The 70,653-nt window shown below is 43.1% G+C and overlaps 3 protein-coding genes across 4 annotated transcripts; all 3 read left to right on the plus strand.

The window, feature by feature from the left end:
• The first annotated feature begins 12,753 nt into the window (after positions 1-12,753).
• On the plus strand, positions 12,754-54,454 carry LOC139554856 (partitioning defective 6 homolog gamma-like). Its single transcript, XM_071368062.1, has 3 exons — positions 12,754-13,072; positions 17,538-17,760; positions 51,453-54,454. The coding sequence occupies exons 1-3, from the start codon at positions 12,998-13,000 to the stop codon at positions 52,511-52,513; spliced, it is 1,359 nt and encodes a 452-aa protein (XP_071224163.1). The 5' UTR covers positions 12,754-12,997; the 3' UTR covers positions 52,514-54,454.
• A 204-nt stretch (positions 54,455-54,658) lies between these two features.
• LOC139554872 (biogenesis of lysosome-related organelles complex 1 subunit 4-like) lies at positions 54,659-59,297 on the plus strand. The gene is made up of 5 exons (XM_071368097.1): positions 54,659-55,031; positions 55,191-55,262; positions 56,135-56,236; positions 56,392-56,526; positions 58,615-59,297. Exons 1-5 carry the CDS (start codon positions 54,732-54,734, stop codon positions 58,702-58,704), a joined length of 699 nt encoding a protein of 232 aa, XP_071224198.1. The 5' UTR covers positions 54,659-54,731; the 3' UTR covers positions 58,705-59,297.
• Positions 59,298-60,651: 1,354 nt separating this feature from the next.
• LOC139554857 (nuclear transport factor 2-like) lies at positions 60,652-68,267 on the plus strand. 2 transcript variants are annotated; one of them, XM_071368064.1, is made up of 5 exons: positions 60,652-60,814; positions 61,246-61,366; positions 62,144-62,215; positions 62,318-62,416; positions 67,891-68,267. In XM_071368064.1, the coding sequence occupies exons 2-5, from the start codon at positions 61,268-61,270 to the stop codon at positions 68,005-68,007; spliced, it is 387 nt and encodes a 128-aa protein (XP_071224165.1). In that variant the 5' UTR covers positions 60,652-60,814; positions 61,246-61,267; the 3' UTR covers positions 68,008-68,267. The 2 variants fall into 2 exon arrangements, with proteins under 2 accessions (XP_071224165.1, XP_071224166.1); XM_071368065.1 differs by lacking the exon at positions 61,246-61,366 and having other exon boundaries at positions 60,732-60,814.
• The last annotated feature ends 2,386 nt before the right edge of the window (positions 68,268-70,653 follow it).

Below are 70,653 nucleotides of genomic sequence, written 5' to 3' on the forward strand. Positions count from 1 at the left end.
CGAAAACAAGGACATTTCTAAGTGACCCCAAACTTTTGAACGGTAGTGTCCATATTTCCCTGGTATATGACATCATTTATGCAGCAGCATTGTTGTGCTGTGCTCACTTGAACAGGAAGGTGGCGCAACAGTTGTTCTTGTGGGCAAATTTTGTCATGAAACTTTGTCATCAAAGTCTGGCATTCTCTGGATTTATGGTGCTTTCAAGACAATTGGGTACTCTGGAAAAGAAAATTTGAATCATGACATCAGTGGTCTTCAGGTCAGAGCTCTAGAAAGAAGCCTGAGTTCCTGACTTGTTGTGTAATGTTTATGGCCGATGAGCACCGATATGTTTTATCTATAACTTCTCTTCATATGACAAGGATTGAAAAGGATTTGCCAGTAGAATGTGCACTCGATTCATCATGATGACTGCTTGTCTAGCTTGGTAGCTAAGATTTTGAAAGTATGTTGTTGACATGGACAGTCTAATCAAAGCTACAGTAGATATAATGTGATTTGACAATTTTATCTGTGGCCAATGACCTTGAGCCTTCATGGATGAGCACTTCTAATGTAAATCTACGGCAGCACTAAAAGGCTTGAATTGTCAAGCTCTTCCTGTAGATTTTGCAGTGATGCAGTGTCCCCATAAGTGACAGAACACTGAGCCAATCAAGGCACAACTAGAGAACATTACCAAGCCCTACTCCCATAAAGGAACAGACAATCTTCCTTGTTACACACACATACAGTGGGGCAAAAAAGTATTTAGTCAGCCACCAATTGTGCAAGTTCTCCCACTTAAAAAGATGAGAGAGGCCTGTAATTTTTATCATAGGTACACTTCAACTATGACAGACAAAATGAGAAAAAAAATTCCAGAAAATCACATTGTAGGATTTTTAATTAATTTATTTGCAAATTATGGTGGAAAATAAGTATTTGGTCACCTACAAACAAGCAAGATTTCTGGCTCTCACAGACCTGTAACTTCGTCTTTAAGAGGCTCCTCTGTCCTCCACTCGTTACCTGTATTAATGGCACCTGTTTGAACTTGTTATCAGTATAAAAGACACCTGTCCACAACCTCAAACAGTCACACTCCAAACTCCACTATGGCCAAGACCAAAGACCTGTCAAAGGACACCAGAAACAAAATTGTAGACCTGCACCAGGCTTGGAAGACTGAATCTGCAATAGGTAAGCAGCTTGATTTGAAGAAATCAACTGTGGGAGCAATTATTAGGAAATGGAAGACATACAAGACCACTGATAATCTCCCTCGATCTGGGGCTCCACGCAAGATCTCACCCCATGGGGTCAAAATGATCACAAGAACGGTGAGCAAAAATCCCAGAACCACACGGGGGGACCTAGTGAATGACCTGCAGAGAGCTGGGACCAAAGTAACAAAGCCTACCATCAGTAACACACTACGCTGCCAGGGACTCAAATCTTGCAGTGCCAGACGTGTCCCCCTGCTTAAGCCAGTACATGTCCAGGCCCGTCTGAAGTTTGCAAGAGAGCATTTGGATGATCCAGAAGAAGATTAGGAGAATGTCATATGGTCAGATGAAACCAAAATAGAACTATTTGGTAAAAACTCAACTCGTCGTGTTTGGAGGACAAAGAATGCTGAGTTGCATCCAAAGAACACCATACCTACTGTGAAGCATGGGGGTGGAAACATCATGCTTTGGGGCTGTTTTTCTGCAAAGGGACCAGGATGACTGATCCGTGTAAAGGACAGAATGAATGGGGCCATGTATCGTGAGATTTTGAGTGAAAACCTCCTTCCATCAGCAAGGGCATTGAAGATGAAACGTGGCTGGGTCTTTCAGCATGACAATGATCCCAAACACACCGCCCGGGCAACGAAGGAGTGGCTTCGTAAGAAGCATTTCAAGGTCCTGGAGTGGCCTAGCCAGTCTCCAGATCTCAACCCCATAGAAAATCTTTGGAGGGAGTTGAAAGTCCGTGTTGCCCAGCAACAGCCCCAAAACATCACTGCTCTAGAGGAGATCTGCATGGAGGAATGGGCCAAAATACCAGCAACAGTGTGTGAAAACCTTGTGAAGACTTACAGAAAACGTTTGACCTCTGTCATTGCCAACAAAGGGTATATAACAAAGTATTGAGATAAACTTTTGTTATTGACCAAATACTTATTTTCCACCATAATTTGCAAATAAATTCATAAAAAATCCTACAATGTGATTTTCTGGATTTTTTTTTCTCATTTTGTCTGTCATAGTTGAAGTGTACCTATGATGAAAATTACAGGCCTCTCTCATCTTTTTAAGTGGGAGAACTTGCACAATTGGTGGCTGACTAAATACTTTTTTGCCCCACTGTACAGGAAAACTCAAAGTATTCCCGCAAATGTATCTTTATAATGTAAATATAATATTAAACTGATACTATCTGACTTTGGCTCAGACTGTTGATCACGCTCTCTGTAGCCGATGTGAGTAAGACCTTTAAACAGGTCGACATCCACAAGGCCACAAAGCCAGACGGATTACCAGAACGTGTACTCCGAGCATGCGCTGACAAACTAGCAAGTGTCTTCACTGACATTTTCAACCTGTCCCTGACTGAGTCTGTAATACCAACATGTTTCAAGCAGACCACCATAGTCTCTGTGCCCAAGAACACTAAGGTAACTTGCCTAAATAACTACCTACCCGTAGAACTCAAGTCTGTAGCCATGAAGTGCTTTGAAAGGCTGGTCATGGCTCACATTAACACCATTATCCCAGAAACCCTAGACCCACTCCAATTTGCATACCATCCCAACAGATCCACAGAAGATGCAATCTCTATTGCACTCAACACTGCCCTTTCCCACCTGGACAAAAGGAACACCTACATGAGAATGCTATTCATTGACCACAGCTCAGTGTTCAACACCATGTGCACCATAAGCTCATCACTAAGCTAATGACCCTGGGACTAAACACCTCCCTCTGCAACTGGATCCTGGACTTCCTGACGGGCCGCCCCCAGATGGTAAGGGTGGGTAACAACATATCCGCCACGCTGATCCTCAACAGGGGGGCTCCTCGGGCGTGCATGCTCAGTGACCTTTTGTACTTCCTGTTCACTCATGACTGCATGGCCAGGCACGACTCCAACACCATCAAGTTTGCCGATGACACAACAGTGGTAGGCCTGATTACCGACAACGATGAGACAGCCTACAGTATATGGAGGAGGTCAGACCTGGCAGGGTGGTGACAGAATAACAACCTATCCCTCAACGTGATCAAGACAAAGGAGGTGATTGTGGACTACAGGAAAAGGAGGGCCGAGCACGCCCCCAGTCTCATCGACAGGGCTATAGTGGAGCAGGTTGAGAGCTTCAAGTTCCTTGGTGTCCACGTCACCAACAAACTATCATGATCCAAACACACCAAGACAGTCGTGAAGAAGGCACGACAACGCCTATTCTCCATCAGGAGACTGAAAAGATTTGGCATGGGTCCTCAGATCCTCAAAAGGTTCGACAGGTGCACCATCGAGAGCAACCTGACTGGTTTTATCACTGCCTGGTATGGCAACTGCTCGGCCTCAAGCTTACTGCCATCCAGGACCTCTATGCCAGGTGTTGTCAGAGGAAGGCTCTAAAAATGGTCAAACTCCAGCCACCCTAGTCATAGACTGTTCCGGAGGGCCAAATCTAGGTCCAAAAGGCTTCTTATTAGCTTCTACCCCCAATCCATAAGACTCCTGAACAGCTAATCAAAGGGCTAGCCAGACCCCTCTTTTACGCTGCAGCTACTCTGTTTATTATCTATGCATAGTCACTTTAACTCCACCTACTTGAACATATTGCTATTGTTATTTTACTGCTGCTGTTTATGTATTTTTTACTTAAAAAAATAAACGTTTTACTTTAAACTAGTTTTTCTTAACTTCTTAAAGCATTGTTAGTTAAAGGGATTGTACAGTTGAAGTCGGAAGATTACATACACTTAGGTCATTAAAACTCATTTTTCAACCACTCCACAAAATTCTTGTTAACAAACTATAGTTTTGGCAAGTCCGTTAGAACATCTACTTTGTGCATGACGCAAGTCATTTTTCCAACAATTGTTTACAGACAAATTATTTCACTTATAATTCACTGTATCACAATTCCAGTGGGTCAGAAGATTTCATACACTAAGTTGACTGTGCCTTTAAAGAGCTTGGAAAATTACAGAAAATTATGTCATGGCTTTAGAAGCTTCTGATTAGCTAATTGACATCATTTGAGTCAATTGAGTCAATACATTCACAGGTTTGACTCAAACAATTGCAGGTTTGAGTCAAACCTGTGAATGTATTTCAAGGCCTACCTTCAAACTCAGTGCCTCTTTGCTTGGCATCATGGGAAAATCAAAAGAAATCAGCCAAGACCTCAGAAAAAAATTGTAGTCCTCCACAAGTCTGGTTCATCCTTGGGAGCAATTTCCAAACGCCTGAAGGTACCACGTTCATCTGTACAAACAATAGTGTGCAAGTATAAACACCATGGGACCACGCAGCCATCATACCGCTCAGGAAGGAGACGCGTTCTGTCTCCTAGAGATGAACGTACTTTGGTGCGAAAAGAGCAAATCAATCTCAGAACAACAGCAAAGGACCCTGTGAAGATGCTGGAGGAAACCGGTACAAAAATATCTATATCCAAAGTCAAACAAATCCTATATCGACATAACCTGAAAGGCCGCTCAGCAAGGAAGAAGCCACTGCTCCAAAACCACAATAAAAAAGCCAGACTACGGTTTGCAACTGCACATGGGGACAAAGATCGTACTTTTTGGAGAAATGTCCTCTGGTCTGATGAAACAAAAATAGAACTGTTTAGCCATAATGACCATTGTTATGTTTGGAGGAAAAGGGGGACGCTCGCAAGCCGAAGAACACCATCCCAACCGTGAAGCACGGGGGTGGCAGCATCATGTTGTGGGGGTGCTTTGCTGCAGGAGGGACTGGTGCACTTCACAAAATAGATGGCATCATGAGGAGGGGGAAATGATGTGATATTTTGAAGCAACATCTCAAGACATCAGTCAGGAAGTTGAATCTTGGTCGCAAATGGGTCTTCCAAATGAACAATGACCCCAAGCATACTTCCAACGTTGTGGAAAAATGGCTTAAGGATAACAAAGTCAAGGTATTGGAGTGGCCATCACAAAGCCCTGACCTCAATCCTATAGAAAATGTGTGGGCAGAACTGAAAAAGCATGTGCGAGCAAGGAGGCCTACAAATCTGACTCAGTTACACCAGCTGTGTCAGGAGGAATGGGCCAAAATTCACCCAACTTATTGTGGGAAGCTTGTGGAAGGCTACCCAAAATGTTTGACCCAGGTTATTAAACAATTTAAAGGAAATTATACCAAAAACGAATTGAGTGTATGTAAACTTCTGAAATAAATCATTCTCTCTACTATTATTCTGACATTTCACACTCTTAAAATAAAGTGGTGATCCTAACTGACCTATGACAGGGAATTTTTACTAGGATTAAATGTCAGGGATTGTGAAAAACTGAGTTTAAATGTATTTGGCTAAGGTGTATGTAAACTTCCGACTTCAACTGTAAGTAAGCATTTCAGTGTAAGGTCTACACAGGTTGAATTAGGCCCATGTGACAAATAACATTTGATTTGATTTGACTGTCCGTTGAGTGATCCGTTTTTTTCTATTTTTAAGGACTGTATATTTTATTATGTTAATTATGTAATAATGTAGGCTACTCCTGTAGTATGTTATTGTGATTGTAAACACCTCAAGGCAATGCTGCGTCTCTCTCTTGCTCTCTCGCTCTCTCACTCTCTCCATCCCTCCCTCACTCTCATGAATGTAAACATTGTTAGGACTACTGATTTCTAGTGTCAGGGGGAGAGAAGAGAGTTTTTACGGTAATATTGTTCTGTCAGACAGTAGAACACTCACTGCTGCAGTCACACTAACATTCTCCAAGCAGAGAGAATAGAATCTTTGAGTTTTGACCGTTTTGCCCGGCAGAGACATGCACCAGAAACTCTTGAAATGAGTCTGACCTAGCTGATGACCTCAGTCTGTTTCTGTGTCTGTACTGGAAAACAAGATTTCATTTTTCTCCTCTTCAACCCTAAGTGTTAGAACTAAATCAGGAATTAGACAGCATGCTTTGTGATTAATCAATTAAAAATTGCTGGATTAAACTGTAACTGGTTATTTCCTTGGCCTGTCCCTCATGGTTGTAGTGACCTCTGCTGGCCATGTGATATATTATAGTTATGTCAAATCAAATGTTTTGTGGTTCTATTTCAGAAAACTATTTGTATTTTTAAAGGTGCAATAACAATAACAACAACAACCACAATACACACACACACAAAAAATTACTAGTTTTAGTCCAATCTCTTTATTAATTGTTGAATGCATCAGGGCAAACATGTGGAGCCTTGAGTTTTGCCTGGTCTCAAAGGAGAGCTGGAAACATAATTTCAGTTGATCTGACTTCATCCCCATGCAGGTTAGGCTGTTTAAAATCCCCTTTCTGCAACAACAGGGTTGGTATTATCCATCAGCAATCAATACACATACACAGTGAGGTCCAAAACTATTGGGACAGTGACACGTTTTGTTGTTTTGTCTCTGTACTCCAGCACTGAATTTGAAATGATACAGGTCCGGAACCTCCTGAGACGGTCTACGGTCCGGAAACTCCGGAGACTGTCTACGGTCCGGAAACTCCGGAGACGGTCTACAGTCCGGAACATCCTGAGACGGTCTACAGTCCGGAAACTCCTGAGACGGTCTACAGTCCGGAGCCTCTGGCGACGGTCCCCATTCCGGAGCCTTTGGCGACGGTCCCCAGTCCGGAGCCTCCGGCGACGGTCCGCAATCCGGAGTCTTCGGCGACGAGCCGCAGTCCAGAGCCGCCGGCGACGATCTGCAGTCCGGAGCCTCCAGTGGTGGTTCCCAGTTCAGAGCCTCTGGCGATGATCCATAGTCCGGTGCCTCCAGCGACGAAGTCTCCAGCGACGGTTGGCGGTCCAGAGCCTCCTGCGACGATCTACGCTCCGGTTCCTCCAGCAACGATCCACGGTCCGGAGCCTCCGGCGACGACCCACGATCCGGGGCCTCCAGAGACGACCCACGGTCCGTAGCTTCCGGCGACGATCCACGGTCCGGGGCCTCCAGAGACGACCCACGGTACGTAGCTTCCAGAGCTGCGTCCAGAACCAGAGCCGCCACCAAGGGTAGATGCCCACCCGGACCCTCCCCTATAGGTTCAGGTTTGTGGCCGGGAGTCCGCACCTTTGGGGGGGTACTGTCACGCCCTGACCTTAGATATCTCTTTTTCTCTGTTTTTCTATATATTTTGGTTAGGTCAGGGTGTGACTAGGGTGGGTACGCTAGTTTTGTATGTCTATGGTTTTTGTATGTCTAGGGTTTTGTATGTCTAGGGGTTTTGTATGTCTATGTTGGCCTGATATGGTTCCCAATCAGAGACAGCTGTTTATCGTTGTCTCTGATTGGGGATCATATTTAGGTAGCCATTTTCCTCATTTGTGTTGTGGGATCTTGTCTACATTGAGTTGCCTGAGTGCACACCTGTAGCTTCACGTTTCGTTCGTTCGTTCGGTTGGTTGTTTGTTGTTTTGTTAGGTGAGTTTCAGTTGATAAAAAATATGTGGAACTCTACTCACGCTGCGCCTTGGTCTCATCTTTACGACGAACGTGACAGCCTGTCTGTCTCGTCCTGTGTAATGATCGTCGTAATCCTCCTCGTCTGAGGAGGATAAGTTAGAAGGATCGGAGGACCAAAACGCAGCGTGGTATGTATCCATATTTATTCGAACACTTATTCAACACGAACAAAAACAATAAACAAAACGAAACCAACGACGCTACAGTCCTGAACATGTGAACCTATAAAACAAAGAACGCAACGAACAGGAACAATCACCCACAAACAAACAGTGAGAACAGCCTACCTAAATATGGTTCCCAATCAGAGACAACGTAAAACACCTGCCTCTGATTGAGAACCATATCAGGCTAGTTAGACAACCCTAAACCAAACATAGAAACACATAACATAGAATGCCCACCCAGCTCACGTCCTGACCAACTAAACAAAGACTGAACAAAGGAAATAAGGTCAGGAACGTGACATCCTGACTCCTGACATGTTCATGTCTTTGAATATTGAAACAATGTTGCAAATTTCCGAGAGACAGAAAGCAAGGTTTATACAAATCTCTGGGGTTGAAAACTAAATGTTAGTCTAAAAGACATGTGAGATAACATCTAGATGCTTTTTTTGTTTATTTTTATTTCACCTTTATTTAACCAAGTAGACCAGTTGAGAACAAGTTCTCATTTACCTGGCCAAGATAAAGCAAAGCAGTACGACAAAAACAACAGCACAGAGTTACACATGGAATAAACAAACATACAGTCAATAACACAATAGAAAAGTCTATATACAGTGTGTGCAAATGAGGTAAGATAAGGGAGGTAAGGAAATAAATAGGCCATAGTGGCGAAATAATTACAATTTAGCAATTAAACACTGGAGTGATAGATGTGCAGAAGATGAATGTGCAAGTAGAGATACTGGGGTGCAAAGGAGCAAAAAAATGAATAACAGTATGGGGATGAGGTAGTTGGATGGGCTATTTACAGATGGGCTATGTACAGGTGCAGTGATCTGTGAGCTGCTCTGACAGCTGGTGCTTAAATTTAGAGAGGGAGATATGAGTCTCCAGCTTCAGTGATTTTTTATAGTGGAGATCAAGTTTAGAACTTGCCTGGCTGGGCTGATGAGACAGTGGTTTGCTCAGTCAGATGGAACAGAGTAAATAGGCATTTTTATGTCATAGATTTAGCCGTTGGTAACTTGTGGAAAAGACACGGGCTGGAATGCAGTTTTAACCAATCAGCATTCAGGATTAAACCCATCCGTTGTATAATGCTTAATTATAAACTGGGTGGTTTGAGCCCTGAATGTTGATTGGCTGACAGGTGTGGTATATCAGACCGTATACCACGGGTATGACAAAACAGTTATTTTTCCTGCTTTAATTACGTTGATACATAGTTTATAATAGCAATAAGGCACCTCAGGGTTTGTGATATATGGCCAATATACCACGGCTAAGGGCTGTGTCCAGGCACTCCGGCCCTTGGCCGTGGTATATTGGCCATATGAATCAAATCAAATGTTATTGGTCGCATACACATATTTAGCAGATGTTATTGTAGGTGTAGCGAAATGCTTGTGTTCCTAGCTCCAACAGTGCAGTAGTATCTAACAATTCAGTACAATACAAAAATCTGAAAGTAAAAGAATGGAATTAAGAAATATATAGATATTAGGACGAGCAATGTCGGAGTGGCATTGACTAAAATATAGTAGAATAGAATACAGTATATACATATGAGATGAGTAAAGCAGTATGTAAACATTATTAAAGTGACTAGTGATTCTGTGTCTACAGTATGTACATAGGGCAGCAGCCTCTAAGGTGCAGGGTTGAGTAGCCAGGTGGTAGCCGGCTAGTGATGGCTATTAAACAGTCTCTGATGGCCTTGAGATAGAAGCTGTTTTCAGTCTCTCGGTCCCAGCTTTGATGCACATGTACTGACCTCGCCTTCTGGATGATAGCAGGGTGAACAGACCGTGGCTCGGGTGGTTGCTTAAATAACCCTTGCCGAAGACCAAAACGAACAAAAACGTCACACAATGTCATCATTGTCACGCCCTGACCATAGTTTGCTTTGTATGTTTTATGTTTTGTTTGGTCAGGGTGTGATCTGAGTGGGCATTCTATGTTGTATGTCTGGTTTGTCTATTTCTATGTGTTTGGCCTGATATGGTTCTCAATCAGAGGCAGGTGTTTTTCGTTGTCTCTGATTGGGAACCATATTTAGGTAGCCTGTTTGGTCATTGTGGGTTGTGGGTGATTGTCTATGTGTAGTGTTTGTGTCAGCACGATTGTTCATTAGCGTCACGGTTCTCACTTTGTTGTTTTGTAGTGTTCAGTTTTCCATTAAAATGACGAACACTTACCACGCTGCGTATTGGTCTGACATTTCTTACTCCTCAGATGAGGAGGACGAAGACAGCCGAGACAATCATAATATATGCAGGAACTGTTCCAAACTGTTCCGGCTGGGAAGGATGCGAATGCCTAAAACTAGGAGCCGGTATGCCGGCGACAGGCTACTACAGAACACAATTACACCTAGAACAGACACTGCTGTCCAAGTAATACCCCAGAGTCCAGTGGTGAGAGCAACTTTGTTGCATTTTCTGGGGAGAAAGAATACTTTATTTAACTTTTCAGCATTGATTTAGTTGAGCGCTCTCCCTTAGTAAACTATTAGACTATGTTCAGATACACAGACAGACAAGCAATAAGTCAGATTGTTTGTTTGATTGATCAATTGGTAAACTGGAGCAGAGAGGTCAGCTAAACACCAAGCAGAAGTAGAAATGAAGGGAAATTGAATTGACAGACCAAGAGATAAAGAGACAAACACTATCAGTTTAGATGATTACAGGTCTGGTCATCAATTTTGAATTTCTTTGTTTTTTCTTTGAAAGGGAAAGGGGGATACCTAGTTAGTTTTACAACTAAATGCATTCAACTGAAATGTGTCTTCCACATTTAACCCAACCCCTCTGAATCAGTAACAAGGGAAGTGCTGGTCCTGACCGACAAGGTTATATCATTACAGTATCACTTTCAAATAATACGTTCATAAACAAAGTAGACTAACGCAGCAGAAATTATGTAACAAAATACTCACACCTCCATCTTTAGTTTAAGTTAAATGTAGTATTGTGCCTAGATACCTGCTCTGGAGATAGCTGTGACTTCCTAACAATTTTGTCTAGCTCTTTCACTTTACTTTAGACACATGTATAAAGGGTGTGGCACAGGTAGTTGATGGGGAACAGAAATGGACAGTGTTAGTAATAATCCTTGGAACCCAACATTAGAGTCTGCCCGACTGCAGGTGTTGCTGAGGGGACCAGAAGATTGCTGGTTCGAGCCTACTTGAGAGACGGACATAATCTACTCTGTCAAAAACACAAGTAATAAAATATTCCAGCAAATTCATCTTTATACTATATATAGTATCATACTGATACTATCTGTAGACTGTAAGTTAGGCTATTTTATAAACGTCTGTCTAGGTCCTCATGCCGACCGTGCCAACATCCCAAAAATATGGGCACATGTGCAATGACATCCACAGTCCACTGGACTGCAGTCTAAGCTTGGGACAGGTAGTTTTTGACACATAGTCTAGTTTAGTAGTATGTCAACTGGTTCAATACCAGACCAATATGAACTACATTACCTAACATCTGATATATTTATTTCTGGTCAGTCCATAACACTCAATTTGTAACAATGATTCATGTTTTAAATATTACTTTGACAAACGTTGTTACTATCAAAGTGACACCTCTGATCTTGACCAAACTGTTATGATCTCAAATAATAAAATTATTATAGATCCTACATAACATAGTAATATCTTAAAGTTATGGATATTTTTCAGATGCAACTTTAGGCCTAACTCCCACATTCTGTTTGAGGCCTTAATCAGAATGAAATGATATTCACTTTTGGTTTCTTTATAGTACACACAATAACACAACAGGCCTAGAGTAGAAAAACATTAGTGTTTAGAATGATGTTTACAGTGTGAGGGGAGGAGGTAGCTTCACACACAGAGTCAACAGACACCCAGCAGGTCAAGAGATGCTCCCGTAACCTCGCAGCTTGAAGCAGAGGGCTGGGCTGCAGCTGTTCCGTTCTGCAGGCGTCTCCATGCCGCCAGAATGCAGACAGTAAACCTGCAGACACAGCTTCACACTTACATACGCACACACACACACACACACACATAAACACACACACCATGACCATGCTGCTTTATACAGTTACAGAATTCTCTATCCTCATGGCTGGCCCTGAATAACTTGGTGTTTCTTGTCTTTCTTGGCACATTATGTGGATCTCTCTACTAAGCCTATAAATTATTTCTAGTGAAAAAATAGGACAAAGGGGTGTAAACCATTTTGTATTATTCAGTGAGCGAATGATGCATGATTTTTAAACTAGGTTATTGTTCTCAGTCAGATTGAATCGTTTCAAAGTGCTTAGGCTATAAAGCAATAATGCCCGAGGGGGTGTGGTATATTTAAGCAATAAGGCCAGAGGAGGTGTGGTATATGGCCAATATACCATGGCTAAGGGCTGTTCTTATGCACGACGCAACGCAGAGTTAGAGCAGTAAAAATACATGTTTTGTCATACGCGTGGTATACGGTCTGGTATACCATGGCTGTCACCCAATCAGCATTCAGGGCTCGAACCACACAGTTTATAATGCTTATTATAAAACAAAAATAATGCTTATTATAAACCAGGTAGTTTGGGTCCTAAGCATTATAAACTGGGTGGTTCGAGCCCTGAATGCTGATTGGGTGACAGCCGTGGTATATCAGACCATATACCACAGGTATGACAAATCATGTATTTTTGCTGCTCTAATTACTTTGGTAACCAGTTTATAATAGCAATACGACACCTCGGGGGTTTGTGGTATATTGCCAATATACCACGGCTAAGGGCTGTATTCAGGCACTCCGCAAGAACAGTCGTTAGTCGTGGTATATTGGCCATGGCATCGCGTCCCCTGGCGTCTTGGAGGACGAGTGTTTTGGGAGGGTTGAAAGCTGAAAACGTTCATACAGGAGCTCGATGATGTCATCTGCGAACTCACTCCCCCAAGTCAGAGGCACCGATTTGTTGTCTTCGTTTTATTTCCCCACTGAAGTTTCTCCAATGCGTCGCGGACCGCAGCACAAACCGAGGAAGTCAGATAACTAAACTTTGCTGTCTAAACGACGTGGGATTTAAGGGATTTAGCGACTGGACATAGACCCGAACAGCCCCTTTTCTGTGGGCGAGCGCGTGAACTTTTACTGGAACCGCAAAAATGAATCGGAGTTTTAATAAATCTCAATCTTCCCTGCAATATTTTGATTGCATCGCGGTTGAAGTGAAAAGCAAGGTAAGCCGACTAGCCTATCGATGGAACACATTTAGACACCATCATGACAATTTTCTTTGAAGTAGGCTAAATAGTTAGCCTTAGCTACTTCACATGCTCTGGAATGGGGTTTCTGGCTAAATAGACTCGGCTGTGGTGGAAGAGGTAGTAGACCGTACTGCTACTTGTCTAGTTTTGACCTGCCACATGCAATGGGAAAACTCACAAACTCTCAACAATTAAGCCACAGTTGGTTAGTTGATGAATTGGTTGTAAACTACTGTGTTTTTCACAAAGCAACTTTTTCAAATTTCTAGTGGAAAACCCGGTGAAGTTTGGGACTATTCATGCGAATCCTGATGCCATGGCAGATGTTCTAGAAAAACTGGTTTTGCATTGAGGAAGGGTCGATTAAATGTGTTAATTATTCTAAAGAAAGTCTCCTGGTAATTCGCAAGAGTAGCGGTCGAGATCTGGTTATTTTTTGCAACATTTGTTGCAACTACACTTGATTTTTTTGCTACTAACAGAGTTGACACTGACAGCGTGTTGATTTCAACACAACAATACCCCGACTGACTTTACAAGATTATAGCCGAGCTTTCTCAACCAAATTACATTCCAATAGACCTAACACCGATCTATTTAGTTATTTTAACACAAATATGCTCTCTCATTGTTGCAAAACTAAAATGTAATCGTCTGTCGATGTGGGCTAGATACCGAGACATGTTGTATTTTAGTTATTAGGACAAGCAGCTCTTGACCTGCTGGGTGTCTGACTCTCTCTCGTGTGTGTGTGTGTGTGTGAATCTACCTCCTCCCCTCACACTGTAAACATCACTCCAAGTCTGGAGTGTGTGCCAGTTGCCTACCAACCAACAGACTGGTGGGTGATAAGACGAAAATGTGCCGTTGAAACCATTAGTGGAATAGATCAGTTCAGACGACTAGATCTCTTCACTACTGGCCCATGTCGTGTCCTTCCTCCATTCTGACATGTCAATATATTGCACTGATAGTATATTCTTCTACTACTATGATATCTGTTGCTCAGGTTATGTTCCTCCATCATTCCTCTCTTTCCTCCTCTCGTACAAGGTTTAGGATGGAGCTGGTGCTGATGTTTACTTCATCCTCAGGTGGATTTCACAGCCTGTACACTTCTTAGGCAGGTTGTATAATCTTTGTGTAGTATTGTGGCTGGCAGTGTTTTGACGGCTCAAGGCTCTCGTTGGTGAAGTGCATCATGGCACCATGCCTGCCCGCCGCAGAGCTGATCCCCTCTATTGTTTCAGAGGGCTGAGTGAGTATTCAGCTCTAATTCAGAGTTAATATTCAGTCTCACTAATTCATACCGGGGCTGGAATGCTGCTGACCCATTGTCTGTCTCTCTGTCTGTGGTGAAAGGAGGTCTTATTTCAGGAGCCCTATCAGAGGGTTAGGGCCCCCTTCTGGCTTATCTCTCCTGGGAACCCCTTAAGGAGCAAGCAGTTTAAAGTTTTGTTTGTGTGTTTAAAAGAACCTCTGACAGGTGGAGAGGAAACTTGTCATCAAGAGCCATATTGGGTTGGGCTAGGTAGGGCAGGACTAAACGTGTCATCACAGAACTAATTGGCTGTTGTAGTGAGTCAACCAGTGTCATCCTCTAGTGACACAACAACCTAACTCACCATCACCACTCTATTCAGGCCTGTTGGAGTGTGACCTCAATCAGGCACCATCTCTCCCCACTGAGGGAGTGAATCTGTATCAGTCTTTTAGTGATGTCATAAAGGAGTTTAGTTCCTGTTTTTCACTGACCCAGGAGGAAAACCTGTTCTCAGGAGTTGTTCTGATAACACCAGACTAGAACAACGTGGCTTCTCAAAGATGAGCTGTGTTGCAACGGGCTGGTTTGTCTCAGCGCCAGGTGTTCTCTGTAGAGATGTCTTTAGATGGTACTGTAGCATGTCTTCACTCACCCGACAGTATCTACCTCACCCTCTCCCTCCCTCACGCATCATGGTTCATCTCTCAACCACTGGAATTTGCATCTCCATACAAAACTGTCCGTAGGTCGGCTGGGTAGTTTAGATTGTCACACGGGGAAGAAACGTGACAAGACAGAGAAGCCATTAGCAACTTAGTCTAGCCTCCATCCATGTCAGTCAGTGTGTCGGCCTACTGCTTGAGCAGCTCAGCCTGTCAGTCTGTACCTGTCTGGACCCGTTAACATTCTCCTGTGAAAGAGGAGGAGGTACTCTTTGTTAGTGTGATGTATTATTTTCAGGTTCTGATTCAAATTTAGCTCATGATCTTGTCCAGACTTGTAGCTGGCTGATTCCCTTTAGGCTGTGTTCATGTTTTAAACACAGGCTGGTTTAACAGCTCAGTCACACGGATGACACGGTAACATACTGACACTGAAAAAAATACACTGACCTCTACTTTTCAACAGCTAACATATCTAGCACTTTTAGGATTCTGTTTTTGAATCTATTTTATTTCGGGTTTTTTAATCATAAAATCATATCATGACTCAGTGGTTTTCACAAGACCGCATTAGCCCACTAGCAGAGGGAGAACAGTCTGTCACAAACTTATTGCTAAATGTAGGTTTCATTTGATGATTTATTTTGGTGTGTGTGTGTGTTTATTCATGTTGTGTTTGGCATCAGTATGAGTTGGATAACACACCTGGCATCACACTGCCTCGCCAACATATTCAGACGATATTTCACGTTGTAATGACAAACTGCATGACAGGCCCAGTCTAACACAAACCTCCCAGCAGTCTAACCTAGGCCTTCCTCTAGGACAGACTGTCATCCGGCCTTCCTCTCTGAGCAGATAATTACCGCACCATAGCATAGTGCAGCACAGTGCGCCACCATCCACAAGTCACTACTGTTGTAATGTGACTGCTATTGTCAGAGACAAAGCCTAGCTTGTGTTATGCAGGCCCAGTGCCCACGCATACAGTGATAGAGATTCTAATGGCTATGTCAGTTACATGACCAGAGCTGTGACCCCTGGGTCACCCCAGCTGCTCTCCATGGTGGTCCAGTCTCTCTCTCTGTCTCTCTCTCTCTCTCACACACACACAGACATGCCAGTACAGACAATCACGCCTCTGGGCATCCTGTTTGAGCAAACCTTGGTGTGTGTGTGCATGCTCAGTCAGTTTGTCCACCCCCATATAATGTTGTTCTGACCCGAACTGTTTAGTCTGTTGGCGTCATCTCATCCAGATAGGCTTGTTTACTGCTGACTCATTCACCTGCATTGTTCCTTTGTCTCAGGCGCCTTCCCAAATCGCACCCTACTCCCTATATAGTGCACTACTTTTGACCAGGGTCCTTGATCAACAGTACTGGACTACAGTGAGCTCCAAAAGTATTGGGACCGTGACAATGTTAATGTTGTTTTGGCTCTGTACTCCAGCTCTTTTGATTTGAAATAATACAATGACTATGAGGTTAAAGTGCAGACTGTCAGCTTTAGTTTGAGGGGTATTTTCATCTGTATCAGGTGAACCGTTTAGAAATAAAGCACTTTTTTTGTACATAGGTGGCATCCACGTTAACGTAGAAGTGTTTAGAAACATTCTATGCTTATTTACAATAAAAGTGACTCCAAAATGACACTATTTACTATTAATTTCTATTGGACACAAAATAAACTGAAGCACAACCAAAATAAACAGCAAATGCATCCAACGAGTTTGTACAGTAGAGTCACAAGCTTGATGTAATCATTGCGATCAAGGAATACGGGACCAAATACTAAACTTTTGACTACTTTAATACACACAAGTGAATTTGTTCCAATAATTTTGGTCCCCTAAAATGTTGGGACTATGTACAAAAAGGGCTGTAGTTTCTAAACGGTTCACCCGATATGGATGAAAATACTCTCAAAATAAAGCTAATTAACCTCATGGTCATTGTATCATTTCAAATCCAAAGTTCTGGAGTACAGAGCCCCCCCAAAAAAACAATTGTCACTGTCCCAAAACTTTTGGAGCTCACTGTGTATTTAGGGAAAAGGGTGCATTTGGGTCAAGCCTAAACCTCCACTTCCCCCATGCTTCAGTAGGATAAATGGAAGACATGGACATAGCAATTACGGCTCTATTCTTTACCTGTGTCGTGGCTTGTTTTGAGCGTTACGTTGTGTAAATAGTTTTATTGTGGTTAAGAGAAATCATCTTCTTTAGACGTCCTGAAGGAATATTGTGTCTGTCTGCCGATTCTGTTTTGGCTGAGCATCGTCTAACCTTGGTGGTGGATTAGAGAACAATGTGAAACAGTTGTGACACTGTGATTACTTAGTGTTTTAGGACTCTGTTCCACTGAGGTCTCTTATGTCTTACTATACGTTTATAGGCCAGGTCGATATTGATCGAGATTCAAGTATAAGGTCGGCTCAAATTGTGTTCAGTGCCGTGCTCTGTCACCAAGCAGCTGTCTTGCTAACTCATCCCTCTGTCTTGTCCCTGCAGTACGGAGCAGAGTTCAGGCGCTTCTCCGTGGACCGTTTCAAACCGGGGAAGTTCGAGGAGTTCTATAAGCTCATCATGCACGTTCACCGCATCTCCAACATGGAGGTCATGATTGGCTACGCTGACATCCACGGAGACCTGCTGCCAATCAACAATGACGACAACTTCTGCAAGGCGGTGTCTACGGCCCACCCGCTGCTCCGGGTCTTCATACAGAGACAAGGTGAGGATGAGCTAGACTAATATATGGTGTTGCAGTTTGCTCTATCAGAAACAATCGTTTTCTTCTACGTAGTCATTGGTTATGTAATGATTAGGGTCTGTTTTCTCACCTAGCGGTCAGGATCCTTTTGTTTCCCTCACACTGGGGGGGTTACTGTCCTGTACTGCTGGTCCTCCATGTGTGTGTGATGGGTCAGTCCTGTGTGCTAACTAAAAGGGAAATGCTTGCAGGCGAAAGCAGCCAATAGAAAGGAGGTCGATGGGAACGTCTTCTTTCATGCCAGACATTACTGAGAACAAAAGCCCTGCTTGAATGAGATGCTCCTCACTATGTAGGGCTGAACTGAGCGCCGCTCATCCAAAGGCACCGCTCCTAAACACTGAATGGCAGCCGGCATCCCTCCCCCATATACACAAGGCCTGCGGAGGCCTCTTCCCCTGTATACCAGGCATGGGACCAGGCATGGGACCAGGCATGGGGAGCCGACTGCAGCCGGCCCCAGCATACAAATGCATCCATCACCTTTCATGTGGAATGTTCACGACATTGGCTGTGTTGTGTTTCCTGGTGTACTGTCCCGCTACGAACTGCTACAGTTCGTGTTATGACCATACTCCCAATGATTGTAATACAAGAGGCTGAACAAAGTGGGGTGTTATCGTGGCACATTGCTGACACAAAGGATTTGTCTGTTGAAAGGATGCCGCTCCAGTAGGAAGGAAGATTATACAATGCCTCTCCTAACAAAGAGTTTTCAGGTGTTTTTTTGTTGTTGACGAGTTAAGTAATGATAGTGAAGTATTCATATGTGTACAGCAGGTTAAGGTGAACTTATTGCATTGGAACTCATGGTGTAAGCATGAGTACTATTTACAGGAATTCACACTGTAGTTACTTTGGAGATGAGTCAGCATTCTGGAGCTGTGTATTGAACCTTACTGGAGGCCATTGTTCTAACGTCTAGTCATACTGAGGCCTATTCCTGCCTGTGTATCTGGGAGTAAAAATCCCCTGTGATGAGTAGCGCTGGGTAGTACCAACCTACAAGCACCACAGGTTTCCCGTCAGTCACGCTGTCCAAGCATCTCCTGACCACCCTGAGAACAATCCTGGCCTCTGTCAGAGACGGTCAGTAGTTAGAACTACTGCCATCTCTCAGGGCCTCACACAGAGACATTAGTTTGACTCAGCGTCACGACTCTGTCACTCTGATCACACTGATCCTATTCTAAGGCAGGATGGGTCGTCTGGACCCGCAGACTGACTGAACAAGCACTTAACTAGACCCTAACCTCACAGAGACAACAATACTGCTCATAACAGCAACAGACTTAAACATTGTCCCTCTCTATGTTTTGCGAGAAAGCTGGAAAGGAAATTCTTTATGCAAAACACCCCTCTGAGTGAAACTCTGGAATGGGTATATAAGACTGAACAGAGCAGGTAAATGTCCCTGACAATGGAGTTCCAAAGCCCAGAACCCCTCACTGTCTGTCAATTTATAGTCTTCTCTCTCCCACCACATGACCTCGGACCCAGCCAATCAGAGTAGAGACATAAAGTCAGATGAGGCCCCTGGGGCCAGGGTAGGGTGGTCACTAGATCACCTCCATGGTCCACTGCCATGACAAGGACCCATTTGATGTGCTGCTGCACAGGTGCACTTCTCCCCTCTGCCCGGGACCCACTAAGACCCTCAGATCTCTGGGTAATGACTAATCTGAGTCCAGGGGGGAACTGAACCTGGAAGAGCTCTGCAAAGGGCCCACTTCCTCCTGGTTTAATTTGAACTCACCACCCCACCCCCTACCTTTCCCCAACCCCCCCCCCCCCCCCCGTGTGAGTGTGGAGACTTTGCTGCTGCTTTTACAAGGTTGTCTCTCTCTCTGACTGGTAACCAGGCCTGTCGTTAGTTTAGAGGGATCAGTCAGTAGCCACATGCATCATTGCATCTGGCTTTCACCCATCCTGCCTGTGCTCTCCGTTGTTCAGTGAGTTATGAGGTTGTAGGACAATCAACATCAGACTGAGGAAGCGCGGGTTAAGGATCTTTCTCCACCTGCTGTTATACAGTAGTTTCCTGTTAAACGGGGAGATCCAGGGAGATTGGAATAATTTCTTTGTATAATTTACTAATCCTGTTACTGGAGCCACGTCTGTTTGCAAAATCATGATTAATAAAGTGCAGAGATGGGGAAGCTGTGGCCTCGACTAGTAAGCTGGTTACGGAGGGGGAACAGTATTAGGATTGTCCTGTAGACGTATAGAGCAGAGACAGTTGAACTCTGGAACAGTCTATTCTAGTGTATAACTGTTAGTTTGTGAGCTTTGGAAGATACAGCATGAGTATGAGAACAGAGGGGAAAGGAGTAGTGTAAAGCATGCCTGTATTCAGGCTCCCTGCCTGAGACAATGTGTGGGTGTGATTGTAGCTGTCCAGTCATGTGGAGCCTGCTGGTCACTCACATTAGCTCTGGGTCAGAGAGCTGCAGGGGTGGAGCTTTGTCTGGCCTCCCTTGTTCTGCAGTGGTGTAGCTTTAGTTTGTCTCTGAAATGTCACCTTATTCACCATATAATTCACTACTTTTGACCAGGCCCCTATAGGGAATAGGGAGCCATTGTGGAAGCGGCCTTAGTCTGGCCTCCTCTTTAGACCAACTCTGGCATGACCACTTCTAATGTAGCTCAAGCTGATAATTGCTGCATAGGGTTAAGGTTCAACTTGTGAGTTGTAACTTTTAATAAAAATCTTTGCCACAATGCAAATTGAGTCAAATTGCATTATAAATACAGAATTGAAATAGCTGGCGCTCATGGTATGTATCAGGGGTAGGCAAATGGATTCAGCTGTGGGATGATTTTTGTCAGAGTGAAATGTCGTGGGGGCCGGAACATAATTATAATAATTTGTACACTGCAAATTGACCAAAATAACAATTTCATACAGTGCCTTCAGAATGTATTCACAACCCTTTCCCCACATTTTGCTGTGTTACAAAGTGGGATTAAAATGTAATTTTTTTGTAAATGTTATACACAAAATACTCAATGTCAAAGAGGAAGAAAAATTCTAACCTTTTGTAAAAAGAAAATCATTAAAAATTAAACTATCTCCATAGATAAGTATTCAACCCTCTCAGTCAATGCAAATTAGAATCACCTTTGACCGTGATTATAGATGGAGAGTCTTTCTGGGTAAACCCATTTTATTATTTTCAAAAATTTTCATGCTCTGTCAAATTGGTTCTTGATCAATGCTAGACAACTGTTTTCAAGCAGATATAGGTCATCTGTAACTCGGCCACACAGGTGCATTCACTGTCTTGGTAAACAATTCCAGTGTAGATTTGGGCTTGTGTTTTAGGTTATTGTTCTGCTGAAAGGTGAATTCATCTCCCAGTGTCTGGTGGAAAGCAGATAACCAGGTTTTCCTCTAGGATTTTGCCCCTTGGCTTCATTCCGTTTATTTTTTATTTTTTATCCTGAAAATCATTAAGTAATGGGGAGTTTAACAGGGCCCGGCTGGCGCAGCTGTCTAAGGCACTGCATCGCAATGCTAAAGGCATCACTACAGACCTGAGTTCGATCCTGAGCTGTATCACAACCGGCCGTAATCGGGAGCCCCATAGGTCGATGCACAATTGGCCCAGCGTCGTCCGGGTAAGGGGAGGGTTTGGCTGGGGTAGGACGTCATTGTAAATAAGAATTTGGTCTTAACTGACTTGCCTAGTTAAATAACATTTTTTTTTTTTTTTTTTTTTTTTTACAATCGTACCCCTAACATGATGCAGCCACCACTATGCCTCAAAATATGGAGAGTGGTACTCAGTAATATGTTTGGGGCAAATCCAATATTAGCACAGTGAATTGCTTTGCAATTTTTTTTGCAGTATTACTTTAGTGCCTTGTTGCAAACAGGATGCATGTTTTGGAATATTTTTTTTTGCTACAGACTTCCTTCTTTTCACCCTGTCCTTTAGGTTAGTGTTGTGGAATAACTAGAATGTTGTTGATCCATCCTCATTTTTCTCCTATCACAGCCTTCCTCTCCGGGAACTGAGTTAGGAAGGACGCCTGTATCTTTGTTGTGACTGGGTGTATTGATACACCATCCAAAGTGTAATTAATAACTTCACCATGCTCAAAGGCATATTCAAAGTCGGCTTTTTTTATACATACACACACATACACAAACAAACAACTTTGGGGGGACAGAAATAAATGACTCGCTGGCAGATTTTTGCGACAAGGGCCACCTGTTGCAACCACTGGTATACATGCAAAGCATAGATTTGGGTTTTATTGTTTTGCATTGGGTCAATTCCACAATAATGGAATTTCAACTTTTAACAAACCATACAACTCTATGCACAAGGACTACTTTTAACAATTTCCACAGAAAAATGTATTAAAAAGAATTTAGTGGAAGAGCTGTGCTGATGTAAACTTTAGTAACAGATTTTTGGTAAAATCTCCCTCAGGTTTTAATGCGACCACGTTTGCCAAGAACTCTGTTAGATATCTGCTCCGAATTTTACTTTTACCCCCTTTTCTCCCCAATTTCGTGTTATCCAATTGGTAGTTACACTCTTGTCTCATCGCTGCAACTCCCGTACGGACTTGGGAGAGGCGAAGGTCGAGAGCCGTGCATCCCCTGAAATACAACCCAGCCAAGCCGCACTGCTTCTTGACATAATGCCTGCTTCACCCGGAAGCCAGCCGCACCAATGTGTCGGATGAAACACAGTACACCTGGCAACCGTGTCAGTGTGCATTGCTCCCGGCCCGCACAGGAGTCACTAGAGCACGATGGGACAAGAACATCCCTGCCAGCCAAACCCTCCCCTAACCCGGACGACGCTGGGCCAATTCTGCGCCGCTCCATGGGTCCTCCCGGTCGTGGCCGGCTGCGACAGAGCCTGGACTCTAACCAGGTTCTCTAGTGGCACAGCTAGTACTGCAATGCAGTGTCTTAGACCACTGTGCCACTCGGGAGGCATCTGCTCTGAATTAACATGACACATAGAAAAAAAATCGTTTTTGGTTATTGAACTACAGTAAGTGAAGTGGATTTACACCCAGTAACGGAATTATGGAAATGCATCACGGGTCACTGATCTGTACTACACAGAAATGCATAATTATGGATATGAATGAGATTCTCCAAACGTCATGTTTCACAAGTTTGGACAGCGCAGCAGAACAGAGTAGTGTACTGCACTGTACAGAACCATCTAGCAGAGTATACTTTACTTGACTCTTTCTTTACTGTATTGGACTGTACTCTGCTCACTGTATTGTACTGTATTGTCCAAACTTGTGAAATAAATGTCTATGATAGGTTCAGATTTGGTCCACTCCGTCTGTGGACTGACCAAATTTCAACTGCTTTTCAACGTCCATGGATGTCCGGTGCTCAGTGGGTGAGGATGCTGGTTACAGTAAATGGAAAGAGAGGGGGTGGCTCATGGGTAGGTGAGTGAGTGAGATTCTCCAGTCTCTTAACACTCTTGGTTTTACCAAAGGACAACAGAGAGAACTGCTATGAGCTGAACATAAGTATGCCAGTGGAAGGGAGGACAGTAGCAGGTGACCCAACTGTGGTTTGTGACAATTATTTCCTATTGTAGCCAATTCACTTGTAGTAATTCTGTTACTCAATCTAATTTATTTATAAAGCCCTTTTTACATCAGCAGATGTCACAAAGTGCTATACAGATCCCAGCCTAAAACCCCAAACAGCAAGCAATGCAGATGTAGAAGCACAGTGGATAGGAAAAACTCCCTAGAAAGGTAGAAACCTAGAAAGGAACCAGACTCTGAGGGGTGGCCAGTCCTCTGCTGGGTGGAGATTATAAGAGTACATGGCCATTAATGCTAGATTGTTCTTCAAGATCTTCAAACGTTCATAGATGACCAGCAAGGTCAAATAATAATCACAAGGGTTGTAGAGGGTGCAACAGGTCAGTGCCTCCAGGAGTAAATGTCAGTTGGTGTTACTAATGTTTTAAAATTATAGTATTATTATTCTGAATTTTAATCACTTAATAATTAATAAACAAAATTGAAATCAGTTAAATCACTACAAGTAATTGGTAGGTCGACCATTACTTGTTTATTTTGTGAACTTTCATTAACCTCTCTCATGAGGGTGAGAAATTAGAAAATATCTGAAAGATGAGTGGGATTTTGATAATTGAATTACAAGCACAAGGAAATATTTCTTACATTTACAGAAGCTAAAAAAATTCTACAAAACTAAATATAAGTGTTGATATTAGTCGGCATGGCTCTTTACGTCAACATGTTTGTGTTTTGATGTATTTCTCATATGGTCATTTCCATGTAAAAAGACCCATGAACACCAACATGTGAAGTTCATAGAAGCATTTCAAATTTGGTGTCAAATAAATGCTAAGAGTCTCTCTATTTCAGGGAAATTAAGGCATATATACATTTTTCAACCATTTCCATCCTAAAAACATATCAATTACTTAGTGTTTTTACTGTCACTTTTGTTTATGAATTAAGTGATTAAATGTGAAATTCTGTTACCTTTTTGGTCGTGTCAGGTAAGTGTCTTGCACTGTTGTCGTGTTGCTGTTTTTGTTTGTCTTTCTGTTTTTCCTTTGAGAGTTTGACTTTGAGCATCTCTGGGTGTTAGCAAGTCCTCATGGATGGGTAGGTTGGTTCTGATGCAACGTCCCATCAACATTTGCGCTGGTGAAAGTCTGTTCTGCAGCAGTGCGCTGCGGTAGATCATTAGACTTTTCAGGAAATCCTCCTTTCCATCGTGTGCCTTTTTCATCAGACCTTTGCCAATTTTGACTGAACTCTCTGCTAAGCCGTTGGACCTTGGGTAGTTGGGGCTGGAGGTGTTGTCTGAATCCCCAGTCGTTAGCGAATGATTGGAATTCGGAACTTGAGAACTGCGGGCCATTGTCGGAGTACAGTTCAGACGCAACCCCATGTCTTGCGAAGACTGATGTCAGGTAGGTGATTACAGCTTTGCTGGAGGTAGTTGGCAGTGTTGCTACTTCAGGGTAGTTTGAGTAGTAGTCGGTAACAAAAATGTATTTTTTGCCTTTGCAGTCAAAAAGGTAAACTCCAACTTTGTAGTAGGGTTGGTTGGGTCCTGGATGAGGCATTAGCGGTTCTGCTTGCTGCTTTGGCCTGTAGGTCAAACACAGTTCACATGAAGCAGGTGTCTGGCTGATTTCCTGGTTCATTCTTGGCCAGTACATTACTTCTCATGCTAGTTGTTTGCAATTTACCTCAGCCAAGTAGCCCTTGTGTGTTTTCTGTAGCATTGCTTTGCGTAGTGTCATGGGAATGACAATTTTGTTGCCTTTGAACACTGTCATCCACAACGGTGAGCTCTGCTCTGCACATCCAGCAATCCTGTATTCTCTTTGGACAGTTGTTTTTCTGTGGGCCATCCTATCAGTGTTGTTTCTTTCAACTCTGTCATTGTTTGGTCAGCTGCTTTCTCTCTTTTGATCTGCTCCATTATCTCAGAAGACACAGGAAGTGATGCTATGATCATATCGACATAGGCCTGAATCTGATTTAATGTGTGTCGGCGCTCTCTTTCTTGTCAACTACTCGAGAAAGAGTGTCAGAGGCAGACATTTCACTTTCACGGTGTGTGTATCATCTTCACGTCATACTTTTGCAGTCTGATCAACATTCTCTGGATTCTCATTGGACAATCATTCAGTTGCTTAGACATGATTGACACCAGTGGTTTGTGGTCAGTTTCTACTTCAAAGGCTTGTCTGTAGACTTATTGGTGAAACCTTTTGCAAACGTATGTTCGCCAGTAGTTCTTTCTCTATTTGTGCATACCTTGTCTCTGCGCCTGTCAAGGCTCTGGACGCATAAGCAATGGGTTGCCATGTGTCGTCATGCTGTTGCAGAAGAACTGCTCCCAGGCCAAACTGTGACGCGTCTGCAGAAATCCTTGTGCTTTTCTCGGAATCATAGAACCTTAGCACTGGCTCTTCTGTGATTGTCTTCAGGTTGTTTTTGAAGCAGTTTTCCTGCTCATGAGTCCATATCCGTTTGTCTGTTCCAGAAGACATCTGAGTGGTGTGGACTGTGCTAACAGTTGAGGTATGAATTTTGCAAAACTTTTCAGACGCTTCGTGCCCGTGAAGCGTCTGACGTCGTCCTTGTTCTTCGGGTACTCCATATTGTTGGTGGCTGATGTTTTTCCTCGGGTTTGGTTTGACTCGATCCTCTGAAAGTACGTCTCCCACAAAGGTATGTGTTTTCACACCAAACTCGCATTTGTCCATGTTTAGTTTCAGGTTGACCTTCCGTGTCAGGTCCAGCACTTGTCTCACTCTCACGTCATGTTCTTCTTTTGTGGACCCCCAGACGATGATATTGTCCATCATGGTCTCTAGTTCTGGAATGTGCTCATAGATTGTCTTGTGGTAGGCCTCTGGCGCTGAGAGAATCCCATATGGTAGACAACGAAATCTGTACCTGCCCTCCGGTGTGTTGAATGTGCATTGCCTTGAGCTTGCATCATCTAGCGTCATTTGCCAGAATCCTGATGAGGCATCAAGCTTACTGAACCTCTTTGCTCCAGCAAACTGCCACATTATCTCTTCTCTGGTTGGCAACTTGAAATGCTCTCGCTTGATTGCTTTTTTGAGATCTCTCGGGTCTAAACATATCCTGAGATCACCGTTCTTTCTTATCACAATAACCAGTGAGCTTACCCAATCTGTAGGTTCGTCCATGTTTGTGATGACGTCCATCTTTTCCATGCGTCCGAGTTCCTCCTTGAGCTTTTTTCATGCACAACTGGAGTATTTTTGTCATCAATACATATTTTGTGTTCTCCAGGTTAACATCCGAGACCCTGAAACACGTCCTTGTACTCAGTCAGTAGTGGTTCTTGGTCATTTTCAGTCTGATGTCACTACATACTCTTTTCACCAAATTTAGCTTTTCAAAAGCACTAGGATAAGCTGTACACTCTTTTCCACGTTCAGCAGCTGTGCTTTGAAATGTTTTCCTTTGTGCTGTAAAGTTACTATGTAGCTTCCTTTGACTGCTACGTTCTTCCCAGTATAACTAGTAGCCTTGATTTTCATAGGGTGTATTTTGCTCTTCACATTCAGTGTTTTGTAGTCATCCAGCGACAACAGGTTTACCTGCGCTCCAGTATCAAGCTTGAATGGTATTATAGTTTCATTCGCAGTTAATGGCACAATCCATTCAGCTTTTGTTATATAATTTGCCATATGCAGGGCAAGTTTTTGGCTTGTGGATAACTCCACATTTTCCACATGTGGTGTTTAGATTTTTCTCTTTTGGTTGTTTTTGTTTTGTGTGTGTGTGTGTGGTGTGTGTGTGTGTGGCACCTCTCTTTGTATTGCATGCACTGACGTCTCATCCCTGCACAGCTCTTTTGCTTGTGCTCTGGTGGTTTCAGCTGCTCGACACATATTCACTGCTTTATCCAAAGTTACATCTTGCTCACGCAGCAATCTCTCCTTGAGTCAATTATCAAGTATGGCACAGACAATCCTGTCTTTCACTAGTGAATTTGAAAATCTGAAAGACTCGCATGTTTTGCTCAGTGTGTTCAGCTCAGCCAAGTACTGGTCAACTGACTCCCTGTTTCTGAACTTTTATCTCTCAAACGTGATGTTCTGGCTTGATACAAAGTACTCCTCAAATTTAGCCATGAGCACTGTCAATGTCAGGTTTGCCTCGTCTAGCTGAAAGCTATTGTAAATGTCCAATGCATCCCCAACAATAACATGCTGAAAAATGGAAGCTTTCAATTTATCTCCCCTTGCTCCACTGGTTGCTATGTAGATATTGGATTTCTGCTTGAAATGTTTCCATTTGTCGGCTAGATTGCCTGTTAACTGCACAGGAGTAGGAGGACTAAGCCTATCCATGACCGGGAAACGGGTACAGTTTCAATATCTCTTCGGTAACTTGCTCATCAACATATTCCATTGCAGTCATTCTTCGTATGATGACAAACCGGAGCGTAGGTTTAACTACTTTTAATAAACAGATACTTCAGCTAGAAATGTCCTTGAAGTATGCCTTGCATGGCTACACAACTCCCCCACCCTCGCATAGCCTGCTGGGTGACAGTCTTAATGTTATTAACTCGTAACAACACAACTTATGCTTAATTCTTAAGATGGAAAATGGTTCAAATGTATCTATGCCTTCATTTCTCAACAATAAAGACTTCTCACTTTCCTTTGACACCCAATTTGATATGCTCCAATGAACTTCACATGTTGGTGCTCATGGGTCCTCCATGGGTCCTTTTCCATGGAAATGCCCATAGACATTTCACTTAACATGTTACTGAGGTGCACACAGTCAACAAGATTTCCTTAAGGGTCTTATTGACCTGCATTGTCAGGTACAGTTAAGTGTTTTTCTTCTGGCTCAAAGCACTGCTTGTTTGACTACCGGAATCCCCTCCAGTGCAAGGAATTCATTAAAAAAACAAAAACACACTTATGTAGAGATATATAAAGTTAATGTTGAATGTGTGCCAGTCATAATCCTACCTACAACTACACGAATGTAGCGGACTTCCTGCCTTCAAGCAAAATATGTTTTTGCTTTGGTTTTGGGGGAAATGTTTTTAAAGACAATGCCAGCGCTGAACAGACTAAACTTTAAACAGATGACAAGAGCACCTCTTTCGCAAAACCCACACTTTAAATAAATACTGGGAAGTTGGGAACTAGGTGGGTGATATAGGCCAAGGTTGTCTCGGTGGCAGTGTAGCTTGTTTAACATGTGGTGTTATGGGTACATAACCTGATTAACCTTATGGAAACCCACCTGGGACACTAGACTGATAATAGTGTTAGCAAAACAGTGTCTCTCTTGTTTTAGTACAAATGCACAGTACTGGCTGTCAGAAGGAAACTGCTTTATCAACATTTAAGTTGAACTCTTAGTGCATCTTTAAGCGTTAAATGTGGATGAGCTATTGTAGAAATCTCTTCGCCATTTCCTGGTTGCAAAAATTCTAATAGTTTTCTGAATTTCAGTTTGTGACAAAGCAAGCAAGGATAGTGTAGAGAATCATTGTACCATCCAAACCGCTGTGAAATATATTTTGCATAACCAAAAATATTGTATTTTCATCTGTTTGAAGCTGGTGTACAAAATCGAAAGTAAAAGACACAAAAACTAAACTTAGAAACCGGATTCATAGAACTAGTGCACATAGAACATATATACCGCTTCTTAGACTTGCTTTCAATGAGAATGACAGATCTATAACACACACACATTTTTATGTGGGTTTGGTCCGGTCGCCCAAAAAGTTTAGATATTGCAGCTTTAATGTGGCAAGGAGAACTAAAATTCAGTCCGTCATAGTGAACCAATTGTTACTATTGTTTTTGCTGCTTTTAGACTCAAACGTGTATTGAGTTGCTTGCACAGTAGACGTTCAGGGAAAGTATTATTGTAATTACACTGAGTTATACAAAACATTAAGAACACCTGCTCTTTCCATTACATAGACCTACCAGGTGAATCCAGGTGGAAGCTATGATCCCTTATTGATGTCAATTGTTAAATCCACTTCAATCAGCGTAGATGTAGGGGAGGAGACAGTTTGAAGGATGTTTAAGCCTTGAGACATTGATTGTGTATGTGTGCCATTCAGAGAGTGAATGGGCAAAACAAATAATATAAGTGCCTTTGAATGGGGTATGGTAGTGAGTCCTGGGCGCACCGGTTTGTGTCAAGAATGGCAACGCTGCTGGGTTTTTCACTCTCAACAGTTTCCTGTGTGTATCAAGAATGGTCCACCACCCAAAGGACACCCATCCAACTTGACACACCTGTGGGAAGCATTAGAGTCAACAAGGGCCAGCATCCCTGTGGAACATTTTCAACACCTTGTAGAGTCCATGCCCTGACGAATGTATACTCCAGTGTATAGACTCTATTTCAAGCATAAATCGGTTGTTGAGGAATGTAGCTGGGCATGGTCTGAATAGAGGAATGTCATACACACTGCAACAGAACCCTGCTGTGGGGCAGTGACTGGACTGAGTGAACCAGCTGCTTTGTTATATTTCTGTAATTGCTAATCAAAGTGTGGTGGTGCTTTACAAAGTGTCGAAAAAACAACCCTCTCCAGTAAGTATAATTGAATTCCCCAGAGAGGATGTGATCCAGACCAGTGTCTGAAGTCCCAACAGAGGTCTGAGATGGAGAGCCAAGACTGCAGACTGTATTGGCCAGCTAGAGACATAGAGAAGGCCCAGACTGACAAATAACCCCTCAGATGAGATCTAATTGGGTTGAACTCGTAACGAGATGGAAGTAAAATTGTTATTGCCATTTTAGATATTAATTTTAACCATAGTTAATCTTCCGTGACATTGTTTTTCTTAGATCCATAAGTTTCTCCTTCTCATCATGATAATGTGTTATTGTTGGAGGAGAGTCCTTTTGGCATTTAGCACGCCTCTGTTAGCAACACGTCTCATTTCCCCCCGGTGTAGCCCCCCCCCCAAAAATCCTGAAGACTTTCCTGTAGCTTCACTGCACCATTAGTCTGTCAATGCATCCCTCCTATGAAGGCTGGGTGTTATTTGTGTCTGTCTACCACAGCAGCCAACCACGGGGTACTGTCTGAACATCTGGTCTACCCAGACCCAGACCCTTCATGACGACGGGGCTTCCCGAGAACGCTCCCTGGAACAGGACCACGATTTGTTACCCCCGTCATTGTACTGGACACTCCTCCTGAAGAGAAGCACACCTGACAGATGTGTTTTCACCTCTCCACCAGTGTAGTGTACAAAGCTGTGCCCTCTGAGCGTTTTGAACCAGGGTGTAGAGTCATATAGCATTAGCCCTTTATCCCCCCCAGTCAGGACAGTGACAGCAGAGCAGGGTTAGGGATGTCACTCCTGTGCTGAGCTCGGATTAGATGTCTGATTAGTTTAATGTAGTATTTATTCATGCGAGAGTTCTGCCTTTCTCCTCCTCTCCAGGCCTTATGTAAGTGTGCTACTGGATTATGCAACTCACATGCTGCCTGGCCAGAGGAGAGGACTGCAGCAACCCTTGTATTATCGGCCATGGCTCCCTTCCAGAGGACAAAAGAACGGCTACAGCATGAAAGTAGAGGCCTGCTGTTAGGGCCACGTTGACTTGAAATAAAAAAGAATCTGAGCAAGAGATGGACAATGAGACAAGTCTACTGCACAGTTAATTAGTGATGCACCGATATGACATTTGTGACCGATATCCAATATTTTCCTTGCCAAAAAAAACTAGAACAATTTATTTTGACATTTTTGCGGCTTTTACGTATTCTAGTACAGTTAAATAGTTAAAACACACACACACGGACGCAGCGGTCTAAGGCACTGCATCTCAGTGCAGAGGCGTCACTACAGTCTCTGGTTCGAATACATACATACATACATACATACACACACACACACACACACACACACCACACTGACACAAAAAAATATTTTGTTGGCATTTTACGTATGTCCCCATTACCAGTAAAACATAATCAAAACCTATTTCTTTCACTTACTTGCTGTGCTGTTTCGTTGTTCAGTCATTTCATTCTCAACCAGGATTTCTGTGGAACGGTTTGGGTCTTTGCATGTCAAAAAAGATACACGTCAAATAACACGACATCATCTGTTTCAGTAGCTATAGTTAGCTAGCTAACTATATAGCTTGGGGTCATCTAAAATAACCCTAATTTATAAGACAGTTTTTATTTGATTAATTGTGGTTGGACCCATCTATGTGAAGCTAGCCACAATAAGGATTAGCCACAATAGTGGACTTTGCTGTTAGCCTTCAAAATAAAGTATGGCATAATTCTACTATTTGTATTCACTGTCAATGACATACTTTTATTTTGAAGGCAAACCGCAAATTCCACTATTGTGCCTGATCCTTATTGTGGCTAGCTTCACAACTCATAACCAAGTCCGGTCGAGCCTCACTAGCCAGATGAAGCTAGTTGGCTGCTTATAACGTTAGTTTTGGACAACAGGGTTAAGTAGCTGGCTAGCTATTTATTTTTATTAACTGAAGTTCAATTTCAGTAGGTGAACAACAAGTGGCAACCTAGCTAATACTTACTCACAAGGATTCCTAAATCATTGCTAAGAATAATGAAAATGTCTGCAGTTTTTACTGGTCATTGTTTTCAGGCTGGTTGTATTGGTGCTAGCTAGGTACCAAGCTAAAGCTAGCTACCCCAGATGTTGCGTTTTTTTTGTACAGCTTTGACAGTGCTACTGTATATTTTTTGACACGCAAAGACCCAAACGGCATTTCATAGTATGTATGCAGCGACGCTATCACTGTGTAACTCCGGTAGGGAAACATCTGAAAAATGGCACACTTGGTAGTGTGTACTGGTGCTCGACCAGTCATCGGAAGCCAACATCACCCACGACAGAGAACTGTTGGTTGTCAAGGGCAATGAATTCCATTATCTTGGCTTTGATGGATTTCGCATTTGAGTTGTCACGATGAAATTTTCTTACACTTTCAAATGACTGCTGGACTTGTTGACTGCTCGATCCACACAGTAGACATTGTGGGCTAGGTTAGGAATGCTGTGTAACGCAACATTTTACGTGGCGTCATGTACCTACATCATATAGATATGCACGTAGCTTTTACATCGGTGTTAAACTAGACATCGGGCCGATACCGATGTTGGCATTTTTAGCTAATGTTGTCCAATTTCGATATGTTCACCGATTTTTATATCGTGCATCCCTACAGTTAATGCATTTCCGATGTCTGAATGCTCTGCAGGGATTAAAAGCCTGGTTCTGTTTGGGATAGAGTGGTTATGAAATGGGTCCATATGTATGAGCTGGTCCACATGTTGCTCTGGACAAACAGACAGGCTCTTGAAAGGGGAGGAAGAGAACCAGCTGTCAGTAGCCCCTCCACCCCTGTGCCCCTCCCCCACTCCCCAGCATTAGGTTTCTTTCCTCTCACTTTGGTAAAAGTGCTGAAGCTGACAGTATGACCGTTCAGAGAAAGTCTGAAAGAGGGTGAACCGAAAGGGAGAGAATGGCCTCTGCAGGTTTAGGCTAGTCCAGTCTGCTGTGGTTCTGTTATTCCTCTGTCAGGCATCAGACAGCCCTGTCTGGGTCATTGGTAATCCCAGTCATATCCAGAGGGGAGACCGTCTGAGCATCACAGCACCATGCTGGACAAATAACTCCCAGAGAGGGGGGACACTGGCTGGCTGCAGATGAACAGACCAACATGCTGTTCATTGAAATACCTTCTACCTTCCTATTTGTTTCATAGCAGGTCTGTATTTGGCTTACCTCTACAGTATATTTGGTTATCCTGCCTGCTTCTTGTAGTAGGCTGTCCTGTGTGTTCCTGGACCATGTCAAGTGTATCTTCTCTAAGGTGGCATGGCCAGAGCAGTTAAAAGTGGTTGTGTGTGTGGAAGAGGGGTCGTTTTTCTCCTGTGCTCCTCACGGAGAGCAGTAGTTGGAGTGTGATGGCACTGTAGCTACCTGCTAGGAGCAGCATGGAGGGGTAGCTTCATGCCTGATTGGGACAGGCCCTGTGTCTGCCTGCTCTGTTGTAGCAGGACCATTATCAACAGTTTAGATGGGCCCTAAGTCAACCTACTTGTTAGGGTCTCAGTCGTGCCACACCACCCCCTCCTCCACCCCTGCTCTTCCCATCAACAGGGGCCAAATAGTTTGGTTTAGTTTACCCAGGCAAGTTTTTTAAGTTTAAGTTTAAGTTTGTAGTTTAATGGTTGTTTGTGGAGTTAGTCATTATACGTTCATGGCAACAACAACACAGCAGCTGCTTGTTGTTGTTTAGGAGTTTCACAGGAGCAGGGATGGTTGGGATGAGAGCAGACGTGTGGAGGATTGGTGAGAGGAATCTGCACTCCTTCCTTTTATTAATATCCCCCCTCCTTGGATTCCTCTCTCCTCTGTCTGCTCCTGAGATCACACACACTCCTTCCCATCCTCTCCCTCTGATCCCTAAACTAGAATGGAGGGAGGAGTGTGTTCACTTTAATTAAACTCTAAACGTCTGTTGTATTTGGCAAACTTGGAGATGTTGTTTTTTTTCTCTCTCCCTGCTTTGTTTGATTTAACGACCTGCTTTGAAAAGGCCTCGCTGTGTCAGCTCCCACAGCCTATGTTTCCAGACACACTGCCATGATTCCTGTGTGAGTTTCTCTCCCACATAATCTGAGACTGTTTCTGTACCAATACATGTTAGCCTATACGACCTGTTGTGATTAATATGGCTGTAGTTCTCCCAGAGACTAACAGTTTAACAACCACCACCAAACCCTTTCTGCCAGCTGTCAGCTCTGTAAATACAACTGTCTACCTATTCCTTCTAACCCTGCAGCAGCTTGAACCGTGAGTGTATGTTTTTAGACCGGGTAAAGGAGGGGAGGTTAAGCCTAGAGCAAGGCTATCGTTGTTTAAAGCCCCAGCCAGGCTGTGTTTAGTGGATTCTGGACCCGACCCAGTCACATGTGGTTTAGGAGAGAACTATCTCTGTGCTGGGCGAACCCTGGAAGAGGTTCATTGTGGGTGCTGGTTGTGGAGAGAAGTGTTTAGTGTACTTTGTCTGTGGGCTGTTTGAGCAGAGGAGAGGTTAGGATGGAAGCAGGCAGTGTATCTATGCAAACCAGAGACCAGCTCTCTCTAGTTCCTCTAATTACTGATCTACTGTAGGACGAGGCCGTGTGTGTGTGTGTGTGTGTGTGTGTGTGTGTGTGTGTGTGTGTGTGCCGTCACAGCTGAGAACAAAAGTACGTGCTCGTGTGGGGATTATGGTGCCCTTAACCTAGTTCCTTCTCTATCTTGTTTTAAAGTCTTAACCTAGTTCCTTCTCTATCTTGTTTTAAAGTCTTAACCTAGTTCCTTCTCTATCTTGTTTTAAAGTCTTAACCTAGTTCCTTCTCTATCTTGTTTTAAAGTCTTAACCTAGTTCCTTCTCTATCTTGTTTTAAAGTCTTAACCTAGTTCCTTCTCTATCTTGTTTTAAAGTCTCGCTACATTCACTGTAAATTGGCACGGACATGCCTCATCTCCTGTCGAGTGCTGTGTTGAGATGACGTCCTTTATTCTAGTTTTTTTTAACCACGGAGTCTATTTCTGTTAGTTTTACTGTCTCGTACATCGTGGTAAGACTATATGAAGGATAACTTTTGGAGCATTTTCAGCATTTTTCTTGTCTTTCACAAAAAAAATGGTCTCTCTCTAAAGCATTCTGGAATGCTGTAAACATTAATATCTCTGTCCCTGTAGAATCCTGTGGTGTTTGATGACCGGTCAACAGAGATGAGTTCTGTAGCAGTCGTAATCAGCCTGGTCTCTCGCTCAGGCAGCACAGCTACATGTGCTACAGTGTCCTGGCCCTTTAACAGTCCCAGCAGCTAGTTAACACATATAAAAATATATTTTTTTAATGTAATCTTTTATTTAACTAGGCAAGTCAGTTAAGAACAAATTCTTATTTACAATGGCGGCCTACCGGGGAACAGTGGGTTAACTGCCTTTTTCATGGGTTTGAGCTGTGAGGAAAAAGTAGTGCGAGAGTCAACGGAGCGGTGCAGGGAGAGTTGTTGTGTTCTAAACATCGCCACTGCCTCCGCCACCGTTTTTATTTCTGGAGGACATAATTACTAAGGAGGGCCTCTCCTCCTCATCTACTCACAACACCAAACACTCAGCAACACACTGGTCTGTCTGGGAAGCAGAAATATGCTATGGACCATGAAACAAGGAATTAGAAGAACAGAATTGCTCTAGGAAGCTTCGATTTTATTATTTAGGGACGTCCACATGTATTTGTTGCAGTATTGCCCGATACCTAGCATGTAGGGATCCGCATATCCCGTCACCTGAAAGCCATCACATCTTCATCCACAAGACCAGCCACCCTGTGTACATGTTGGCGGCAGTCAATATCTAGTCCATGAAGCAATGAGAAAAAACATATCTGCATGGTCCCAAATTCACTTTGCCTGATCAAGCCCTGCTGGGGGGGGGGGCTCTCGCTACAGCCTCTCCCCCTCCACCCCCTCTCAGTGAACTAACATGATTAGCCCTGATGCAGCGGTTCATTGGGCACAAGTAAAATATCTGTTTTTCCTAGAAAGGCTCAGTTGTGACTTGCAGTCAGATGGGGTGTTCTACAGGGTGTGTTCTACAGGGTGTGTTCTACAGGGTGGAATTATTCATCTGCTTTATTCTGGATCACCTTGGCGATAGCATGTTAAATTCGGATTGTCTGTTTGTCCTTGTTTCGCTGATCTCCAAATGGTGTTATGTATAGATTAAGTATGAACAGGCTAAAACAACACTCTTCAGACTGTAGTATGGGCTTCTAGTCCACGGTTGGTGTTTGGGGGTGGTGGTTGGGGGGGTGTATGTGTGTGCTGAATCCGCTGAAGGGGAAGTAAAGGAACAATTAAGCTGAGTTTAGAATGTGTTCAAAGAAGAGGCATATATAGGTCATCGTGCTGTAAAACAATGAGACAGCCTGCTGTGCCATACCCCCCCCCCCCCCCCCCCCCACTCTTAACTCTAACCTCCCCCACCCCACAAGGACCAGGGAGGCACTTGTTCAATGTTGGATTGGCTGCAGTGGATCAGGAGAGCTGTCAATCACACAAATATATTGCTGACTGGCTGAGCTGGGACATGCAGGCAGGTGACAGACCTGCGCATGAACTTTTGAAATAAAACAATGCCCAACCTCTTTAGTCATATTGCAGAAAATATATTTTAGAAGAGAACAATTTCTCCTCCTCCCGCCATCCCAGAACTGAAAGGAGCTCCAACTCTTCTCAGATGACTAGTGGAGACTAGACCTGTAGACAATATGAATCTTTAGATTTGTAGATGATAGAGATTGACAGCTAGAAGCACTTCAGTTTGGCTCAGCAATCTGGGGAAGTTCTGATGCTACATTATAATACCTCCATTTATTGAGTACAGTTTGTGTTCCTGTCTTATCGCTGTTGTTAGCAGTCCGGACTTTTAAAGTAGAGGCCTTCGCTGGTCCAAAATTGGGTCTTAGGTATTCGGGTACAGGTGGATCCGTGACGACCACTACTCTAAACTCTTTGGATATTATCTCAGGGAGCCCATTGTAGAAAAATAGTTGTATTTCACTTTTTTGCTTTGTTGGAGAAATTGAGATGTGGGCAGGGTAGGATCTCGTTAGTGTGTGTCATCGTCTGCAAACAGAGTCAGTGGAGCCTGGCAGGAGTGGAGAACCTGACACTTCAGAAACACACAGGAAGCAGTCTGGTTGTGTACAAAGGTGTGGATGGTTCAGGTGTAGCAGCAGAGATCCAGACCAGTCCTGTTGTTGTTTCAGGTGTAGTTCTAGCCCGGGCCTGTCCCAGCATGCAGCCTGCCTAACGGCTACCCAACAACACCCAGGGACGGTGAGCCTCAACTGGGGAGGAGAGAGGCTGACACTGCCCCGTGTGGACAGAACCAGCATCTGTGTCTTACACAATGTAAACAGGGGAATTTCACAATGTGATACAGTATTATGGCTAAGGAACATAAGGAAATATATTCTCTGCACAGTAGGACTTAACATACGCAGGATATTATCAGATTATCTCACGTTGTTATGGAGATGTGATTTACAGACAGTAAATTGAATTTCATATTCTTGTCAACCACCGAATAAGATGCACCTCTCTCTGAGAGGGAATCATAGTGACAGCAGTTTTACTGTGGTTGAATTAAACCCTAATCAGCATTAGCTTACTGTGAGTCTCAGTCTCTCTCTCTGTGTGTGTGTGTGTGTGTGTGTGTGTGTGTGTGTGTGTGTGTGTGTGTGTGTGTGTGTGCGCTTTGTCTTTCTTTAATGGTGGATGAAACATGAAGCTTTGCTACCATTAGACTGCAATTATCCATCCAAATCCCTTCTTTCCCGTTCCACCCCCCCTATTATTGTTTTAATGATACGTACTAGTTCACTTCTCCCTGTGCCTGACATGAAAACCACACGTTAATAGGCTGCGGTGAAGTCCCGACTCCACTTGGCCGCTGGTGTAATTCTCACTAGTACGTGAGTTTGTGTTTGCCAGTGTGAGTCGTGTGTGTGTTTGCCAGTGTAAATTGATAGAGCTGGTATGTGAATGTCAACCTGGATTGTTGTGCTTGGACAGGCTGGGTATTAGGATTAACATCGGTAACCAGGATCCTGTCCTGGTAACACTCCACATTTTCAGAAACAAATACATTACAAGACCCGGGAAACATTTCCCCCCTATGTCACACTAATGCAATTCCCCAAAATACACATGTGCAGTAGCAGATTAGCAAAACAATAAAAGGGCACATTATCCAAACAGGTTGTAGCGTAGAAGCCACAAAGTCGCCATAAATTCAAAGCGCACGCTTAATTGACACTGTCGACTACACACGTGACCCAAATGCAGCTAATAAAACCCAACAAGAAACCCCTACAGTATAGCCAATCAAATGTGTGCCTCTGATCTGTCATTGTGACTCTTCAGACAGTCCCAAATGTGATCGGCCTATGCACAATAAACCACTGTTAACAATTCAGAGAGACATGAAGGAAAATGCTATTGTCCTAGAACCTAGGCTATTTTTCTATCCAGTCCCAATGCCACTGAAACCCAAAATCATGACTCCTGTCTTGCATGAAAATTCCTAACTTTATTCTGTAATCCATAGGTTGCATTATCAAAGCATGTCTCTCACCTATGCATGTGATCAACAAACGGTATGAGAGTAGTTATGAATATTTTTAAAACGCAGTTGGACACCGTTAAGACAGCTTGCTATTTAAACGATTTCCACCCTTCGTCTCACTGTTTTATTCATGGGCTCATTCATTTGAAGGAGGTTCTCTAGCAAGTTTAGCAACTTTGGTAATTTGACAAAGTGTGTGTGATTCTATAACGCTATAGGCTTACTCGGGGTGCGCCCTGAGCGCTCTCTGTGTCGAGATAACTGACTGCTGAATTAATTGAGGAACATGATAAAGCTCTGATATAAGGCCTGCTTGGCAATTCACAGCAATGTCATTGGTGTTCAAAGGTAGTTACTATATCATTACTAAACATCAGTTTAATTTACGCTGAAATCTTCACATAGTGGCACAGCCAATCCTTATTTTGGGAGAACCCTAGCATAGTGACCATATTTTGGTTTTAAACCCTTTACATTTCCCGGGACTCTCGGGATACATGAATTATTCCCGGTATTAAAACATGGTAGATTTTCGTGCAAAATATGAATCCCTACTGGGTATAGAGCACCATGTGGCATGGTAGTCCGACTCCCCAGATCCTCTCTGATGAGGGGGAGAAGTGGGGTCAGGAGGAGATGTTGGATGGGGATAGAGAGAGATGGGGTGTCTGTCGGTGGGGGTACAGTCCTTATCCTAACTTTTCTCAGGACCTATTAGTTGTTACCCAGAACCTGGGGAGATTAGAGAGAGGGTTATGAGGAGGTTAGGTTTAGGAGGTCTGGCTCTGCTCACTGACAGAGACAGCCAGGCTGGTGAGGGGGTGGAGAGAGGTCAGGCTAGGCCAGACTAGACCAAGCCAGGGAGAGGCTGTATCTAGTGTCCAGGCAGGGATGGGATCATCGGTACACCCTCATTGACCCCCACACTGAGTTTATCAGTTGACCCTCTTCCTTTCCCTCCCCGGCTGCCCAGGTAGATGTCTCACTGGGACAGTGGTGGAAAGACTTCTCTTTGGAGTTTAGGAAACTCCATTATTGGGCACTTTAATCAAATGGCATACCCTCTCACCCCCTCCCCTGAACTAATAAACCATTCTGATATCATTACTGGAACATCCAATGATGCCCTTGATTTACAGTCTAAATGAGGCTGTCTATGACTAATACAGCTCTGTGAGTCTAGTTTATTAGGTTACTCCTCTTCAGCCTGGATCAGTGTAAATTACTTCTAACGTATCCACTAAGGACACATACATGCTCTCGTAATGAACAGTGTGAACCAGATCGAATAGAAATCTAATCTTTCAATCCAGGAGCTGGTTAAACATTATTAAAGGACTAAAGAGTCTGAAGCTCTCGCTAATTTAGCTGTCCTCTGTCAGTGTGCTTTGTCTGACTCCTACTCTATAGTGCTGTCTCTGTCTGTCCCTTCCTGCTCTGTAGTGCTGTCTCTATTCCTAAAGCTAAAAGCTCTATTGTAGCAGGCTAGAAACGGCAGCAGTCTCCTGCTGTTGTGGTTCAAATAACATCTGTCCCCAATGCACCATGTCTCCCCTCACTCTCACGCTCTAGTGGACTAAGATGGCCATGAGCTCTAAATATGTCATTTTTTACAAAGAAGATTTTTGGACATCCATTTTGGAAGATTTTAGAAATCACTTTTTTCCCCATTTTTGGAAAGTTGGACTTGCTCCCTGGCGAGGTCCAGACTCAGATGTCTATTAGGAGAGATGTATTCCTGCGTTTTCTCTCTCTCTCCTGTCTCTCCTTCCACTCTCTCTGTTGTTTGTAAACAGACAGGTGGCCCTGACTCCCAGCATGCCACTGTGATTTAAGTCACCCTGCTCCGATAAGCTGCCAAAATCTGTCCCACAACCTCCTCTGTTTCTAAATTCTGCTGTGTTTGGCTGCTGCTGTAAATGCAATGCTATTAGCCTGTATTCACAGATCACCTGAGATCTAGGATGAGCCCTTATTCAGTTTGATCTAAATGGCAAACTCTGAGATGTCAAATATGGGCCCTGAACTCCCAATTTACTGCTAAAAGCCTCGCCTTCCATACTTGTGGAGCTTATGGACAGTGGTAAGAAAATACTCAACATTAACCGACAACACGTGTTCTGACTATTCTGGGTGGAGACCATTTATCATTTAACCCCCCCCCCCCCAACCACTAGACAAGTCGGCAACTATGACCTGTGTTAAAAAATGTGATGCGTCTGAAAAAGAGGAGGAGAGAAGGCTAATCCTCCCTCGTAGTGTTGCCATTCCTATTCTCCACCCTGATCTCTTCAGCAGCAGCCCCCTAACTGGTCCCAGATGTCTGGTGGTAACAGGCAGGGGGGAGAGGAGGAAGGGGGAGGGCCGTGCTGCTGACTGTGCACTCTCAGGGAGCACGAGCTCCTCCCTCGCCCCGTCTGTCTCTTGAGAGTATTTGAGTAAAGTCAAATCTCCAGAGGCTTTCCGCTGTCTTCCCTGTCTCCAGCTTCTAGCTCTGCTCCCAGTTCTGGAGGGGCAGTGGTTGGAAGGGGTCAGACCAATAGTTCTTGCTCGGATTCTTTGAACTTTGTGTGTGACGAGCGAGACGACAGGATATTTCTGTGGTTATGGTGGAGCTGGAACTGAAATAACTTCCTCCGTCACCGGCCACTCTAGCTGTCATCTACTATGTATGTGCTTAGGCCCCTAAACATTCCCCCCCTGACCCTGCTACCGTGGCAAACATGTTTGCTTATTTTAAATTCTAGGTGATTCCCTTTTTCCATGTTAGTGTTAAAGGAATAAGGGATGCCTTGGCAGCAGTCTTCCTGCTGCATCTCAGACCTCCCCGATGCTGGACGGACAGACGTGATCACACAGGTTTTAGAACCTCTAACTGACCCTTTTCCCTGCAGGTGAAGCAACACCTCTGGTGGCTGGTGTGGAGATGAGTGGATGGGGAATTTCTCGAGTACTCTCTGGCCAGGGCAAGGCTAGCCACGGCAGCCAGGGACATAATGGAAAAGACAGCTGTGTCCCGTGCCCTGCATACCTTCTATACACCTCTCTGTGGTGGTTATGGTCTTTACCACGTGTCAAACTCATTCCACGTCGGGTTGTCGCTCCTCCCTTGCACTTGATTGATTGAATTAAGGTCACTGAAGAACTCCCCTCACCTGGTTGTCTAGGTCCATGGAATGAGTTTGACACCCCTGGTCTATACTGGCAGTAAGAGCAGTTAGTCACTGTTTAGTCTGTGGGTAGTCACTTTGTTCCTGTGGTGGTGGAGGAAAGACCCTTTTTATTGTCTCTATGGAAGATGGATAGCCTAGCTGTGTTGTGTGAGTGGTGTTTGCGTAATCCAGAGTACAGCCAGAGTAGTTTGTTGGCCCAGAGTATTGGTTACCCATGCTGTTTTTAAAGGAGGCTCTTGATCTTTGAGGTCATGTGTTCATCAGTGAGCTGGCTGTTCAGGCCTAGCAGGGGTCTGTAGCAGGGTCACGTCTAAATACTAACATCTCTTCAAGTGGTCACTCCCAGTGGCTAACCCAAGCCTGGCCTGGGGGGAGGATGTTCTCACCCCTCTCTCTCCCTGACCTCCAACCTCCGATCTCTCACACCAGCCTGGCAGAAACCTGCTGGTTTGTTCCTCTGGCTACTGCTCGCTGACCAACATGGTTCTGAGGAGTCTATGTTTAGTAATGTATTCAAACTGAAGGAACATTCAGGGTCTAGTTCCCGTAGGCGACACCCGGTGAGCAGAGGGGATCCTAGATGCCTACAGTATACCTGGTGAACAGAGAGGTACTGAGATTCCCAAACATCTCTGCATCATAACTGTTGCGTAACGGAGGTGTAATATGCCACGTGTTGTCGTCCATCACAAACACCAACTAAGACCCTGAATGTTCCCTCAGATCGTTAGGCTCACGTCAGACTAATTACTAAACAGATTATGCAACGGAACAAGTCAACATGTGATTTATGTTACTTATTAACATTCTGTAAAGCCAGGCTTATGAGTGGTTTGTCACAGAGGTGTAGAATGTTACCATTTATAAACCAGTCTGTGTCATCGGAACCAGTCTTTTTTGTGCAGAGTTTATTTTTTACATAAATCTTTTTTGGGCATTATTTAACTAGGCAAGTCAGTTAAGAACAAATTCTTATTTACAATGAAGGCCTAGGAACAGTGGGTTAACTGCCTTGTTCAGAGGCAGAACGACAGATTTTTGTCAGCTCAGGGGTTCGATCTAGCAACCTTTCGGTTACTGGCCCAACGCTCTAACCGCTAGGCTACCTGCCGCAACATTATACAGAGCCGACAGATTAGTCTAGACTAATGTATGTTAGTTTTCCCATCAACGTGAACTTATTATCACGACAGCACTACATCACAACAATATATGCACTGTTCTTAGATTTGAACTGAACAAATGGGCTCAGAAATAGTGGCTCAAAATATAACATTTTATTTTCTACTTTGTGTTTATCGTTGTACTCTGTGCTGGCCAGTAGGCTACATTCAGCTTTCTGGCCAACACATTCCGCTTGCTGGCGAATACATACATTCAGCACTAAACGTACAACAAGGTGTTTGAGAACAAAGCCCATGGGGAGGCCTAATGACTGATCATCAAACCCTTTATTGGACTTGAAAGGAGGCTCTTTTTCACGGGTCCAGTTAACAAGGAGGAGAGTACTATGTAGGAAATAGGATGCCATTTCAGACCTAGCCCAGCCTAAAGGGGATGCAGGATTGGGACTAGGCAAGGCTAGAGTAGCTACAGAAACTGAGTTAAGTTAAACCTGTCCAGAGATATATCCATCAAGCGCCACATTCCTGACTGGTGAAACCCTACAGAGCCAGCCTGGCAGTCTGACCGGATTGTGGGTGGGAGGCCCTCTCCGCCCTCTTACAAACAAAGGAATTTAGGCACTTCACCTTTAATCCCTAAACCCTGACCCATACTGGGATGGGAGAGCCAGGTCAGGTGACTGGCCAGCATCACATGGCTTGGTTGAGGCTGTTTATTGTTGTTGTACCTTCGAACTGAATTCACTGTGAGGCATTTGAAATGGCACCCTATTCCCTAAATGGTACAGTACTTTTGACCAGAGCCTATGGGGATGCCATTTCGGGTGCCACCTAGTTAGTTTTCAGATTAGTTCTCTTGGGGAAGATGGTAAAGTTTATTTGGTTCATGTCAGTGTTTTCAGTTCCATGCCAAACTATTTAGCTGTATTCCCTTGGCTCCGCATTAGTACCTTTTATTACATGTCTTGTTTTGTGCTGCGTCAGTCAACATCAGGCTGAAGGTATTGACTCTGGAAGCATTCAGACTTTTTCTAAATTCCTTTTCCCCCCGATGCTCTAGAAGCCACATAATCATCATGCGCTGATGATCATTCTCTTTTATCCAACAGGGCTGCAGCTCTTACATTACGGGGCTAATTGTACTTCCATCTTACCATCCAATTATTTGTGTTTGTATAAATTGTCTTTCCATTCTAGTCAGCAGTCTGTTCATGTGGCCTGGATCTTGGTGAGATGCCACCCTTTTCGCTCTCTCTCTCTCTCTTGTGTTTCTCAGATAGTTCAGAGTCTCTTTCTTGACCCTCAACTTTGTTCGTTTGGAAAGGACTTTGGGATGCAGTGGGGGGAATGTGTTGTTCAGTTTCATCAGTGTGTCGCGTGCCTGGGGTTTTGGGACAAGGTGTGCCTGGGGTTTTGGGCCTAAAGGCGGGACAGTGGAGGGAAGTGTTGGTACACCAGTCCACCTCGGTAATGAGATGGAGCAGTACAGCCTCAATGTGTTTCCCATCAGCAGACTTGCACTTGTGGCATAAATTCCTCCCCATAATAAAAGCCTGTCTGGCTTCAATCTAAATAATTATACTTCCTGCTGCCTCGACCGACAACTAAGAATCATTTCGGCACCCTACTTTGATGATATTCAGAAGCTTTGGGAAGCATTCTTAAAAACAAGAGTTGAAAGCAGCAGTGAAACAGAAAAGGGTGTCTGCAGGTATTTTCCAGCCTCTCTCTGACAGGGTGGGCAGGGCAGCAGCTGGAGCTGGCAGGGTGGGTTCTATATGAAAATCCACAGTAGAGCTGGCCAGACTGGGTTCTGTGGCTTGTGGTTCTGTACCTTTTATAGCTGTGGCTAGAATTGCACATGTTGGGGAATATTCAGAGGTGGAAACTTTCTGTGGGAATTAATGGGAATATATGGGTATTAATGGAGATATATGCAAATTCATATTAATATCATTTAAATGTAGATGTTTTTTTGCATTGGGTATATTTACCATATCATATGGAGACAAACATAAACCTTTTACCTAATCTTAAGTAGACATAATTGCAAATTATTAAATCCTTCCAATAGAAATTAAAAAAGCAATTTCGTTACGAATTGAACTTGAATTAAATGAGTTGACGCTTCACATGGGATGATTTCCCTGAACAACAAAAGAAAGGGAATATTGACTGATCCCCAATGATCCATCGCATCTCCCAAAAACATTTTCAACATACATCTGTAAAATGATTTAACTAAAGCTTTGGTTGTCTTCCTCTCAGGCTTCCATGTCTTCTCCCTAGACCTCCTCAATGTCCACCTCTTGAACATCAGACTCTGAGGCCTTATCTTCCCTGTCACTTTCCAAACTTGTTGAGGATGGCTTGTTGTCAGGCTCAAAAAGCCTCAAATTTGCCCGGATGGCCACCAATTTTTCAACTCTTGTATTGGTCAGCTTTGGTGTGTGTATTCCCAAACAAGGACCAGTTGCGCTCTGAGGTGGCTGTTGGTGGTGGGATTTGGAGGATGATGGAGGAAACGGGAAAGAGCCTCAGATCCACAAAGTCCCACCAGGTGGCTGATGAGATATGTTGAATGTTTGTTTATGTGTAACTCTGTTGTTTTTGTCACACTGCTTTGCTTTATCTTGGTCAGGTCGCAGTTGTAAATGAGAACTTGTTTTCAACTGGCCTACTTGGTTAAATAAAGGTGAAATAAAAAATAAAAACTTTGCCAGACTGCCAAGAACTTTGCCCTCATCCAGGCCAAGGTGGCGAGACACGGTAGTATTGACACCATAGGCCTTGTTGATCTCTGCACCAGACAGGATGCTCTTGCCAGCATACTTGGGGTCCAACATGTATGCTGCGGCATGTATGGGCTTCAGGCAGAAATTCACACTTTTTAAATCTATTTCAGAACTGCAGTTTCCTCTGCTTGGAGCAACAGTGAAGTGGGCAGGGCAGTATGGATTTATTCTCTTACATCTGCAAGCAGAATCTGAACATCAGACAGGAAGGCATTGTCTCCCTCAATCCGTGCAATGGCTACTGCTATAGGTTTCAGGAGTTTCAGGCTGCTTACCACTCTCTCCCAAAATACATCATCCAGGAGGATCCTCTTGATGGGGCTGTCCATATCGGTAGACTGTGATATGGCCATTTCTTGGAGAGACTCCTTCCCCTCCAGGAGACTGTCAAACATGATGACAACACCACCCCAACGGGTGCTGCTGGGCAGCTTCAATTTGGTGCTCTTATTCTTCTCACTTTGCTTGGTAAGTTAGATTGCTGCCATAACTTGATGACCCTTCACATACCTAACCATTTCCTTGGCTCTCTTGTAGAGTGTATGCATTGTTTTCAGCGCCATGGTGTTCATTCAATGCATGAGCAGCACAGCCAATGGGTGTGATGTGAGGGTAGGACTCCTCCACTTTAGACCAAGCAGCCTTCATGTTTGCAGCATTGTCTGTCACCAGTGCAAATACCTTCTCTGGTCCAAGGTCATTGATGACTGCTTTCAGCTCATCTGCAATGTAGAGACCGGTGTGTCCGTTGTCCCTTGTGTCTGTGCTCTTGTAGAATACGGGTTGAGGGGTGGAGATGTAGTTAATTATTTCTTGTCCACAAACATTTGACCACCCATCAGAGTGGGTACAGTCTGCTTTCTCTATGATTTGCTTGACCTTCACTTGAACTCTGCATCCAGCAAATGAGTAGATAAAGCATGTCTGGTTGGAGGGGAGTATGCTGGGTGAAGAACATTCAGAAATCTCTTCCAATACACATTGCCTGTGAGCATCAGAAGTGAACCAGCTGCATACATAGCTCGAGCAAGACATTCATCAGCAATTCTCTGACTACGTTCCTCCATTGAGTCAAAAAAAAGCTTCTGATTCCAGGAGGACCATGAGCTGTTGCAATCGATAAGGTGTCTGAATCATCATTTTCACCTTGAATAGAAGTAGAGGGACTTTTGTCAGAGGTTGCTTGTTGTGAGCCCTGAGGGAACTTTATGCACTTGGCCAGATGATTCTGCATCTTTGTTGCATTCTTCACATATGATTTGGCACAGTATTTGCAAATGTACACAGGTTTTCCTTCTATATTAGCTACAGTGAAATGTCTCCACACATCAGATAGTACCCGTGGCATTTTCCTGTAAAGATTAGACAAAAAATAGTTTTTTTTTAAATATACAATTCCATGTACAGATAAATAGTTAAGCAAATTTGATTAAACTCCTTTGTAAGATAAAAAAAAGTTTTAAAATGAAACATGTATGGAAACCGGTGAATTAATACTCCTCAGTTAGCAGGCTCAAGCAAGCTAAAACCCACATGGTAGCAAAAACTTACTAGCAGAAATTGTTAACCTCTCTAGGGTATGTGGGACGGTAGCGTCTCACCTCGTCAACAGCCAGTGAAACTGCAGGGCGCCAAATTCAAAACAACAGAAATCCCATAATTAAAATTCCTCAAACATACAAGTACTTCACACCATTTTAAAGATACACTTGTTGTAAATCCAGCCACAGTGTCCGATTTCAAAAAGGCTTTACGACGAAAGCACACCGAAAGATTATGTTAGGTCAGAGCCAAGTCACAGAAAAACACAGCCATTTTCCCAGCCAAATAGAGGAGTCACAAAAAGCAGAAATAGAGATAAAATGAATCACTAACCTTTGATGATCTTCATCAGATGACACTCATAGGACTTCATGTTACACAATACATGTATATTTTGTTCGGTAAAGTTCATATTTATATCCAAAAATCTGAGTTAACGCGCCAATGTAATGTTCAGTAGTTCCAAAACATCCGGTGATTTTGCAGAGAGCCACATCAATTTACAGAAATACTCATAATAAACATTGCTAAAAGATCCAACTGTTATGCATGGAATTTTAGATCCACTTCTCCTTAATGCAACCGCTGTGTCAGATTTCAAAAAAAGTTTACGGAGAAAGCACACCATGCAATAATCTGAGTACAGCGCTCAGAGACCAACACAACCCAAAGAGATATCCGCCATGTTGTGTAGTCAACAGATGTCAGAATAGCATTATAAATATTCACTTACCTTTGATGATCTTCATCAGAATGCACTCCCAGGAATCCCAGTTCCACAATAAATGTTTGTTTTGTTCGATGAAGTCCATCATTTATGTCCACATACATCCTTTTTGTTAGCGCGTTTAGCCCAGTAATCAAAATTCATGATGCGCGATCACTAGGTGCAGACAAAGTCAAAAAGTTCCGTTACAGTCCGTAGAAACATGTCAAACGATGTATAGAATCAATCTTTAGGATGTTTTTAACGTAAATCTTCAATAATGTTCCAACTGGAGAATTCCTTTGTCTTCAGAAATGCAATGGAACGCAAGCTAACTCTCACATGAACGCGCATGGTCAGCTCGTGGCACTCTAGGAGAGACCTTACTCATTCCCCTCTTATTCGCCCCCACTTCACAGTAGAAGCCTCAAACAAGGTTATAAAGACTGTTGACATCTAGTGGAAGCCTTAGAAAGTGCAATATGACCCCATTTCCACTGTATCTTGGATAAGCCAAGAGTTGAAAAACTACAAACCTCAGATTTCCCACTTCCTGGTTGGATTTTTCTCTCATGTTTTTGCCTGCCATATGAGTTCTGTTATACTCAGACATCATTCAAACAGTTTTAAAAACTTCAGTGTTTTCTATCCAAATCTACTAATAATATGCATATCCTAGCATCTGGGCCTGAGTAGCAGGCAATTTACTCTGGGCACGCTTTTCATCCGGACGTGAAAATACTGCCCCCTACCCAAGAGAGATTAACAAGTTAGAAATGATTTAAACACACTTTGCTGTAGGCTACTATTTACTAGTTAACAAAAAATCATGTATGTCATATAAAATATATTCATCCCACCCAGTATTGTAATCAAAACTTACCAGAAAGCATGTAGTCCTTGACTCAGACAGTGTAGTAGTGTGGGCTCAATAGCATCTCATTAGTGTGCAAGATCTTGAGAATCAGCTGTACATGTGATGGAAGAATGCACTGTGCATGCAGAGGGTTGCAATTCCATTGAATTGGGGATAGTTTAACCAAAATGACACAATACCTAGAGTTGCCTTATATGTATCCCACAAAAAATGTTCACTGTTATTAGCTAACTTTTTTGGTGAATTTAAGGAAAATTCCCCAAATTCCCGGGCTTAACTTCCCATGGAAAATTTCCGGGGAAATTCTGGAAATTTACCGGAAAGTTACCGACCCTTTGCAAACCTAGCTGTGGCCATCTGTATCTGTAGCAAGGAGTGCAGCAGTTTGCTTTCAGAACAGTGTTATTAAAACAGTGTGTTGTGTCCTGTCATTAGATTCCGTCATTAGTGGGGAGGAGATGCAGAAAGTCATTAGTCGGCCTGGGAGGTAAGGTTCAGTACAGTGGTGCACAAAATACTCCCACTGAAACTATTAGCACAGAGAATTGGCCCCCAAAAATACTTTAGCATAGGAAGTAACACACTTTTCCAGCAGAGGGAACACATCTATACCATGTAACCATATGGTTATCCCACTTGCATATGCTATAACGTCAAACACATTCACCCAGGCAAGTGTCCACCCCAGTAGGGACTATGACTCGTGGCCCATTGCCATGGAAGTGGTGGATGCACCTCTAGTTCCTGTTCCTGCAGCACTGTGCTTCACACTGTCCGGACAAACTTCCTCCTTGGATCTGGATCAACACAGCTAGCAGTACAGACATGTCCTGAGAGGAAGGTCACAGGATGAGTTTATTATGCCTGAGCAGTCCTCTTACTATCATACTGTATCTCTGTTTCTGGCATTCTCTGTCTCTCCATGTCTCTCTTTATTTCTCTTCCTGTCATTGTCAAGTTGGATAGATAGTAGCTACCTAATGTCATTTTCAGTGAGTGTTTACATTTTACAATCGGAAGTGAACGAGAGAAATTGTGCAAATGAACAAAGTTGTGATGAATGCTTTTCTGAAGGAAGAGCATTTTGTGTACAAGGAGCAGAGGGGAGAAAGGAGGAGAATGAAAAAAACGCTAGTAGGAAGCACAGGGAAAAAAATGGCACCTGTACGGAACTCATCCAGAGCTTTTTGACTTCTCAAACATGGCAGAAAGACGTAAGATATCTGATGGCAAAAATGTAGTAGTGAATTGCATACAGGTGTAACTTCATCACCTCATGTGCGCTGCACAACAGAGACTCACTATAGACATACAACGCTATGGACTCACCAGCTCCTGCTTTCTCACGTTGTGCTATTTACAAACAAACACATGACTGGTTCAGCTGTTCATAATGTGAGGGGTGGAATGAAAAAGACAATCTGCTTTGTCTCCTAACGTATTGCAAAAGTTGACTGTAGGTATTAACTTAAAAAGTTGCTATAAATATTCAAATGTATTGAACAACTTCAAATAAGTAGTTTTGACGGTATTGAAAAGCCATCTTGTGTTTTTCTTCAAATACCCCAGTATACCGCCTAAGCCTAGACATATTGGGTTGGTTGAAATGTTTTTATATATTTTTTGAACTGTGAAAAATGGTTTTGCGTGAACACACTTCGTTGCCCTTGCTTGCAGACAGCGAGTCGTGTACAACTGAAGATCAGAATGATCGGTATTCCAACTGTAATCCCATCCTGGTGTTTGGTTTGATTACAACTGTTTTTCCTGTGGCTCTGTTGTTCCACCCCACTGACTGCAGAGCTACACCAGACCAGCACAGCACTCGTCAGACTTTCTCTATGGCCCAGAGTGCAACAGGGTCTGCCACAAGTTCAGCCCAGTTAAAGCTTTGTTCTGAAGTGGAGGGAAAGGCTTTCACAGTAAACAAGCTGAGGAGTTTTAATGATTAACTTACCATTGTCCTCAACTCCTTGTGTGGGTGTTTCTTTATAGTGGGACTGGTAAACAGTCAGTACGCTGTGACTCTGGTCCCATTTTGGCCATGGTTTGGCTTGGCAGGCAGGGCCTCCCCAACAGCAGCTGTCTAAGCAGTACCAGTAAAGCGGGACAGCTCTGTCAGCACAGACAGGAACGCCCCACACACACCCCCACACTGTCAGCTCTGCTCTGCCCTCAGCGTTTTATTAATGACTCTAGGACTGCAATCTGGAAAGTATTGGCAGCTTCACTATTCTGTTGTGTTGATGTCCCAAGTCTGGAATAAAGTTCATCTGTGTTCATGTTGTCATCTTGCAGTTTTATGTGTGTTTGGGTCATTTGTCCATTTTAAAAACATGAAGGGTTTATGCTTGCTTTACCCAGGGGTAGAGTTAGAGGAGTTTGGACTAAGACCTGTTGACGTGTATGGTAATGAGCGCTGCGTACATTTCTTGCTACAAATTGAACCTTTATGTATTGTGTTCTTTCTAAGGAAAACATCTGCTCACCATTTGAGGCTCATATGCTTCAAGTGAAGTGTTCCTGAGAGCTAAGCTGTTCTAAGTAGTTCTGTTCCGTGTTTCAGACATAGTTCTGAGCAGTTGTTTTCTCCTGTCTTCCAGAGGCCTTAAGGGGTTCTATATTTTCTGTGTTTCAGTTCTTAGCAGTTCTGTTCTGGGTTTCAGAAAAGGTTCTAACCAGTTCTATTTCTCCTGTTGTGTTTCAGAGGAGGTTGACTACAGCAGCTATGGGACTCACTCTCTGACCCGAAAGAAGAAGGCTGTGGTGGCCCTGCGGAACGACGTCAACAGGAAGCGACCTCACATCCGCATTGGCATGCCGCAGGACTTCCGGCCAGTCTCCTCCATCATCGATGTGGACATCTTGCCAGAGTCCCACCGCCGCGTTCGTCTCTACCGCCATGGTTCTGACAAACCCCTGGGGTTCTACATCCGGGATGGGACAAGCGTCCGGGTGACGCCCCATGGCCTGGAGAAGGTGCCTGGGATTTTTATCTCCCGCATGGTGCCTGGGGGCCTGGCTGAGAGCACGGGCCTGCTGGCCGTCAATGACGAGGTCCTGGAGGTCAACGGCATTGAGGTGACTGGGAAGACGCTAGACCAGGTAACGGACATGATGATCGCCAACAGTCACAACCTGATTGTCACAGTGAAGCCGGTGAACCAGCGGAACAATGTGGTGCGAGCCAGCCGGATATCCGGCAGCTCCGGTCAGTCGTCAGACAGCAGCGGTTCCACCGGCTACCCCAGCCTGTCCACCGCAGCAATGGCGACCGGTGCCCACGGCTACCCCGACGAGCTGGAAAGCGATGAGGAGTCAGACATCGTCATCGAGAGCAGCCTCAAGCGGCCGTCGAGGCGCTCCAGCGCATCAATGGTGTCCGTGGCTTCAAGAACGTCACGCTCCCATACCCAAGCCCCTCCCCAGGCCCCCGTGGAACCCACCAACCCCCCGATCCGACCCCTCTCTGTGGTTTCCACCTCCTCCTTTCACTCCCAGCCCTCCTCCCACTCCCAGCCCAGCCTCAATGGCCTTTCCCACCACGGCAGCCTCAGCTACATGCTGCACAGGGACCTGAACCTCCAGCACCCCCAGTTACAGACCCCCCAGCATCACCAAACCCAGCACCACAGCAGCAACCCAGCCCTCCGGGAGAGCAACAGCAGCCTGCACAAAATCCTCAGCACCATGAGGACGGACCCTCGACACAGCCTGGCCCTGCCCCGGGGAGGGGTGGAAGAGGATGGCACCGTCATCACCCTATAATACACACACCTACACTAATAATACACACAGACACACACACATTGGACGTGAGCTGGAGCATCCCCTGCCCGGTATACCCACCATGAGAATGAACGTTGTTCCTCAAACCTCCTACTAATTTTGTTACATTTTTTATAAAACAAATAAGGACAGTTTATTCTGTATTGTTTGAGTTTTAAGGTTTTCTATGTCTTGTAAATGAGCATTTTAGGCCACTAATGTGTAAGCCTGATGGGATTCACCTGCTATCCTTTAGTGGCCACTTTTAATCTGAACCTCTATCTCCTTTTTGGGACCAACTATGAGCTTTTGTTTTTAAGAACAATTCTGTGTTTCTGTACAATGCTGCCTGTCTACTGATTCTCTGTATTTTACCTGTGTATTCACAGATTTATCTTCTCAAATAAATTATTCTAAGCTTTAATAAGGAGAAGTGTTGGATCATCACATGTACTAAAACTCTTACTTCCCTTACCAGCAGTCATTTATACCTGGTACATTTTGAACTGCTATCAAGCAATACTTCCTACACTGAACATAGTCTATATCCTGTTTCGTCTTCTCCACTGGTTGTCTGTTTTTGGAGCTCCAGGAATGCAACATGCTCTCTGGAAAAAAGCCACTATCTGACTAGCACTCCTCTCACTTCACCGCTAATGAATCCTTATCTTTACTCAACTCATCTGCTTGGCTGTGAACCCTGTTAGTTACCGCAGGCAGGGGGATGTGAACCCTGTTACAGCAGGCAGGACTGCTAAGAGGTGAAGGTGATAACACCTGCATCTGCTTAACCTCACTCATTCACTTTCCTACACTGTGTTGCGCACACACATTGAGATCCATGTACGGATCCAGTGGTACTTTGGTTTACAAACGTAATCTATCCATCCATGGTATGGTTAACTTTCATAGAGTACAAGGATTATGTGGGACACTAAGCCATCCATCGGTGGTTTGATTTTTGTATGGGATTCTTCTCACCATTATTCACATTGTAGTTCAAGGCTTTTAAGCTGTCAAGGTTTGCAAAGTCGTTTTTTTTTTTTAGCAGTCTTATTGTTTCAACTCTTTTAAATCTCCATGTTAGTACCAGGATTAACATTGGATTATCACCCTATTTTGGTTCACAAATATGTCATTTTTGTTGCTCTTTCCTTTTCCTCTCACCATAGGCTGCTTTGGTTACCTTGGCACTGTTCTTATGACCATAGTGAGGTTATTCCATGCATATCTTTACTATGCACAGTCAGTTCAACCCTATTGAGTAGTGCTATAATGTGTTGGTCACTTCCCCCTTCTGGTAGTACCCTGTACCATCGACTCAGTGTGAGCCAACATATTCACGCCTAGGAAATATTACAGGTTTTATATTTATTACAGAAACGTCTAGTTTTTTTCTGGAATAATGTCTATTGTTTTACTGTCTCTTTTTAATGTACATAAGGATTTTATAATAGATTTTTACAAGGGAAAAACAATGACATATGAACAAATAATTCCATGAGGTATTATGGTACGAGGATGATTATGATGGGGAATATTTCAGCATATCATGTAAACTGGACTGTTTTTATTCTATGAGATGGTGATGATGCTGTATAGACATTGCTATACATTCTCCACACATATTGGAGAAAAGGTTTGTAAAACACTTTGTGCCTTTTTAATTCATTTTAGTCCAGATATGTACTGAGCACTCAAATGTAAACAACAATTGAATGGATATTAGGGCTTGATCTGTAATTGCTCAATCAATATTTAGTAGGCCTAGTTGCTCTTTCAACATAGTAATCCGTAAGTATCACTTCAACTAATTTCCACAGTTGAAATTCAAACCCTTAATGCAATTAATTTGAATTGTATTGTGAATATTGTGTTTATATTTTCTTACTGTTTTGTAAGTTTTGGGAGATACATTTTGAAATAAAGGTTTAAAATGCACTTGCTGTCCAGTTTTTCATTCCCATTTTCTATTGTAGAAAGTTGACTCATGGATTCCTGTGTTTTTACACGTTTCTAATGGCAATTGAGTCATCAGATTTCAGTATTCAACTTCAGAGGAAATTAGTGAGAAAGAGACCTTATTTAAAATTGCGCCTTTTCACTTAGTTCTACTTGATCCTTGTAAGCCGCCATCAACAGATTCAACCACGTGATTTAATCAGCTGACAATCATAACACGGTAGCTGAAAACAAAAATAAACAAAAGGGGAAAAAGATGGAGCCTAGGTTGGAAAATAGGGTAGATGTTCTCTCCCCGCTGGAGGAGTCCAGTGCCGAGGTGAGTCGGGACAGTGGCATCGTGTCGCAGAGTGTGAGCAGTTTATCCATGTTGAGCGAGGCCCTAAGCAATGGTACCGTGTCGCAAAGCCCCAGCTTCGACGCAGCAGTCTTGCGGAGTCCGAGCTTCAACTCCGAGGAACCCGACACGGACCCAGACCACAACGAGGAGGATGAGATATTGAGACACACTGCCCTCAGTTACTCCTCTTACATCAGAGATACAGCTGGAGACGAGGTTAGAATTAATCAACCTTTCCGATGGATGTAAAATATATCATCCTGTCTATGCTGGGAGGTGCAATAGCGCTAGCCAAAGCTAGCTATAACTGGATACACGTGATGAGAAATGTCACTTGACTGGTTATAACCATGACCTGCTTTCTATACCCCACAGATCCTGGGTTTGGAGAAAAGTCTGGAGGAAATGCTTACTAGGGTGGATGAATTTGTTGGAATGCTTCACATGGTACGTGCTCAGAGATCGGCAGTATTTGAAATATGTATTTCGTTTACTTGAGTAATTTGTATTACACAAGGCTGAACTGCACTCTATTGTATTTTTTAACAAGATACTTTCAAGAGCTGTAATTTGTATTTTCAAAATCCTTTTCTATACCATTTTTTTTTTTTTATAGCGCTTCAGTTTTGTGGGCACCTCTCACCCTGCATTGGTATCAGAAGTCTGATGGCACTATGGTGTGATTAGAGAATCTGCGAAATCAGGGCTGTCCAACCCTGATCCTGGAGAGCTACCATCCTGTAGGTTTTCACTCCAACCCTAATCTAGCACACCTGATTGTAATAAGTAGCTGGTTGATAAACTGAACAAGGTTAGTTACAACTGTGGTTGGAGTGAAAACATACAAGAAGGTACATCTCCAGGAACAGGGTTGGACACCCCTGTGCTAAATGAACTAAATATAATTGTATATGTAAAAATTTGCATTTGCAAAGCATGCTGAGTATTATTCTAAAGAGTTCTGCCTGACACGGTCAATAATACCCAATGTGCTTTGCAGTTAATTTTGCTATGTTAATTTTCATATTTATATTTTGGTCATTTAACAGACGCTTATCCAGAGTGACTAACAGTCAGTGCATTCAACTAAAGTAGATAAACAACATATTACAATTAGAGCAAGTCAAATGTTTCTGTAACTGTTACTGAGAATGTTGTTGCTGTTCGGTCCTACTACTTGGAAATGTATTTCTGTATTTTGTAGTTTGATACATAGCTTTTTATGGTATATTGCCATTCTTGCACATCCCTGTATGTGCTGCTCTTGTCGTTGTCTGTGAAAGTGGGTGAGAAATGTAATTTTCTTCCACTGGTTATAGATCCGCAACGACACATCACAGATTGTCAACGAGAACCTACCTCAAATACATAGAAAATCAGAAGAGATGAGACAAATATACAGAAAGATTGACAAGTTGGATGTAAGTGTGATTTACTTAACGTAATTGTTAAAAACCAGGATGATGTCATTGAAATCCTGACATGATCTGTGTACCAAATGGCACCCTATTCTCTATATTTGGGGCACAGGTATGGTAGTTCTGTATCTGACCCTGTTCCCTGGTGTTGTGTCCAGGTGTTTGTGAAGATGGTGGGTGCCAATGTGAATGTCATGGAGGAGCATGTCACTCAGGCAGAGAAGGAACAAGGAACCCTGCCGGGCGCCTTCAGAAAGATCTTCCGTACCATTAGTGTCCCGAGCTTTCTAAATGTGAGGATTCAATCAATCAATGCACATCTCAGTCAACCATTAAGGCAATATCCATTTGGAGTGTAAATGCTGTATTCCTATACTTAATCACTATCCCCCTGAACCAGTATCTCTGTGTTTTTTATTTTATTTAACCTTTATTTAACTAGGCAAGTCAGTTAAGAACAAATTCTTATTTACAATGACGGCTTACCCTGGCCAAACCATGCTGGGCCAATTGTGCGCCGCCCTATGGGACTCCCAATCACAACCAGTTGTGATACAGCCTGGAATCGAACCAGGGTCTGTAGTGATGCCACTAGCAAAGTCTTCTCTAACGCCCAAGAAGCTCCGACTCAAACTGTCATTCACCAGCTCTGCAAGCGTTATAATGTCAAAATACGTTTGCTGATCACCAAATGTGGAGTTTTGCTGAGCAACTATCTTCATTTACTCCCGTTTATGCCAGTATGTACTTCCAAAAAAAGGTATAAATAAAAATTTACAAGCATCTGGAAAAAAAGCCTATTTGGCACCTCCAATCATTCATTATTGCCACGCACAGGTCGAAAGTCTACAACAGCTCAAAACATTGGAGGTGCCGAAGAGGCATTTTTTGCAGTTGCTTATAAAAAAAAATGTCCATAACGGGAGTACATCAAAATCAAATGTTATTTGTCACATGGAGGCGGCAGGTAGCCTAGTGGTTAGAGCGTTGGACTAGTAACCGAAAGGTTGCAAGATCGAGCTGACAAGGTAAAAATCTGTCGTTCTGCCCCTGAACAAGGCCGTTAACCCACTGTTCCTAGGCCGTCATTGAAAATAATAATTTATTCTTAACTGACTTGCCTAGTTAAATAAAAGTAATACAAAACATGAAATGGTGAAATGCGTACTTAAAAGCCCTTAACCAACAATGCAGTTCAAGAAATAGTGTTTAACAAATATTGACTAAACTAAAATAACAGTAATGACGGGGCTATATTCAGGGGGTACTGGTACTGAGTCAATGTGTGGGGCTACAGGTTAGTCAAGGTAATTTGTACATGTCGGTAGGGGTAAAGTGACTATGCATATTTCATAATCAGTGAGTAGCAGCAGTGTGAAAACAAAAGCGGGGGTGGATGTACATAGTCCGGGTGGCCATTTGATTAATTGTTCAGCAGTCTTATGGCTTGGGGGTAGAAGCTGTTAAGAAGCCTTTTGGACCTAAACTTTGCGCTCTGGTACCACTTGTGTGGTAGTAGAGAGAACAGTCTATGACTAGGGTGGCTGGAGTCTTTGGCAATTTTTAGGTCCTTTCTCTGACACCACCTGGCATTGAGGTCCTGGATGTCAGGAAGCTTGGCCCCAGTGCTGTACTGGGCAACTATCATCACAAAGATGGTTGCTCAGCGAAACTCCATATTTGGTGATCAACGAACGTATTTTGACATAACACTTGCAGAGCTGGTGAATGGGAGTTTGAATCAAATCTTTCTGGGCTTTATAGAAGTCTCTAAAGTACAGATACTGGTTCATATCTCTCCCTAATTGCACTTTTTTTTTTAACTTTTTACCAATTTTTCTCCCCCAATTTTGTGATATCCAATTGATAGTTAATCTTGTCCCATCGCTGCAATTCCTGTACGGACTCGGTAGAGGCGAAGGTCGATAGCCATGCGTCCTCCGAAACACGACCCTGCCAAGCCGCACTGCTTCACTGCTTGCTTAGCCCGGAAGCCAGCCAGACCAATGTGTCATAGGGAACACCGTACAACTGGCGACTGAAGTCAGCGTGCATGCACCTGGCCCGCCACAAGGAGTCGCTAGAGCGCAATGGGACAAGGACATCCCGGCCGGCCAAACCCTCCCCTAACCCGGACGACGCTGGCCCAATTGTGCGCCGCCTCATGGGTCTCCCGGTCGTGGCTGGCTGCGACACAGCCTGGGATCGAACCCGGGTGTGTAGTGACGCCTCCTTGACCGCTGCGCCACTCGGGGAGGCCCCATAATTGTTATTATTGAATGGTAGTTGTTCTGACCTAAGCATTTCACGGTCTACAACTGTTGTATTCGGCGCATGTGACAATTGTATTTAATTTAAATCCATAACTTTTGTCTCTACAGAAACCAGCCAGCCCCAGAAGGCAGCAGCATCAGGAGCTTCCCCCAGTGTTGAGAACAGATGATTATTTCACCCCACACCCAGGACACTGAAAGTTTGTCTCAAATAGCACCCTATTCCTTACATATTGTATTACCCATTGTTTTCTGGTTAACAATAGTGCACTATATAGGGAATAGGGTGCCATTTTAGGAGGCTACTTGAAACAGATGCCTACAGCTCCCACACATCGCACATGCAATGGTCAGCCTGACTCCTCTAGGTCAGGTGACCTCAGTCTGCATGGCTGTCTTGACTGGACCAGAGCCATAGATGGATATGGCTCTGGACCTGACTATAGACAATAATACTAGTGTCCTCTGGACTGGAGGATCTGACAGTTTCAACAAGCAAAATAGTGTTGGCTCTCTCACTATCAAGTGGCTGTGAAGACGCTGAAGAAATCAGACTGGATGCGGACACCTGAAAAAGGAAAATTGTGTTATTGATCTGAAGACCTTTCTTCTTCAAGACTCTGTTTTTCAAGTGCCTCTGAGTGTTTCCCTTTATTTTATTGCGTGGTCACCTGTTGAATTAAATTGCTATAAGGAAAATGTTATTAATCATCACACTTGTACTCTCACCAATAGTATGATTTGAAGTATATGATGTTCAAGCTTGAGTAAAACTTAACATGATGTTTTTATACTGCTATTGTTTCCTGTTTGTATGGCCTAATACTGGAGTGGAATTGGCACTTTGTAATTCTCAACACACTGCACCAAGCAACATTTATTTGTTGAACATATTTTGTCATAGTTGTATATTATTTGATACTTTTGTCACTAATGATCATCATACCAAATAATTATCAACAAAGTTGTTTCTTATTGACTTTATCAGTAAACCCTCATCTGGAAAGCTGTTACTGAGTTTCACACCACCACAGATATCAAAATACAGTGATCCCTCGCCACTTCGCGGTTCACTTATCGCGGATTCGCTATTTCGCGGATTTTCATAATGCATTTTTTATTTTTTTTTGGTGCATTGTGCTCTGCATTCTGATTCGCTAAAAACTCACTCCCGCTTCTTGTATCAAAACATGCTACGAATTGTGCTATCATTTTGTCGTCTCGTGCAGTTATGTGTACGTACATAAAACAGCTTGGCAAATTTACATTAAGTTGGCCAGGAAGGAAGGAAGGACTAACGCTTGGTCGCTTAGCAACCATGGTGCGAATGGCCACTGAACTTAAGCGAGTAGCTGAGGAATGGGACCCTTTGATGAGCCGTTCATTACAGTTCTCCAACGTAATCGATGGTGGCATGTCGGTGTACAAGGATCTTTTTGCAAAGAAGAAAAAAGAGCGACAACAGCTGCCTATCACTATGCTCTTCTCCCGAACAAACACACCTGCACCGCGGGCTTCAGAAGAAGAGAACACTGCAGAGCGCAGTCAGGATGCAGCGGCCCAGTCTGAAGAGCAGTGAAACGGCCTACACGTGAGTCACTGTATTTGTATACATGTAATAGTTGCTAATTGTAAAAAAAAAAGAAGTTTTCTATTTCGCGGATTTCACTTATCGCGGGTCATTTTCGGAACGTAACCCCCGCGATAAACGAGGGATTACTGTATATCAGAGGAATACACAGCTAGCTGCTACATAAAGCACTTGTTGAAAACTCAAATATTTTATGTCACTTTCTCTTGGCTACAAAGAGCTCATGTGTAAAATAACTAATTAACTAAATAAGAGTTTGTTCTTAACTGACTTGCCTAGTTAAATAAAGGCTCAGTTTAAAAAATCTGAATATCAATGCTATACAAAAGTATATATTGTCATATCCATTAACTCAGTTGTCCATGTAGGAATTTGTTCTTAACTGACTTGCCTGGTTAAATAAAAAAGATTCTCAATGTTATACAAAAGTATACATTGTCATTAAACGTAACATTTCATATTCATTTCATTGTCAATGTGCTGAAAATAATTGAGCTACCAAGGTTGGTTGCACTTTGGTATTTTCTCCGATATCATTTTGATGGAAACGCCCATTTGGGTGCCATTCATGCTCGTAGGTACCCGTCAATCAAACCGAAGAGCGCATCTATTGGTTGTTTAGCCCCTGTATACGATAACACAAGTTTTTTTCTCCGGATGAAGCGGGAGAGACTTGTTGTGCATCCACACTGGATTACTAGCAAGTTGCATATTAAGGTAAGTTTCATATTACGTTTTAAACAACTATTCAACAATAAAACATGTAGTTTATAGGGGAAATTATTCTTTGCAACACAAAGTAAAAGTTTAGCTGTCTTTTTCTGAGTGGAATGATGTACTGACATTAAACTAGTTAGTTCGCGAGCTAGCTTGCTACTGTATATAACAAGTTCGCTATGTAACTCAGTATTCATTCCGTTAACTGACGTTAGCTAGTGTTTCCAGTTTTGAGATCTAGCTAGCTAGTTAGCCATTCTCGTGCTCATGTTCTCTTGATAAGTGGATAAATACATGATGACAAACTGAAGTTTTATCTTTTCCATTCATTATAATTCCAATAATTCAGAATGATTCTGCAACACGTGGAATGTGCTCATCAGAGATGCGCTTTTGGCTACGTCATATTCAAGTCGCATTTTCCTCTCCAGATTCCAACCTGCACTTTGAATCATGGCAAGCAAACCGGTTTGGGAGCAGATAGGTGCAGGCTTTGTGCAACATTATTACCAACAGTTTGATTCTGATAGAACCAAACTCGCTGATCTCTATGTGAGTATTTACATTTCAACACAGTTAGAGATGTGTAATGGTGTTTCATGGACCAACCTTGTCATCTGGAAACCTGGGGTGACTCTCCTCTCTTAATTCCTTGCCTCCTTCACTTGGACTTTCTCCTTCAAATAACCCTACAGTTTTCAGCATTGCTCATGTGAACCACAATCCCAACGCTGTGTTTTAACGTTTAGAAACATCAATCATTGCTTACAATAGGGCTTCCGAAACATATGGCCCTTTCATCATCGAAAAATAATCCTTCAAATAAAAAAGATACACTTACTGTTGCAATTTTGCAAGATCCATACAGCTATGGGTACTGCAAGCGATGTGTATTAATGTTCAGTTTGAGTGTCAGGACTCTTAACAACTCCCCTGTACAGAAGACGCCCACGTCCAATGACTTATGTGTAATGGATTGGAATTTAGAGTCATGTTCAAGGGCTATCCTCCAAAGTGCTTTGAGAAAGTGGCATGGATGGAGAGGATAGAAGGAATCGAGGAAAGACTTTTGAGATGGACCCCTGGGGTGTATTCATTGGTCAGATTCCGTTGCAAAACATAACCGTTTATTCCAAGCGGAAAACATTTTACAACGAAAACAAGAATTGCTATTGGTCAAATTCAGGTAGGTCCCTCCCATTTCACAAAGCATCTTGCAACGGAATCTGACTAATGAATACACAGCTGCTCATGTTGTTTAGTGTGTAACTGATGTGAGATCAGTGAGAGCTCACTGTCTTAATAAATTATTGATGTTTGTGTGTCCAGACTGATGCGTCATGTTTAACATGGGAAGGAGTTGGTTTCCAGGGGCATAAAGCCATTATGGAGAAGATCACTGTGAGTGACGTCTTCATTTAAACTTCAAAGTAATTATAATGTATAGCCTAATTATTTTAACATGGTACAGACATAAAATACCTCTTCTCTCCCTTACTGCAGAGCTTACCGTTCCAGTCAATTCAGCACAGCATCACCGCACAGGACCACCAGCCCACGCCAGACAGCTGTGTAATGAGCATGGTGATGGGACAGCTCAAGGTAGATCATTTCAAAAATAGTGGATACATGTTGAGTGACTTGCTGGTGTAACAGGGAGATCATACCAGAAACTCACCCACAGCTTGAGGTGGCGCCAGTGATTTGCATCCTTTTCAGTGGCACAACTGGTGTATATATTGTCAAGTTGACAGTCATGTGTGTTAACTGTTTGTGTAGCAGAGGATTGTAGTCAAGCCAAGTCAGAGGCGAGTTGAGAGAAAAAGCTAAGCTAACACAGTGACGCGGGTTACAGTGGTGCCGTGACCTGGATTCACAGTTAAGCTTAGATCAACGGCTGGGGTCACTGTAGTGCAAGTTTAGAGGGGCGAGAGTAACTGAGTGACATCGAACCAGAAACTCACCAACTGCTTGAAATGACCCTACTTTAAGCCCAGTCAAAGGCAAGTTGAGGGAGGGAATGAAGCTGCTAAGCTAGCATAGTGATGCCGGTGAACCTGGGTACAAAAAATGTCATGAAATAAAGATGGATATCTGCACACTTGGGCTGAAACGTTGCAGGAACATTCATCGGTGTCTTTATTTCACCGCTGAACATGGGAACATGGAAGGAGCTGCTCCTGTTTTCATTTTAATACCACCTAAAGACACTTGTTGAGCTTAACTGTAATCAATTTTAAAATCAAATCGATGGTTCTTATTGTGGTTCATTTCTACTGTATGTAATGATTAGGGTTGCACATTTTGGGGAATATTCAAAGGTGGAACCTTTCTATGGGAATTAATGGAAATATATGCAAATTAATACCGTTTAAATGTAGATGTTTTTTTGCATTGGATATTTACCATGGCATATGGAGACAAACATTTTTACCTTAAGTAGACATAATTGCAAATGATTAAATCCTTCCAATAGAAATAAACAATTTAGTTATGAATTTAATTTTAATTGACTCTTCACATGGGAGGATTTCACTGAACAACAAAAGAAAAGGAATATTGAATGATCCTCAATGATCCATCGCATCTCCCAAAAACATTTTCAACATAAATCTGTAAAATGATAGTCAAGAAACTTAAGGCTTTGGTTGTCTTCCTCTCAAGCTTCCATGAGTTCTCCCTGGACCTCCTCAATGTCCACCTCTTGAACATCAGACTCTGAGGCCTCATCTTCACTGTCTCTTTCCAACCTTGTTGAGAATGGCTTGTTGTCAGGCTCAAAAAGCCTCAAATTTGCCCGGATGGCCACCAATTTTTCAACCCTTGTATTGTTCAGCCTGTTGCGTGCTTTGTTGTGTGTTCCCAAACAAGAACCAGTTGCGCTCTGAGGTGGCTGTTGGTGGTGGGATTTGGAGGATGATGGAGGAAACGGGAAAGAGCCTCAGATCCACAAAGTCCCTTCCACCAGGTGGCTGATGAGATATGTTGGCACGACGGCCATATTGCATCTCCATCCCAAAGCCCTTGCATGGAAGTGTACTTCAGTGATCGGCAGCTTACCGATCACTGTACCTGTACACAGCCAAACTGTAAATAGCACACCCAACTACCTTATCCCCATATTGTTACTGATCCTCTCTCACCCAGTATCTCTACTTTCCCATCATCATCTGCACATCAATCACTCCAGTGTTAATGCTAAATTGTAATTATTTCGCCTCCATGGCCTATTTATTGCCTTACCTCCCTACTCTTCTACATTTGCACACAGTGTACATATATTTTTCTATTGTGATATTGACTGTACGTTTGTTTATTCCATGTGTAACTCTGTGTTGTTTTTGTCGCACTGCTTTGCTTTATCTTGGTCAGGTCGCAGTTGTAAATGAGAACTTGTTTTCAACTGGCCTACTTGGTTAAATAAAGGTGAAATAAAAAATAAAAACTTTGCCAGACTGCCAAGAACCTTGCCCTCATCCAGGCCAAGGTGGCGAGACACGGTAGTAATGACACCATAGGCCTTGTTGATCTCTGCACCAGACAGGATGCTCTTGCCAGCATACCAACATGTACGCTGCGGTGTATATTGGCTTCAGGCAGAAGTCTTCATGCTTTTTGATGTATATCAGAACTGCAGATTCCTCTGCTTGGAGCAACAGTGAAGAGGGCAGGGCAGTATGGATTTCTTCTCCTACATCTGCAAGCAGTCTGAACATCAGACAGGAAGGCATTGTCTCCCTCAATCTGTGCAATGGCTACTGTTATAGGTTTCAGGCTGCTTACCACTCTCCCAAAATACATCATCCAGGAGGATTCTCTTAATGGGGCTGTTCATATCGTCAGACTGTGATATGGCCAATTCTTGGAGACTCCTTCCCCTCCAGGAGACTGTCAAACATGATGACAACACCACCCCAACGGGGGTTGCAGGGCAACTTCAATGTGTTGCTCTTATTCTTCTCACTTTGCTTGGTAAGGTAGATTGCTGCCATAACTTGATGACCCTTCACATACTTAACCATTTCCTTGGCTCTCTTGTAGAGTGTATCCATTGTTTTCAGTGCCATGATGTCCTTGAGGAGCAGATTCAATATATGAGCAGCACAGCCAATGGGTGTGATGTGAGGGTAGGACTCCTGCACTTTAGACCAAGCAGCCTTCATGTTCGCAGCATTGTCTGTCACCAATGCAACTACCTTCTGTGGTCCAAGGTCATTGATGACTGCCTTCAGCTCATCTGCAATGTAGAGACCGATATGTCTGTTGTCCCTTGTGTCTGTGCTCTTGTAGAATATGGGTTGAGGGGTGGAGATGTAGTTAATTATTCCTTGCCCACGAACATCCGACCACCCATCAGAGATGATTGCAATACAGTCTGCTTTCTCTATGATTTGCTTGACCTTCACTTGAACTTGTTGAATTCTGCATCCAGCAAATTAGTAGATAAAGCATGTCTGGTTGGAGGGGTGTATGCTAAGCAAAAAACTTTCAGAAATCAGAGGTGAACCAGTTGCATACACAGCTCGAGCAAGATATTCATCAGCATTTCTCTGACTACGTTCCTCCAGTGAGTCAAAAAAACTTTGTTTCCAGGAGGACCATGAGCTGTTGTTATCGATAAGGTGTCTGATTCATCGAAGTAGAGGGACTTTTGTCAGAGGTTGTGAGTGCTGAGGGAACTTTATGCACTTGGCCAGATGATTCTGCATCTTTGTCGCGTTCTTCACATATGATTTGGCACAGTATTTGCAAATGTACACAGCTTTTCCTTCTATATTAGCTGTAGTGAAATGTCTCCATACATCAGATAGTACCCGTGGCATTTTCCTGTAAAGATTAGAAAAAAACGAGTAAAAAAAAAAAACACAATTCCATGTACAGATAAATTTTTACGGAAATTAGATTAAACAACTCCTTTGTAAGGTAAATGTTTTAAAATGAAATGTGTATGGAAACAGGTGAATTAACACTCCTCAGTTAGCAGGCTCAAGCCAGCTGAAACCCACATGGTAGCAAAAACTAACTAGCAGAAATTGTTAACAAGTTAGAAATGATTTAAACACACTTTGCTGTAGGCTACTATTTATTAGTTAACAAAAAATCATGTACAGTGGGGCAAAAAAGTATTTAGTCAACCACCAATTGTGCAAGTTCTCCCACTTAAAAAGATGAGGCCTGTAATTTTCATCATAGGTACACTTCAACTCTGACAGACAAAATGAGGGGAAAAATCCAGAAAATCACATTGTGGGATTTTTTATGAATTTATTTGCAAATTATGGTGGAAAATAAGTATTTGGTCACCTACAAACAAGCAAGATTTCTGGCTCTCACAGACCTGTAACTTCTTCTTTAAGAGGCTCCTCTGTCCTCCACTCGTTACCTGTATTAATGGCACCTGTTTGAACTTGTTATCAGTATAAAAGACACCTGTCCACAACCTCAAACAGTCACACTCCAAACTCCACTATGGCCAAGACCAAAGGACACCAGAAACAAAATTGTAGACCTGCACCAGGCTGGGAAGACTGAATCTGCAATAGGTAAGCAGCTTGGTTTGATGAAATCAACTGTGGGAGCAATTATTAGGAAATGGAAGACATACAAGACCACTGATAATCTCCCTCGATCTGGGGCTCCACGCAAGATCTCACCCCGTGGGGTCAAAATGATCACAAGAACGGTGAGCAAAAATCCCAGAACCACACGGGGGGACCTAGTGAATGACCTGCAGAGAGCTGGGACCAAAGTAACAAAGCCTACCATCAGTAACACACTATGCCGCTAGGGACACAAATCCTGCAGTGCCAGACGTGTCCCCCTGCTTAAGCCAGTACATGTCCAGGCCCGTCTGAAGTTTGCTAGAGAGCATTTGGATGATCCAGAAGAAGATTGGGAGAATGTCATATGGTCAGATGAAACCAAAATAGAACTTTTTGGTAAAAACTCAACTCGTCGTGTTTGGAGGACAAATAATGCTGAGTTGCATCCAAAGAACACCATACCTACTGTGAAGCATGGGGGTGGAAACATCATGCTTTGGGGCTGTTTTTCTGCAAAGGGACCAGTGAGATTTTGAGTGAACCTCCTTCCATCAGCAAGGACATTGAAGATGAAACGTGGCTGGGTCTTTCAGCATGACAATGATCCCTAACACACTGCCCGGGCAACGAAGGAGTGGCTTCGTAAGAAGCATTTCAAGGTTCTGGAGTGGCCTAGCCAGTCTCCAGATCTCAACCCCATAGAAAATCTTTGGAGGAAGTTGAAAGTCCATGTTGCCCAGCAACAGCCCCAAAACATCACTGCTCTAGAGATCTGCATGGAGGAATGGGCCAAAATACCAGCAACAGTGTGTGAAAACCTTGTGAAGACTTACAGAAAACATTTGACCTCTGTCATTGCCAACAAAGGGTATATAACAAAGTATTGAGAAACTTTTGTTATTGACCAAATACTTATTTTCCACCATAATTTGCAAATAAATTCATTAAAAATCATACAATGTGATTTTCTGGATTTTTTTTTCTCATTTTGTCTGTCATAGTTGAAGTGTACCTATGATGAAAATTACAGGCCTCATCTTTTTAAGTGGGAGAACTTGCACAATTGGTGGCTGACTAAATACTTTTTTGCCCCACTGTATGTCATATAAAATATTCATCCCACCCAGTATTGTAATAAAAACTTACCAGAAAGCATGTCGTCTTTGGCTCAGACAGTGTAGTAGTGTGGACTCAATAGCATCTCATTAGTGTGCAAGATCTTGAGAATCAGCTGCACATGCGATGGACGAATGCACTGTGCATGCAGAGGGTTGCAGTTCCATTTTATTGGGGACAGTTTAACCAAAATATGCCACGAGACCTAGATTTGCCTTACATGTATACCACAAAAAAGGTTCACTGTTATAAGCTAACTTTTTGATGAATTTAAGCAAAATTCCCATTCTTAACTTCACATGGAAAATTTCCTGAACATTTGCGGAAAGTTTCAGACCCTTTGCAACCCTAATAATGATAGATTAGTAAATTATATTTGTAGAGGATGATGCTGATCTGTTCTCTCTTCTTTAAAAGGCTGACACGGACCAGGTGATGGGTTTTCAACAAACGTTCCTGCTGAAGAACGTGGACAACAAATGGATCTGCACAAATGACATGTTCAGATTGGCACTACATAACTTTGGAGCATAGGAGGAAATGGAAGAATCACGTACCTTCCACAGAGTTAGCTTTTTATATTACTTTTCAACTTTACGTGTGTGTGTGTGTGTGAGAGAATGATTGTCAGATTCTTGTCTTCAATAAACTCATTAACCAGTTATTCTGTATTAGGAGGAAATTGAAACAAATGTGTTCTGGACAGTTAACTGCATACTGTTACAGTGGTGGTGAATTGTGATGTTCAGACATGGTCCACAGGAATACAACATAATAAATTCATTCCCAAATAAGTTTCTGGAACGATTTGCCTTATTCTGTTATTCAAACTATACCTATTAGTTCCCAATATTGGATAACATTTCATCCATACATGCCTTGTTATTAGGAAATGGCACCCTATAAAACCCTTAAACTCAACTTTGGACCTCGAAGCCAGTTCCACTGCATTTTTTCATTGTTCCTTTATAATCAGGGACTGATTTAGACCTGGGACACCAGGCATGAGTAATTCAGGTAGAACAGAAAACCAGGAGGGTAAGAGTCGAGTATCCCTGCTATAAAGTATAGGGTGCCATTTCAGATGCAGTTTAACTAGGGAAGATCTCAATTGGATACTCCTCGCGTCCTCTCATCTCCTCAAAACCAATTAGATGAGGAAGCCAGAGGTCCCTCCCCTCTGACCTCCAATGGGTTGAGAAGGAGACTAGTAGAGGATGTGAAGGATTATGCAATTGATCTTCCCATAGTCTCCTGCAAAGGTATAAACTGCCTCCTACGTGCAGCCAGCTGCAGCTTTCTGATCGCTGCAGCTGTACACAGCCCATCTGTAAATAGCCCAACCAACTACCTACCTCATCCCCATATTTGTTTTTCTGCTCTTTTGCACACCAGTATTTCTACTTGCACATCCTCATCTGCACATATCACTCCAGTGTAAATTGCTAAATTGTAATTACCTCGCCACTATTGACCTATTTATTGCCTTACCTCCTTACTTCATTTGCGCACACTGTATACAGATTTTTCTATTGTGTTATTGACTACGATTGTTTATCCCATGTGTAACTGTTTTTGTTGCACTGCTTTGCTTTCTTGGCCAGGTCGCAGTTGTAAATGAGAACTTGTTCTCAACTGGCCTACCTGGTTAAATAAAGGTGAAATTTAAAAATAATTCACTAGGCAAGTCAGTTAAGAACAAATTCTTATTTACAATGACTGCCTACCCCGGACAAACTTGGACGACGCTGGGCCAATTGTGCGCCACCCTATGGTACTCCCAATCACGGCTGGGTGAGATGCAGTGCCTTAGACCGCTGCGCCACTCGGGTTTGATGCTGATCATGTGAAGCACATGCTCAAATGAAGGCTAGTCAGCTTCATCCTCACTGTTTTCAGTTTCCTTTTCGTGTTATGAAGATCCCTTGACCCACAACCTTATACACTTTTATAGTAATGCATGTCAACCATCATGTAAACTCCTATAAGTTGACCAGGCTATGCGTATGTTGTTCTGCAACACAAAACAAATGTCTGCTTCTGAAATGGCACCGTATATACCTCCTATATGGTGCAATATTTTTGACCAGGGCAAGTAGTGCCCTATATAGGGAATAGGGTGCCATTTCAGATGCAGTCAAGGAAATTATGACGGCAGGCTCTAGCTTAAGATCAAGACATAGGCCCAGATGACCTATTGACCCTGGTAGTAAATGCAACCCAGACACCAAATCCTCTGACAGGAAGATGAGCAAAACTTTGTGAATGCATTCTGCTACAGTACTTAGTTTGTCACTTCTGAAACAATGTACACCAGGGGTGTCCAACTCATTCCGCGGAGGGCATAGTGTCTGTGCGTTTTAGTTTTTTCCTTTCAATTAAGACCTAGACAACCAGGTGATGGGAGTTCCTCACCTGGTCATCAATCAAGTACAAGGGAGAAGCGAAAACCCGCAGACACTCGGCCCACCGTGGAATGAGTTTGACACAATGTACACTGTCATCTCGCTACCATGACTGGCCCCTTGTTCACATATGACGCATATTGAGTAATTTCACACTCGACCATTGTGCTGAGTATTGCTCTTGAAAATACATTTCCATCATGAGGAATACAATAATACGTAAAGAATGCAGAGTTTTTATTTGAGGAGATAACAGTAGCCTGTAACAATTTTGGGCTAGGTCAGCAATATTAGTGTTGGCCTCCAGGGGGCGATCATAGTTGGCCAGAAGTTATTTATATTCAACTGAAGGTGGCGATTTGAAGAGACATTGTGGCGATGCAATTGTTGACAATATAACCCTGACTATAGGAGTGAAAGTTGAGGAAAGTTCAACTTTACGAAATGTATCAGCAACATGTTAACCAATTGGGTTGAATTGTTTAATTATGTTTGATTTGTGCAAATGAAAGGCCTATGCGCAAAAATAGTTGATACGGTTGTTTTAAGGGCCTTCAAGAGATGGTCGCCTAGTGACTGGCGAGTGACTATGGCGTTAGTGCACCAATCAAGACATTTACAAGCATATATGATGAACCAATTAACAATTTGTAAATCTGTGTTTATGTCTCATTACCGAAGATAGTTTATAACAATAATGTTATCCCAGATTTGTACCTTTCAAATACCATTGCAATTTTATTTTAGCCATTTATAACACACATTACTTCATTCT

This window comes from Salvelinus alpinus, chromosome 26 (assembly GCF_045679555.1).
Source record: "Salvelinus alpinus chromosome 26, SLU_Salpinus.1, whole genome shotgun sequence".
In the NCBI taxonomy this organism is placed as follows: domain Eukaryota; kingdom Metazoa; phylum Chordata; class Actinopteri; order Salmoniformes; family Salmonidae; genus Salvelinus; species Salvelinus alpinus.

Bases quoted from the DNA above. Each gene is read 5' to 3' on its own strand.
- LOC139554856 (XM_071368062.1), top strand. From the start codon at position 12,998: ATGAATCGGAGTTTTAATAAATCTCAATCTTCCCTGCAATATTTTGAT. The intron at 13,073-17,537 runs GTAAGCCGACTA...TTGTCCCTGCAG, and splicing joins CGGTTGAAGTGAAAAGCAAG to TACGGAGCAGAGTTCAGGCG. The intron at 17,761-51,452 runs GTGAGGATGAGC...GTTGTGTTTCAG, and splicing joins GGTCTTCATACAGAGACAAG to AGGAGGTTGACTACAGCAGC.
- LOC139554872 (XM_071368097.1), top strand. From the start codon at position 54,732: ATGGAGCCTAGGTTGGAAAATAGGGTAGATGTTCTCTCCCCGCTGGAG. The intron at 55,032-55,190 runs GTTAGAATTAAT...TATACCCCACAG, and splicing joins GAGATACAGCTGGAGACGAG to ATCCTGGGTTTGGAGAAAAG. The intron at 55,263-56,134 runs GTACGTGCTCAG...CACTGGTTATAG, and splicing joins TTGTTGGAATGCTTCACATG to ATCCGCAACGACACATCACA.
- LOC139554857 (XM_071368064.1), top strand. From the start codon at position 61,268: ATGGCAAGCAAACCGGTTTGGGAGCAGATAGGTGCAGGCTTTGTGCAA. The intron at 61,367-62,143 runs GTGAGTATTTAC...TTGTGTGTCCAG, and splicing joins CCAAACTCGCTGATCTCTAT to ACTGATGCGTCATGTTTAAC. The intron at 62,417-67,890 runs GTAGATCATTTC...CTTCTTTAAAAG, and splicing joins TGGTGATGGGACAGCTCAAG to GCTGACACGGACCAGGTGAT.